The 69,678-nt window shown below is 50.0% G+C and overlaps 3 protein-coding genes across 3 annotated transcripts; all 3 read right to left on the bottom strand.

Moving 5' to 3' along the window:
• Positions 1-8,682: 8,682 nt before the first annotated feature.
• On the bottom strand, positions 8,683-11,564 carry NKX3-1 (NK3 homeobox 1). Its single transcript, XM_037371703.1, has 2 exons — positions 11,228-11,564; positions 8,683-9,281 (listed from the first exon to the last, which is right to left on the bottom strand). Exons 1-2 carry the CDS (start codon positions 11,562-11,564, stop codon positions 8,881-8,883), a joined length of 738 nt encoding a protein of 245 aa, XP_037227600.1. The 3' UTR covers positions 8,683-8,880.
• Positions 11,565-16,224: 4,660 nt separating this feature from the next.
• NKX2-6 (NK2 homeobox 6) lies at positions 16,225-18,572 on the bottom strand. The gene is made up of 2 exons (XM_037371856.1): positions 18,446-18,572; positions 16,225-16,817 (listed from the first exon to the last, which is right to left on the bottom strand). Exons 1-2 carry the CDS (start codon positions 18,570-18,572, stop codon positions 16,225-16,227), a joined length of 720 nt encoding a protein of 239 aa, XP_037227753.1.
• Positions 18,573-33,355: 14,783 nt separating this feature from the next.
• STC1 (stanniocalcin 1) lies at positions 33,356-44,351 on the bottom strand. The gene is made up of 4 exons (XM_037371841.1): positions 44,196-44,351; positions 41,805-41,947; positions 40,575-40,786; positions 33,356-37,048 (listed from the first exon to the last, which is right to left on the bottom strand). The coding sequence occupies exons 1-4, from the start codon at positions 44,311-44,313 to the stop codon at positions 36,778-36,780; spliced, it is 744 nt and encodes a 247-aa protein (XP_037227738.1). The 5' UTR covers positions 44,314-44,351; the 3' UTR covers positions 33,356-36,777.
• Positions 44,352-69,678: the final 25,327 nt, after the last annotated feature.

Here is a 69,678-nt window from a genome sequence, read left to right as displayed (position 1 = left end):
TTAAATAGTAAACTGTAATATCTCAGAGCTTGTGGGGGTGAAAGGAGAAACAGCAACCAGGGCTTTGCTGGAGGGTGGGAGGTGCACCCTGAGCATCAGTCGTGAGTACGGCGGGATGTCAGGGGACAAATGCTCCCTGGGACACGTGGATGGCGATGGCCACGTCCCCAGGACCGTGTCTGGGGATGCCATCCAGGGGGACCTTCTGGCAGAGAAGTTGGGGACAGCGGTGGGTGCAAGGGTCCCGTGGGACCGGGTGCTCCCCCCTGTGCCACCAAAGCTCCGGCATTTGGACTTTTAAGTCATTTGATTAATCCAGGATCTAGGCTGTATTTGTTCACCGCGTATGATCATTATTTTTGTTTCTCTTCAAATATTGTTTCTGCTTTAAAGGGTAATGAACATAAAGACAAATATCTCACTTTTTCCCTCTTGAAATTTCATTAAGCTGCGTGTTTACCTTGGGTGACAAGATGCAGCCCATGGAGTGAAAGGTTTTCCGGCCACACCTTAACCTGCTATCTTATTCTGCCACAATTGTCCACAAAGAGAATAAAACCACTTGTATTTATCCACAAGATTTAATTCCTTTTAAAAGACAAGGGTTCCGTTTGTAGAACAGGCAAGTGTTTTCCGCCGGGCTCTGCAGGTGTAAATCTGTCATGGAGCATTGCAGCGGGGCCAAGCCCTGGTTGCGGGTGGCTGGGGAGGAGGGGAACGTAATTCCAGCCCCAAATATTGCCAGTTTTGGGTCATGAGCCTTTTGCTTTTGGGTCGAAGCTGGTCCCTACCCCCACTATGCAGTATTTATCCCAGCGCAGCATCCTCACCTTCGCTTCCCGCCTGCTTTGCTGCCAGCACAGAGGCACTGATAGAAGCAGTTTTGGGGGGAGGAGGAGGAGGAGGAGGAAGGAAACCAGGCTTTCCCCTGGTTTTCTTTTTCCACCTGCTATCATTTGCACAGCAAAGCCTGCTTGTTATTGCCCGGAGGAAACAAGACCTTCCAAAAACTGCTCCGAGATGCACGTCTGCAACAGCCAGCACAGCTCAGGCGCAACCACTGATGGGTTGAACCCTCCAAGTACATTTATCACCTTCATTTAAAATTTTCTATTATTTTATTTGCTTTAAAGCTCTGTCCCTTACGATGTTTTTAGCAAGCGGGATGAGAAGCGTGCGGTGATCGGTGCCTCCAGGGCTGCTTTGCGAAGGAGATGAGCGGTCTCCTGGTGAAAGAGAGTGGTAGATAAATATTGCAGTAATTCCTCCTCTCACCAGTGCAAACAGAGGATGAGGAGGGTTTGATGTGCCACTGACACGTAGAAAAAAGCTGCCTGGCAGGGAGGGGTGAAATATTGGTCATTTGCTAAATAACCCCCTGAGGTTGCTGGGGCTGGGAATGGGGGGACCTGGGGGAAAGGTGCGGAGAGCAAAGGGTGCCCTTCTCTCTTGGTGGCTGCAAAAATCTGGGTGAGAATGGAGTAGGTCTTGGTGCCACAAATAAAATCAGTCCCTTGGCCCCTCTTCTGAAGCCTGTGAGCTCCAGACCCTGGGTTAGATGCTGCCCTGGTGCTTGGCTTGCTGCCTGGTGCCCAGGCATGGGGCTGCCTCCTGTTGAGTCGGCTCTAGCAAAGCTCCCCAGGAGTGGCTTCTGGATTTTTGCCCTAAAATTCTCCACTTTCCTATCAGCGTGGAAAAATCCCAATGTTTCCATGCTGCCATGGACAAGGCTGTGGCTTTGGGGTGCAGTGCTGGGTCTGGGAAGTTTTGCTGCTGGCTTTAGTGGCGACCATCACCGTCTCCTCGAGGCTGGGGGGCTGGCTCCTGATCGGAGGTGGGAAATCCTTCTGGATTCGGCACCTCTTCATGCTCACATCATCAAACACATCACATTTCTGGGGAGCAGGGAACTGAGCCCCCCCGGCGGTTTTATATGGAAGCTTGGGGCTTCCTGGGGAGCTGCTGCAGGAGCAGTGCAGGATTGGTGCCAACTCGCAGGTTATCTCCGTTCCCTCTCATTTTAAAGGGCTGATGGATAAAACCTGCCATGGAGAAGTACAGTTCCAGGGGGAAGAGCTGATGCAGGTAGCTACTTGCTGGGGAGCAACATGGATATCCAGACTAAACCAGTGGTATTTGGGGAAAACTCTTTCATCACGGCAGCTTGCCTGGGAGCTGAGCAATCTGCATCACCCTGCCTCATACGTGACTATACCTAGCAGCAAACACATCCCATAGACACTGGCAGGATTCCCGGCCGGCGCAGAGCTCGGAGTCTAGAAAAAGGATTAATATTATCTAGCTAGTATAAAGGGAGCCCACGCTCTACTTCATTCAGACCCAGCTGGGGGGCGGGGGGAACATCTGGATGTGTTTGAGGGGAACATCTGGTATTTGCTGCAACCCCTGGGCTGCTCAGTCCTTTGACAGCCCCGTGCCGGGGAGGGAGCTTCGCCCCGGCCGAGCAGCGCAGCCGTTGGGATGATGTTTGCAAAGCATTTAGCCATCCTTCTGCGGAGGAAGTTACTCTGGGTGTTACTCCGTCCTGTGTAAATCTTGCAAATCTCCACCCGAGAAGCCCGGGTGCTGCCAGCCCCCATGAGAAAGTGGCTCCAAATGAATAATTGCTTCGTTAGAGCTCGGCCAGTGCGTTTTCCCAGTGAACTCAGCCGCGGATTCTCAGGGGAGCGGCGAGGAGCCCTGGGTGCCCCCACCCAAGCTCTGTTTGCAGAGAGACTTGTGCTAATAATCCCTCGGCTTTCCAGCACGAGCGGGACCCCGTTGTGCTGCCTGGGCTGGGAAATTCACCAGCCGGTGGAAAAATACCACGGGAGGCTTTGCCAAAGAGCTGATATCCCGGCTTTTATCCCTTCCCGGTAACTCTTGGGGATGGGGTCCCTTTCTCCTCTGCGCTGTCACTGCTGCGAGCCCCGGTCCAGCCTCGCCAGGCTCAGGTGGTGCAAACAGCCACTGAGGATGTAAAATCAAACGATGCTGGAAACTCGGTCTCAAAAGCTGGGAATGTCTCGGGCTGGGCAGCCAGGGCTCGATGGGGATGTGCAGGGCCGAGGGGACACTGGCCTTGCTCCAAGGTTATGCCACCTCCAGCCTGCAAGAAACTTGCTTTTCTGGAAATCCGGTTGCCACAGAAGGATCTGGATGGGAAGAAGAGCTGGGGAGACCATGCAGGGCTGATATCTCTTGCAAACCCAAACCCTCGTGCTGGAAAAAGCCTGAAGTGCAAACGCAATTGGGCAAAACAAACGGCTACAGTGCTGTGAGCATCCTCCCCCACTGACTCTGCGGAGATCCCCTCCCCCAGCTCCGGCACTATCCAGTGGGAATGTCATGCTACGGTGGGAGCCTCCCTTATGTCCTTGCTCTCCCTGCCAGCTCTCAGAGCAGAGGGCCAGGCGTCTCCCCTGAGCCCAGATGCTGCAGCTCCCTGCTGTGATTTCCCCCCCCTCCCCCATCCCCGGGGGGTCCATGGCAAGGCTGTGTCACAGGTGACACGTGTGGTGCCCCTCTTACCCCCCCCCCCCCTTTCCTCTTTGGGGCTGGGGGATAAGCAACAACCCCGAGTGCGTCTGCTCAGACACCCCATACCCGACTCCAAAAGCCTTTTTCTTTGCCCGTTTCCTTTTGTCTTCCAAGACAGGAGCGTTTCAGCACAAAATCCACCCAAGCATGCTTCGCGCCGAGCTCCTTTTCCTGTAAAAATACTTGTCTTATCTCTTGACTTTCCCTTCTGTAAGCGGGCTGCCATAAATTTCCGCGGGCAGACGGCTTTGGAAGCACTTCCAGGGCTATTCGTTGTGGATTTCTCTCTGCCTTTGGCTGTTCTTAATAAATGGTGCCCAGACCATAACAGAAGAAAGAGGAGGAATGCACCTCGGATTTTTGTGAGAGGCAGCAAAGGAGTTTCCCATGGGAACGCCAATCTGCAAAGCTGCGTTTTGCCACATCTCCAAAGTACTTTTTTTTTTTTTCTTTTTTTTTTTCTCTCCCCCCCCCTTTCCTTTTCCTTCTCTGTTGGCTCTCCATCACGGTGAAGACCTGCCTTGATGATTGCACCACTCAGCTTCTCTTGTGCTTCCCTGATCCTGCTCTGGCGTTGCTGCTGCCGGGATGCTCAAGGCTGGAGAAAGCACCAGGTCTTCCTCCGTTTTGGGTCCAGCACCTCGAAATGGGCTGTGGGACTCCCTGCCTTGTGATGGCCTTGCCGCAGGGGCTCTAGCTGGATTACAGAGAGATGAAGTATTTTTATGGATGACAAGAGCATCCACAACAAGAATAATAAATATTGAAAATCCTCAAGGGTTTTAAGAGCTCTAAATCCCTCTGCTTTATGGCTTAGCTTGCCTCTCTCCTTGGGAAGCAGCTGCGCATCCTAGTGCTCTTTGCTGAAAAGTTTCTGTGCCTCACTCCAAAGCACCTTTGTAATAACTGGTTCCAAAACTGGTACCGAAACTCGGGGAACACTGGTCTGAGGCAGCTTGGCACTTTGGGCATCCTCGCATCTTTCTATCCCCTATTTAGTTTCTTGTAGTGAGCTTGTTCCCACTGCTCTGGTTTGCAAATGTTGTGTAGGTCAAGTTGAAGATTTTTCTTGGCTCCAGTCCTGCCAGTCCTTGCCAAGTATGTGGTTTATTGCATGCAAATGTTAGTCAACAGTCACATTATCCAAAGGCAGCCTTTTTTCTTTTTTCTTTTTTCTTTTTTTTTCTTTTTTATTCTCTAGCTTTAAATAAATGATTTGGCACAAACAAGTGTAAATGTTATGTCAGCATTAGACACTGTTTAATCTTGATGGATATGTTAGCGGCAGAGCGTGACACTAATTGACAGACATTAAATGATGCTTTCTGTTTCTAGTTGCGTACAAACAGGAGTTCTGCTTCATTAAGGCTGATTAAAACTCCACTTTCCATAGTTAGGGTGATGTTTTTTTTTTTTTTTTTTTCCCCCTGTATTAATCAAAGGGGTATTTATCACTGGGAAAGCCTGCCGTGTCGTTTCCCTTGTTGTGATTAATGCTTTAACACTCTTGGATGATTTGGTTATCCAAATGGTACAGCCCTTTTATTTGTCCTCGTTCTTTGTGTTTGGGGAAATAAAAAAAAAAAAAGGAAAACCCCACTGGAAGTCTATCTTCCGACCATAAAGAAACTACTTGGGGGTTGCAGAGAAAAGGGTTGGGAAGGAGGAGAAGGAGGGCTGGGGTGAGTCAGCCAAGATGTTTCTCCGCAGCAGAGGTTGGGAAGGGGCTGGAGATGCTGCCTGCATCCCTGCCTGCATCCCTGCCTCCAGCCAGCACTGGGGTCAGACCAGAACTTGCTTTGACAGGTGCCCCCGCTGCAAAAAAGCTGCGCTGTGCCCATGTCACTGCAAACTTTGGCGAGCGACAGCTTTGTGCTCTGGGTTAGGACCAAGGCAGAAGCTGGGAGCAGGACCAGGCTGCTGGCAGGATGAGTGCAGGGGGAGGAGATGTGATTTCCAGCCCTGGCTGCAGGGACTGCTGCTTGTCACTGCTCGTGATGAACGGTCACCCACGGACGGGAGCTGTTGTTCCCTTCCACCACGCCGCTGGGTGAAGGCAGCAGAGCCTGGAAAGCCGCGGCTGCCTGAGGATTTAGCTGCTGAGGATCCAGCACCAGCCTCCTGAGGCAATAGGAGCTCCCCTGAGATCTCATTTTGCCATCGTGATGCCTGCTTTGTTTTTTTTTTTTTTTTTTTTTTTTTTTTTGGTTTGTTGTTGTTTCTTTTTTAAAGCATCTAGAATACAAACCGAAGCTGGGAGTGATGGCAGCTATTGCCGCCCGCTTTCTGTTTGGGAAAAGCTGCCGCTGCCAACAGCAGAGGGGAGGGAGTGTGTGCACGGGCAGGCTGGGACCCAAGGTCAGTCCCTCTCCACCTCTGTACAAGGGAGAAACATTCACACTGGGATGAATCCTCCTTCCTACGGCCCTACGGAGCCCCACGCTGCTCCTGATCGCGCTGGTGTCGTTGCAGGACCGTCTGCAGGGGCAGACATAAAAGCTGTGCTTGTGGTGCAAAACTCTGGAGGCCACTGGGATGGCGCTTAAATCAGGGGATTACGGGAAATTTGGGGGTGATAAAGTGTTTCACTATATAAGCTCTTACTTTTGGGAAATAGTCACCTGTTTCATGCTCTTGGGACAGTCAGTGGGATTAGAGGTTACTCAGTCGTACTCTGTGCCTGGCTGGATGGGTGATGGAGCGGCATTTGGTGCTGAGCACCTAGAAATCGCGATGGGTGATGATTTACCACCTGCCAAACGGTGTGAGCTAGGGCTCGTGGCAGCTCATTGCACAAAACCTCGCTTGAGTGCAGCTTCTGCAGGTGCTGGTGGTGTGAGCAGCTGGTGCTGGTGGCACAGCCCCGGTCATTTCGTGGCAGGAACAGGGATTAAAAGAAAATCCAAACCCAGGGCAAAAAACCCACAGAGGCAGCTTGTTTTTAATAAAGACTCTGCACTCTTTATTCCAAAGGCCAATGCACATCAGGTAAAATAGTATATATATATAAAAAAATGTACAAAAATAACAACTATTTGCACTGAACTTGCTTTATACCAGCAAAGTTAAGTATAAGCAGTTGGGTGTTGAAGCAACAAGAAGGATATTTTACTGGTTGTAAACCATTAGCAGGGAAGAAAATCAGTAGCTATGACATGAACATTTTCCCAAAGAAACGTCCAAGAAGTTCAGCTCATATCTAATTTTCCCCACCCACACGCCCATCCCTGCCGCTCTTCCACTGCCTGTGCAAAGGATGCGCTGTGATCCCTGCTGAGGGGCAGCTCCAGGATGGTCAGAGCTGCTAATTCGGTGAGTTTAGTGCTGATTCAGCATCTCTGCATTGATTTGAGGAGCATCCCGAGGGTCCGGGTGTGGGTGAGCCCACGGGATTGCAGCTGGACCTCCTCCCCCTGCAGATGCAATGGGGAGGGATGTGTGCCTGGCGGGGCTTGGCTTTGAGGCCATAAGGGCTTTTTTTGTTGCTGGTTTTTTGGGTTTTTTTCAGTTGTTCCAAGCAGCGGATAAGCAAAGCGTGCAGCGGATAAGGAGCGGGAGTGAGTTTGCAACACATTGCAACAGAGAGGGGGGATGGCCTCGGCTGAGCACCGCCGCGAGGGAATGGGCCGGGGGATACACAGCATCTGGGAGCAGGAGCTGGAAGAAAAATGTTATCTCAAGATATTAGGGGTTACTTTCAGACAATCGGAAAGCAACTGGTCATCCTCCCAGCTTTGATAGCAAGAGCAAATGAGTATCTACTGCAAAGGGCTTCAGCCTGCACCTTCTCTCCCCATCCTCCCTTCCCCAACATTGTAACACCCCCCCTGCGGACCCCCAGCAACTTCTCTCTTCTCCTCTGGGAGCTTGCAAGACCTGGATCTACCAGGCAAAAAGATCAGTTTCCAAATAATCTTGTCAAGAAGGACAGATTTAAGCAGTTTCTATACGTTATTTAATTGTCTGTATTTCCCTGCTGCAGGGCGGGAGTTGGACCACTGTGATTTTTAATTCTTTTTCGGAAAAAGCAGGCACCATGGGAATGTTTCTTGAGGTTCACAGGGAAGAAACCTCCCTGTATTTTTGTTTCAGAAGATTCAGTTTGTTCCAGCAGAGCTATGCTAGCTGAAAAAAAGCAGTTAATGTGTTTCCTCTCTTGGAAATCTCATTTATTTCTAGATTTTTCTCCCATGGACTGAGTGGCATCTAAAGTTTTAAGTACGATTAGTTAAAAGAAAAATAATCATTGCTACTCTGCTAGTGCAAATAGCCGTCTCACTAAAAAATCACTTATAAAGACACCATCCTCTTGATGCCTCGGGGCTGGGAATTGGGCTGATTTCACCTAAAACCAGCGAGTTTGGTGCTTCGGGAGCTGCCGGGAGCGCTGAACTCTTGGAGCTGTTGCTGTTGAAAAGAGCTTATATGGGAATGTTCAAACAGCGTCTACACCCGGATATGCAAAACTCATCTGTCATTGCGCTATTGTCCGTGTTCCCGAGGTTTTCTGGTTTGGCTTCTCGGGGCTGGCGAGGCGCTGGCAGCGGCGGTTGGCATCTGGGCTGCGAAGGCAGAGGGACGGGTTTGGGTGGGGGTAACTGGCACGGCTCTGTCCCGGCAAGCCCGGTCCCCGGCTGCAGCTCTGTGGCTAGCTGGCACTTCGGGTTATCAAAAAGGTTTGTCAGAAAAAGGATTAATTCTCCCCCCAAAACACGTGCATTGCCCTGGGTGGAGGCTGCGGTGCTGCCTGACAGCAGGCAGAAATCTTGGGGGGGCTCTAAGTTCCCTCCGGGACCACTAGCAACTATGGTAGCAATGGCAGAAATGCACTTTTAAAAAATTTTTTTTGGTATTTTTTTCTTTGTTAACCCTGGGTTTTAGATCATAGAACAGCTGGTGGTCCAGATAGCTGAGCTGGGGCTGTATCAGCACCAGCCCAGGATCGGTGCTTTGCTTTCTGCCCACTTGATCGCAGCAAGGGGCAAAGGCTTTGGGGGGTGCAGGAGATTTAGGAGGGGCAAAGAGGGGTGATCGCTGTCTCCAGGGCTGGACCATCCCTTTCTGCCCCTCCAAGAACCTGTAATATTTTACAGCTGCACATTGAACCCTGAGTGGTGTTGTCAGGCATGCTGAATTATATACTTTTAAAATCTTGGGCTTTTGGGGGTCTTTTTTTTTGGCTTTTTTTTTTAATTGTTAGCAGCAAGAGAGGCTTGCGATGCTGATCGTTCCTGTGCATGGGGTCTCCCTCTCCTAGAATTAGTGCTAGAAAGAGTGATGGAGTATTTAAAAAAAAAAATGAAGAGAAAAGGATGTTTTCTACCTAAAAAAAAAAAGCGGTTACCACCAGGAGGGACTCCAGCCGTTCACGTAGTAGAGGCAAGGCAGGTACTGCCAGCCACCCTGCAGCGCGAGCAGGGATGCTCCGGGCAGCGCGGCCGCTTTCTGCCCCACCAGCCGCGTGTCCAGTTTGCTGCTTTCCGAGCCGATTTGTTTCCTTTTGGTTTTATACCTCCTGTTCTGGAACCAGATTTTCACCTGGGTCTCGGTGAGCTGCAGGTTTTTGGCCAGGTGGGCTCGCTCGGGGGCCGACAGGTATTTTTGGTGGCTGAATTTGCGCTCCAGTTCGATGACTTGGGTGTGGGAGAACGCTGCCCGTGAGCGCCTGGGCTGCCGGGGGGGGCACGGGGCGATGGGCAGGGGCTGCAGCGGGGGGGCACAGTCTGACAGGTACGTGGCATCTGCAGGAGGAAAGAGCTGAGAATTACCCACTTGGAAATTGCCCGAATTTTTTGCTTTTTCCCTTCCAGAGAGCAAGATACTCGTATTATCTTGGAAATATTTTCAATTATTGGTGTGAACACTCTCTTAAAGTCATATAAGGGAGTTTTTTCTTCCTAATCACACTTTCTTAACTCTATAGGCATGCGTTCAGTACAAATGTACTCTTAAGGAACTAAAATAAGACTAGGAAATAAAATAAATAATATAGAAAGGGATATTTTGCAATGCTGGTGGAGGTCTGCCTAAAACCCCAAGGGGCTGTTGTTGTGTACAGCGTGGCATCAACAGCTCTGGAGATTTTTTTTTTTTATTGCAGGATTCATGCTATTAGGCACTTCTTGTGCCTATGGGAAAATCCTGATCCCCAAACAAAACAAGTTGCTGTCCTCAAGCTACAGAGGGTAGCTCTGAGACAGGAGATCAGCGCGGCTTAAAGCAGCCTGCAGTTAGAAAGCGCTGAAAATAAATCCCTCCCTTTTCTCTTGGCAATGCCAAGAAATTTTGGGGCAGATTTTTAAACCTTCAGGCCTGGCTTGACATATATAACTGCAGAGCTGGCCTTGGATCACAGCTCCGTGGTGTTTGCCTCCAACTTATTTCTTGTGGCACCGATGGGTCACCTGAGCCGCGACCCAGAAGGGTGCTGGGCTCCCTGGGACGTGTCCCCTAGAGCTGTTACAACTTTTTGAGTCCATTTATTTATGCGGTTAGTTCTTTTTTGTGTATTGCCCAGCCTGGGATGGAAATAAGCTGTTGGTTTGGTGTCGTCGTCGTTCCCCCCCCCCCCCCAACCCCTTTCCCGCTTTAGTAATTTCTTAGTATATTTTCTTAACATGTAAACATAATGCTCAAGATAGAAACAACCGGCTTAATTCCCAGCTTGTGTAAATCATGGTTGTCCCACTGAAATCCCTGGAGCTGTGCTGATGTATGCTGCCGCTTTCTGGGAGATTTGCTACAGCTTTTAATGATTTTTTTTTTTTTTTTTTTTGTAATAATCAGCCTGGTGGCTGTTTCTGAACTTGCTTTTATGTAGAAACTTCTTTTAATAGACTTGAAATGTAAAGCCAAAATTCCCCTGGCAAGGGCTGCCTTAGCTAGCAAGGCTCAGTCGCTAGAGGATTTGAAATTGCTTTTTTGGCTGTTGCAGCTCAGCCCAGGGCTGCTGGGGCAAGGAAGGGCCAAGCTCCCTCCCACAGCCCTGGCCATGCTCGTGATGCTACAACACAAGAGACACCGGTCACCAAAATTTGCTTCTGAGCGTGATTTTCGGTGTGTGGCTTCTGCAGCGCGACGTGACCGCCCACAATGAATTTTGCAATTGCGTGCTAGAAAGGCAGCAAGAGGCGTGGGATCGTTATCCATAAACCCCACGATGTGCAGTGGTACAGGCAGGAGCGCATCCTCGAATCGGGGCTGGGTATGCGGGAAAACTGAGCCCTGCTGCAAACGGCACAAATTCAACACGAGGGCTTTCAAAATATCCCTGGACCGGAGGCACCGAGGAGCTCGGTGGCATCGCCGCTCTGATGGCTGTGGGAAGGATGGGCATGGGCTGCCCCTCTGAGCTGGCAGCCAGTACCCCAGGGTGCCTTTGCTGTGGACCTTCTGCATGAAAAGGGAACTTTATTTCCCAAGATATCACAGAAATGCATCTACTGGGGACTTTTTTAAAGCAGCATTTTTAGGCAGATTCAATCTTTTGAGTTATCTGAAGCACCTGGCCAAGGGTTTGCAGGTAGTTACTATTGCTCTTACTCTCCCACTACTAGAGCGGCTACCCCCCGTGTTTAAATGCTTGCAGCAGCTGGGGCTGGATCCTGCCCCTTGGCTGCCCCAAGCGTAGACACGGCTGATCCATTGCCTGGCCAGAAGGCTCAGCCCGGGGCTTCCACCCCCTTACCTGCGTCCGGCTCGTGGGGTGTCCCTCGGGCTTGGGGTGCTGCTGGGGAACGAGGGCTCCCTGGGGCAGCCCCCAGGGCTGAACCGGCCTCTCTCCCCTCTGCCGTGGCTGCCCCCGGCTCCCCGTCCTCCGGGCTGCCAAACCCTCTGCTCTTGCCTCGCTCCGGCCACGCTCCCCGCTCTGCCCCATCCCAGAGGATGTCTTGGATGAGGAAGGATGGACGGCGCCTGGAGGAGATGGCCATGGGCTGCTGGGCTGCTGTGGGGGTCAGGTTCATCCCTGCTGGGGTGCTGCTGGGTGCTCTCTGCCTCCTTGCAGGGAGCACCCCAGCACTCATCCTCCTCCTCCTCTCCCTGCCCAGACGCACACTGGCTTCCCACCCTCCCCGCTCCGCATTTATGCGGCAGGCAGCCAAGCCTCCCAGGCCTGATTGGAGATCCCTGGCAGGAGTCTACGCCCTTCGGTTGTGTCTTGGCTCCCGAGCGGGTTTTCTGGCTGTTTGCTTCTCCCTCTTGCTCAGGACATCCTTCCCCACGGATCCATGGGGTCACAGCCAAACCCAGCCTCCTCCACTGCCCCCGCTGTTGCTCCCTTGCTGGCAAATCACCCCCAAGCTTTTATGATGAAGAGGAGGATGCCTAAGTGAGTTCACCCTTTTAGCGATCAAAATACTTCCAGGATGGGGGGTTTGGCGAGAGGAGGGGGGACCAGCATCGCCACCTTGGAGGATGCTCTGCAAGGGGACATCTTCTGCATCCAGCAGGACGGATTCTGCCACCCAGCCCCAGCAGCCGGTGCTCTGCTTGCTCCTAATTATAGAAATGATTTATGTCCCAGGGTAATCCCTACAGCTTTTTGGGAAAAATGTGGTTTTCAGGGAGAAAAAAAAAAAAAAAAAAGTGAAGAAAATAGAAGGGTGTTGGTTGGTGGTTGTTTTTTATTTTTACTTTGAGGGTTTTCTTCAAAACCCTTCCACACTGATGCACTTTCAGTTTGTTGAAAAACAGGGGGGAAATGGTCAAAGACATTTTCATCAGCTTTGCAAAGCTGCTGTAGCAAGGGCTTTAAAATCAGTTAAGATACAACAGGCAGGGAGAGCGGCTCCAGGGGCAAATGCTTGCACAGAAAAGGGCAGAGGGTTCACATGAAAACTTAAGCCTAAACCTCAGACCAATTCCTTGCCCAGCTGTGGAATGGGACAGCATTTATTTAAGAAGCCTTAGTACCTTTATACACCATCCTGCAAAATCCTACTTTCAAAAACACCCCAAAGAGCAAAACCTCCCCCATTCCAGGAAAAACCACAAGTCGAGCTCTCTGTTACGACAGATTATTTTTTTTCTGGGGCATCTACTTTATTTGTAGCTGTTCTTCTCGAGTTTCTGTTTGAAAAACAACTCCCTGCTCGCCACACAAACAGCTGTGACCCCCCTCCCCCCAGATGTGGGCAGCATGTGATTAAAAAATCACCTTGCCCCATCGTAAGGCGAAGCAATCTGGTGGGGAAGCCCCTGTGGGAGCAGGATTTGGCTCCTCGGGCAGGCAGCATCCCTGGGAACTGCAGGCACCCTCCGAGTGATGAGTGTGTATATACACACATATATAAAAATATATATACACAATGACCCCCTGTAGCCCTGTTGCCTGCAAACTTCTTTTGCTGTTGGAATAACGTAGCCCAGATCCCCCCTTCTATTCCTAAAGCCTTCACCCAAATCCAGCCCCTCTTCTTCAGCCAAAATTGTTTTTAACCTTTAAAAGAGAAACATTTAATTGAAATCCCCTGAGGACTTTGTTGATTTTTCTAGGAGGGTGGTTGATGTGCCCCAAACCTGCTTTTAACCTGCCCCTTTGTCTCATTCTTTAACCTGCTGATGCTCCTGCCTTGGAAAATGCCCCCCTATATTCGCTGTATGCTTGGAAAACGGCAGTAGCTTCCATAATTCAGCCTCATTATCCTCCTATAGCCCGAGAAAGGGAATTGGGAAAAGATTTATGAAGCAGCTGGAGCCCAAGAGTAGTATTATTGCAGCCGTGCCCCCGCCGCTGGCCCTCTAACCCCCCGGCCTGCCTTCTGGAGAGCAAATTAGGAGCTGGGAGGTGGCCACGGTGGGTGGGTGGGCTGCCCACTGCTCCCTGCCCACCCGCTCCAGCGCTTAAACCAGATCCCACCATGCTGCTCGAGGGTGCTGGGGATGGAGGGGACCCCCCAGGGGCACCCGTGGGTCTCCTGGGCCGGCCTGAGGGTACACCGCCGTGTGGGTGGGTGCTGTGCCATACGGGGATGCTCGCTGGGGTCGGGAAGTGATGCTGCTCCCTCTGTGCTGGGGTTGGGGGCCAATTTTCCCGCTGCAGAGACCCTCCCCCTGCTGATTTTAGGCTGCCCTTGCTGCTGTCGGTGCCCCCACACCCAGGGATGCAGCCCATTGTGCATCCTTCGCTATTCCGGGCTCTAGCACAAAGACATCAAGGCAAGACCCAGCAGAGGGACTTCTTTTCCCAGAAGCTGGGCAGCTCCCTTCCTTCCAGGGGGATCATTTAACTTCAATAAAATATTTTCCTGCAAAAAGAGCCAGGTTGTTACACCTCTGCTTTGCAGCCACAGCTTTACCGCAGTGGCTAGTGACATCCCCTGGTGCCATCCGTCTGTTCGACCCCTCCGTCCGTCGGTTGGTTATGGGTGGCCTCGTCACATGGCTGGGTTTTTTTGTGGCCAAATCTCTTGGTCCTTGGTTGCCAGTGCCAGCATCCCTGGCTCGTTCAGCCAAAATAACTTGTACTGATGAGCGGGGAATAATTTGGCCCAGGACAGGAGTTTTGGTGCAGGGGAAGGTTTTGTGGGCTGGTTTGTGTGTCTGGGTGCTTGGAAAAGCTGGTTCTTGCAGCGTGGAATTTCTGATTTGGGCTGGAAACGGGAAGTTTAAAGCAAAATCTCTGACATGTACTGCGGAGAGGCAGGTGACAGAGGGGATCTGGCAAACACCAAGGATTTAGGGATACCCTGACCCTACAGGGACCGGGCTTTCTGTATGTTTTGGAGGGGCATAGATGATGCCTTCAGCATCCATGATTCCCATTTTCAGGCTTTTTTTTTGAGCTGGGGAGGGTAGCAGTTACCTTCTTCGATTTCTGTGTTTATGTGGGGGGAGTTTTGTGTGATTTGCCTCCTTTGACTGCTGAACCTCAAAAGAAAAAACTCTGTGGTGTGAAGACTTGCAGGAGAGCCCATGCACGTGGGATGCTGCGGTCTGCCGGGGCTTTCCCCAGTGCCAGGACCCTGTTGAATCCCCTGGCTGCCCCAAAACTGGGATAGAGACCTGAGCCCCAGCTGATGTAGGGAGATAGCCCCCAGTGAGTGTGGATGGATGAAGGGGAGGAGAAGGGGCAGTGCCCAGCGCGGCTGTCGCCTCACCCAGCCTTTTCCAGGGTCTCGGCGCGGTGGGATGGCGGGCAGGCTATCTTGCCGAGAGGGTTTTTCTGGTTTGATTTGGATGGCAGAGATGTCCCGTTTGGGAAGTGAGTGAGCGTTGGAGTGATGGGGCTGAGTAGGATTAGAGATAAAAGCTGACTTGCCTCCTGCAAGCCTGTTTTTGCCGAACGCTGGGAGGATAAGAAGCTGTTGGGAAAGGAGCGGGGACGGGGGGGTTTCGCCTGTCCCATGCAGTGGGAGTTGTGTGCAGGTTGCTGCCTGGCTCTGTCCCGGGAATATCTTGGCCCTGGAGTGGAGACATCTCTGTGAAACCAATATTTTGCATCAGGCGTTGACCTTTGGGTGTTTTTTCTCCTCTCCCCGATGCAAGTAAAGCCTGCACTGGTTGGCCACGGGCGGCCTGACGGTTGTGCTGGTCTAACAAACTCTCACTGGGTTTATTCTGGAAGTGCGAGGGTGTGGATGTGGGATGTGGCTGTGCTCCCCTTTGATCTGCACTGGGACACTGCAATGACATCCGACTCTCCTGCATTTCTTAAATATATATACAGAGATGCATGTATAAACATACAAGTCCTCTGATCCCACAAGGCACATGATGCTACTGGATCCTGATTTGGGGATCTTGCACCTCTTGGTCCAGCACCAGTGGTGCTGGAATAACTCAGATGGCACCAGCCCACTGAGATCCTGCGAGCTGCCCCACCATGTACCTGCAAACCCATTTTACCAGTAAGGGAATAGAAGCAGGGAGCTGAAAACACTCACCAAGACTTAGGGAGGGAGTTAAACCTTGGGAGCTCCCCAAGCCTGGACCACAAGATGATTATCTTTCTGGGTTTATTAATATTAAGTTTGATTTTGGTTTTGGTGGTGGTGGTTTATTTTGGTTTGGGTTTATTCTGGTGGTGTGGGGTTTTTTTTGTTTTATTTTTTTTCTTCTTTGGATCAGGTTTTCATGCTCAGATGTAAATTATGGATGGGAAAAGTCAAAATGCTAAAGTTGAGGAATGGTGAGAGAGCGAAAACACACAATTTCACCAATTTGTTTTTTATTTGCAAATAATAATAATAATAATAGACAGAAATGAACACCTGCACTGGGAGTTATTAAGAAATATAAATCAGAAAGGTATCTCAAAAGATTAGAGGGACTCAAAGCATTAAATACTGTTTGTTAAAAAGTGAACGCACAGTGACGTGCACAGACCCTGTTTTCCAGTTGTCCTTTGGAAGAAAACCAGCGTTTGCACCCTCTTGCTGGCTGTGTGCTGGCATCCCGGAGGAGCAAATCCTCTGTGGGAGCGGGAAGGGCCAGACTCCAAAGCGTTTGTGTTTAAATAAATAAATGCCCTCAGTCACTGGGTCCCCAAAGTCACAGCGCTGGAGCGGCAGCATCCCCCTCTCTCCTGCAGAGATGTGACTGCATGGGATGGAGTTGTCCCACTCTCTGGGGGGGGGCCAGAAACCCTTTGGATTCAGCTCCCATCCCAACTAAGGCTGGGTTTGGAGTTGGCGGGGGGAGGGGGGCTTTCCTCAGTGCTTTCCAGGCGACCCTCACCTCCACCTACCAAGCCCTGATTCCCGCTGGCACGGCAGCTTGCAAGCAGGGAGGCTGGTGCTGAGCAGCGCTGGCCATGCCCAAGCTCCCGTTGACAGTGTGGCTGCCTGGGGTGGCACTGGGGGGCACCCCAGCATAGCCCCCCCCATAGCTAACACCATAGGGGCTGCTGCTATAGGCACTGTAGTAGGAGCTATAGGAGTAAGGGCTGGCGGTGATGCTGTATGGGGCTGGATGAGGCTGGGAGCCCCCCAGACAGGGTTTGCCGTCCCTGACCAGCACAGGCACCGCCACCCTCCGGGGGGGCAGCGGGTGGGCAGCCAGCTCCAGGGATTTGTCCTGTTTTTGCCTCTTGCACTTGTACCTGCGGTTCTGGAACCAGATTTTCACCTGCGTGGAGGTGAGCTTGAGCACGCTGGCGAGGTGTTCCCTTTCCGGAGCCGAGAGGTATTTCTGCTGCTTAAATCGTTGCTCCAGTTCAAACACCTGAGCCTGGGAGAACAAAACTCGGGGTTTTCTGCGCTGTCGCTGCTTGGGATGGTGGCAGGGGTCGGCTTTCTTCTTGTCTGCCTCGGAGGGGTGGGCGAGCAAACGTTTTCCTGCAGCCAGAAAAACCCAAAGTGAGACCCAAGTCTGATTGTGTTCCCAGGGAGAGCGTGTTTCCGAAGGAGGAATCGAATTGGGAATGGGGCCCTTTGGGAAGAAGATGAAGTAGGGTTGATAGCAGATAAATTTACTGTGAACTTCCCTGGGATGTTTAATGGAAATGCAAGGAAATTCCCCTTTTAATATGAACTTTCCTGGGATGTTTAATGGGAATTCAAGAAAATCACACACCCCCCCTTTTTTTTTTCTTTTTTTCTGATGGAATTAGACTGTTATGTGAATTTTGGATCACGCCTCCTTGCGGTCCCTCCTAACGATGCCTGTGCTGCTGTGGGTGCCACCACCGTGGCAGCCCCAGCTCAGAGGGGCCCAAGGAAAGCGGGATGTGCTGTGAGATCGAGTACTCCAGAACCCAAATCCCCTTCCCCGCTGCCCTGCTCGGGGGGGCTGGGAGCGAGGGCAGTGAGACTGGTAGCACTTACCCCCAGCACCCCAGGAAAGAATCCTGCAGCGCTCTGAATTTAAGAAAATCCAGGAAAACGAAGGGGCTGGGAATGAAGGAGGAAAAATTATTAAATTATTAGATCTGAGAGAAGATGCAAAGTAGTGGCTTTGGGTTTTGGGTTTTTTTATATGTATTTTTTTTTTTTAAATTTGCTGGGGGTTTGCATTGCAGGCGATCTGGGCTGGGGTCTTGCCTGGCGGTTGCTCCCCGGCTGGTGGGATGCACTCGGGTACCCTGGCAGCCGCCGCGGGGGCTCAGGAGATTTGAGGGGATGCTGCGGGGAAATGGGGTGCTGGGGGGGTCCGTCTGCAGGGGCTCGGGAGATTTGAGGGGATGCTGCGGGAAATGGGGTGCTGGGGGGGTCCATCTGCAGGTGTGAAGCCGATAGAGCGCCCTGCCCGGGCTCCTCTCGCCCTTTCTAGCTCTGCATCCCAGTGCCACCCAGTGCTCAAGCTGTGGTCCTACTGTTTTCCCCGTTTCGCTGCTCTGCAGCCGCCGGGCTTTAGGGAAACACGAGCAAAGGAAACTTGGTGGGATTTTGGCGGCGGGGAGAGGGGGGCTCGGTCTGACCCCCCGGGCGGCTGCCCCGGAGCATCCCCGCTGCCGCAGCCGGCGCCTCGGGGCCGGTCGGGCCGGTCCTTGTCCCCAGCGGGGACAATTTGCGGAGCATCGACACGGGGGTTCGTGTCATCGAAAAAGGGGGCGATTTGTGCCGTTCGGCAGAAAAAACCCAACTACATCCAACCCGCCACCCCCCACCCCCTTCACCTCCCGGAGCCGTTTCGTTCCTCCGAGGGCGGCGGGTGGGATGCACCGGGGCTGTCGGGCTGCCCGGAAAATGCCTCAAACAACCCCAAAACCCTCAAACACTGGGGAAAAAATAGAAAAAAAGAAAATATCCAAGGGGGGTGGGGTGGTGGGGTGTCGGGGGTGTTGCCACGTCCCGCGGCGGGGACCGTCGGCTCCGGCGGGATCGTGGCTGGAGGGTGCGAGGACGCAACGGGTGGGGGGGGGGGCTGCCCTCGGTTTTCCACCCCGGGGGAACGAAAGCGATTCCGTGCCCCCCCCCCCTCCCCCAGCCCCCCCAGCGCGCCCACGGCCCCGCCAGTCACTTACGCGGCGGCTCGTCCTCCCCGCCGGGGCTGCGGGCAGCCCGGGGCCCGGGGGCGGCGGGGACCCCCCCGGTAGCCTCCGGCCGCTCCAGGTTGAGGATGTCCTTCACCGAGAAGGGGGTGGGCAGCATCTTCCAGGCCTGGGAAGGGGCGGGGGGCGGTGGGGGGGTCCGTCGGAGCCGCCGTGCCCGCAGAGGGGCTGTGCGCTGCGGGACCCGCTCCCCGCCTCTGACCCTCCTGCTGCCGGGCCAGGCACCACCCCCGGCCCCCGCCGGGCCGGCCTGGGGGGGTCCCGGGGGCTGGGGGGGGGCCGGGAGGACTCTCCCGGGATGCTCAGGCCTGGGCACGGCTCCCCATACGCTGCCCCCCTTTCAGCTGCCGGGGAAGGAGCCAGACCCCTTCCCCTCTGTATTTCCAAAACAAGGGGAAGTGTGTGTGGGGGGGCATTGGGGCTGAGCTGCAATAAAACAAATCGAGTCGATTTTGGCTCCATTAAGGTCACATTAGCGAGCGGCTTTGGGAGATAAGGGCTGATAAGGGGTGCAGACCACCTAGCTCCTTGCGGCCGGGGGAGGGATGCTGTGAGAGCCCCCGCCAAGGTGGGCTGCCCACTGACAGCAGCTCTGGACCCCAGTTCCCTCCCAGTCTGTCCCAGTGGCTGGTAGGCGCTGAGCTGCAGTGCAAGGTCGGGGCCCCCCCGTGAGTTGGGGGAGCAAGGTCGGGTGCTGGTGGTCCCATGGGGCAGGGGGAGCCCCAGTGGCTGTGGGGTGATGCTGGGCCTTATCTGAGCCTGGTGACCGGCTATTTCAATTAAAATTCCTGGCCGGCCTCAGGGGCTGGTGTTTGCTGATAGCCCTGACAGAGCAGAGCTAGTTTTTGTCCGGGTTGGGTCGGTATCTCTCGCACCACCGAAATAGCCAAACCAGCCTGTTAGGGGAGGCTGAATAAATAAACTACCCAAATGCAGGCGAGGAAGCGAGGGGCTGGAGCGGGAGGGAAAATAAATATGGTGGCGTGGGGAGCAAAGTGCTCGCAGCCCCGCGGGATGGTCCTCAGCCGTGCACCGTGCTGGTGTTCGCTCCTGCAGCCTGGGGTTTTAGCTCTGTGCATCCTGCCCGTGCGATGTCCCTGCCCACCCTGCCTTACTCCCTGGTGTAACGTAAGAATTAGGGCCAAACACACTGCGGGTAACACCGAGCTCGCCTTCCCCGGAGGGTTTCGCGGGGTGCGGCGATGCCACCCTCCAGCATCTGCTCCATCCCCTTGGCCGGGGTAAAACTCTGGCACTGCCCAAGCGGCTTCTTTCGGCTGCCCTCCGGGTGAGTGCTCGCTGTCCCCCGAGGTGGCTTCCAGTGGTGCTGTGCCTCGCTGCGGGCCTAATCCTGCTTTTGTTACACTTGGCAGGGATGTGGATTTTTCAGTGTGACTTTTGCCCGCTGAAAAAAATACCTGGAGGTACTTTTTCTTTTCTTTTTTTTTTTTCTTTGTTTTGACTTTTTGGGGGTTATTGCACTTGCTTCTCACACCCCAGAATTTCTAATCCTGTACAGAACCGACACTGCAGCTCACTTAAATCAGCTCAGGCACCTTGGGCTGGACTCTCCTGCCCGTGCTGGCTCCCACCGCAGCCGTGTGCCCCCTTCGCCCTGGTCCCAGTGGGCAAAAGCAGCTCCTGCAAACCCCTTCTCCACGTCCAGGGCTGTGCCCCCTTCCCCAAACCCCTTCCCAGTCCCTGACTGGATTCATTGCCATGTCTAAATGGTTTGTTTGGGACTCGAAACGCCAAAAGGCGAGAGCAAAACAGACAGTAACATTACACCTTGGCTTGTTGATGGCAGGAGGCAGCCGGCGCCAAGGTAAAATGCTTGGCTGGGATTGAGACGAGCAGGAAGGAATTGGGGTAAGTAGTTTTATCCGCCCCTAATGACTCGGTGTGGCTGACATTAATGGAGAGACTGGAGTTTGGTGCTCAGGACCCGCGGAGAGACCCCACTGGGTGGGTTGAATCAGGGGGGAGTGAAGGAAAATGGAGCTTCATGCAGGGAACAGGCAGCGGGGCAGGATTAGTGCCCCGTGCTGGTCCTGGGGCTGTGCTGGCTGCTCCCCATCCCGCTCCGTGTGCCCCCACAGGTCACATCCAACCCTCCCTTGCTTGCAGAGCAGCGGCGGGCTCTGGAGCATCCAGAGGCTTGGATGAGGCTCGTAAATCATCCCTGCAGGTGCTCCCCTGCCAAAACCTGCTGCTGAGCCTGGCCAGCCCCAGCCCTGCTCCCTGCCCCGTGCCCGGGAGCTTTCCTGATGCTGCGGACATCACGGCTCGGGCTCTTCCTGCGGTGCTGGGGATGGACCGTGGCTCTCGGCCGCTGCGTTTTGGCAGTGAGAAGCCACAGGGGGATTTCTGGGAAGAAGACTAAGAGGATCTATCATAAATCATCGGCTTCTTTTTTGACTGGCAAGTTAATTTGATTACAGCTCCCCAGTGACATTACTCCTCTTTTTAACTAGGTTAGATGAAATCAGGAGAAAGCTGCTTCTAGCCACCGTTGGGTGTTTAAATGGAAGGATTTCTATGGCAGCAGTGCGACTGTGGCTCCCGAAGTATCTGATTTCTGGCAGCTATCGCTGGGATGCATCAGGATCCCGATGTGATGTCGGATGAGCATCCGAAACTCGGGAAACCTGACTCTGCCTGCCAGGAGTGTGATGGGGTAGCCAGCCCTCCCAGGCACACCTGCCCTGCCAGAAGGTTTTGTTTTTAAAATGCTCAGAGTGAGGGAATAATGGGAATACTGACTAATGGGAATATAATGGGAATAATGAGGTGGATGCACGGAGGGGTTGCAAGCACAGAGCACATGTATAAACGTCTCTAAGGAGTTTGTGAATGCTTTGATGCAGCTGAAACTAAACTTAAAAGGGTTTTATACATCTTCTTCTTTTCCCCAACTCCTTCCAGTCCTTTTTCATCAGTGAAAGAAAACAAAAAGCAGAGAAAATGGAAGTGATGGCAGAGTGCGAGCTGCAGGCGGGTGAGGGAAAGCAGATACCCTCTCCAAGGCTTTTTAATAAACATTGGTGGTGGTGGGGAAAGCAGAAAAGCGTGCTGCTTTTCAGAATCCATGGGATAACTTGCTAAAGTTTCAAAGTCAGTTTTGTCATGGAGAACTCACTTTCTGCCTGACTCCGGGACGATGGCCACGTCCCCACTGTGCTGGCAGAGGCAGGCGGTGGGTGAGGGCAGCGCGAGCAGGGTGGAAGGGTGTCGTGACATGATGCAGTGTGGGCACAAGGCTGAACCACCAAACCTGGGGCAGGTTGTCATCTCTGCCCTCTTACCTCTTTTTTTTTTTTTTTTCCTTCTTTTTTTTCTCTATTTTAGCCAGCTCTCGTACCCTTTTTGAGACAAGCCAGTGCCTTCCCAGCGCTCTGCTTCATTCCTGGCTACTCTGTTGGGCCGGGTTTTATCACCATTTTTTAATCTTTAATTTCTGGGGTTTGGGGAACCTGTTGGAATCAGGGGAAGGAAATGGAGAGAAGGTTTCTCAGCGGATGCTACAGCAATATCTGCTAGTGGGTGAGGTTTTCTGTGCCAGAAGGACTTTGGGATTGACATAAACCAAACCCTTGTAGCAGAGCCCTGGCTCCAACCATTAGACAGCAGTGCCCTCTGCTTGGACACTGGAGATGTGCAGTTTTCCTTCTCTAAACTCCAAAGCTGAGCACTGAAAGGGGGGGAAATCCCCTCACCCCCACCCCCCACCCCATCCCCTATGCTCCTTCACCCACACTATTAAAGAGGAGTGGGGCAGCGGTGGGTACTGGCAGCAATTGCTTGGGCTTGGGGGTTTGCTGCTTCATGCACAGGAGGTAAAAATATCGGTGGGTGTTAGAAGTGCTCTCACCGTCTTTTAAGCAGAGGAGTTATTTTTAAGTTGGATTATTTTGGTGAAATGTCATGAATAATTCAGTGTCCCCCAGTGCTGGCAGATGGAGGAAATCTGAACTCACAGAATGATGTTCTCATATTTGTCTGTCGCTTTTTCTAACGAGGCAGCTGTAAGGAACATCCTGCATCAAACCATCGGGGCTACCTGCTCCTTCCCCGGTGCATTTCGGTGATGAAGGGTGCGATCCTCTGCTTTGCAGCGGGCAGATGAATTTCTGCATTTGTGTGTGTCGCAGCATCACACGCAGGGCTGTGCTGGGGTGATGGCGGGGGCCACCGTGGTGTCCCCATGGGGAGCTGGTAGCTGCTGGGCTGCCCCTTCCCAGCGCTTGGACGTGATGGTGTTAGGTTCATGGGTGTACTTGATGATCTTCAAGGTGTTTTCTAATCTGAATGATTCTATAATTCTATACCTGGATGTTTCAGCCAAAATTTGGCTGCTTCTACCTTCTTTCCCTGCAAAACCAGGTCTGAAAGCGGCAGGGGTGCAGCCTGTCCCCATCCTTCCCCGCTTTTGGGGCCACCTGCCTGGCCATAGCAGGGATGACCAAGGAGCAGAATTTTCCCATTTTTGGACTTTCTAGGATGTAGCCAGATTCCTGGGGATGACTTTCAAGTCAGGGCTGGGCAGGAGGTGGTAGTGGGAGCGAGGGGAGGGAGGGAGGCACCTGGGGGCTGCCAGAGGGGAGAGGATGGGTGCAGCCAGGCCGAGTGGGTGGTGGGTGCTGTGGTGTGGTGGGGCCACGGAGCCAGCAGGCTTCGGTCGGCAGATGGCACAAGAGCTGTGGCTGAGCGCCTTGGACAGGGAGCAGAGCTGCTGGAAAAAAAATAATAAAAAAACCTCACAGAGATGGGGAGAAAACAAAAAAGTGTATCCCCCTGCAGCTTGCTGAGCCATAAGGGTAGGGCAGGAGGTCCATGCTGGTCCCTTCCAGCCTCCTCCAGTGACTCCCAGCAGGAGCCGGGGTTCTCATCTCTCCCACCAGCAGCCCTGTTAGGGTTGGAGCATCCCAAACGCATCCTCGGGCTTCCCGCAGCTGCATCCTGCCGCTTCATGCTTCACCGGGGGCTGAGGCTGGGGTGGTCAGGAGGGGGCTGACGGCTTACGTAGCCCCTCAGGAGCAGGGGGCTGAAGGGGCTTGTGAGCATGGTGGCAAAGAAAGAAAAATAAATATCTGGCTCTGGCAAGGAAAATAGAGGTGAGACGTGGTGGGACATGTATGGTGTGCCTGGAGGTGAATGCCCTGTGGGGAAGGGGGAATTTGGGCTGTGCTTCTTCGATGCTCAGTGTGCAAAGCAGCATCCCAAAAGCTGCCTTCCAGTGGTGCGAGGACAGGGATTAAATCCTCCTTGGCCCTCCGAGCCGTGCGGGAGAGGTGTTCTGACAAGGTGTGCGGGGTCGGGGCAAAGCTGAGCTTGGTTACCCCCCGGCTTCCCCAATTTCACCAAACCTCAACTTCCTCACTTAAAACCCAGGGGGTTCCCCCTGCGCCTCATGCTCCCCGTATGTCCCCGTCGCAAGCTGCCCCGCGGTTTGCAAAGACCAAGCACTGTGCAAATGTTCTTTATTATTGGTTTTCACAGGCTCGGTAAGTGGGCGGACGGGGCCTGGCAAACGTGCTTGGGTTTGCTTTCTGCTTTGGAACAACAGCGGGGCTTGCCACATCTGTTGGGTTTGTGTTTTGTTTTGTTTCGCCTTTTTTTTTTTTTTTTTTTAATGGGAGGCATTTATTTTGATTGAAGAAAGATCGCTTGCATAGCGGGCCAAAAACATAACTTAAAATATCAAGACAAATAAGCTCCTAAAATAAGGAGAATTGCTTAATTTTTTCTCTCTGATGTCATCTGTGGACACCCCACGCTGAAATCCTAGGCATGATAATATTTAAATAAAATGCAGCCTCAAATAATTCACAGGGCAGAGGGAAATGCATCATGCGTTATCAGCTATTACATGTCATAGATTTCCTATTTGTCAATCTACCCACCCTTAAAATATATAAACTGGCTGTGAGCAACTTCCTGAGCCGGAGTGAAATACGTATCGAAGCAATTGGAGGTCAACCCGAGCAGCCCATTTGGTGCTCGCATCTGTGGTGTCCTCTTTGGCATTTATTTTTCTTTTTTTTTTAAAAAAAAAGAAAGAAAAAAAAAAAGGGCATGATTAATGATACAGCCATCAGCTCCAAGGGTGAGCTGTGTAATTTTCCGCTTTCAACTAAAGGGCTGCCAAAAGGAAGAGCCTTCTTAAAAACCAAGTGTTGAGGGTTAGAAACTCCTGGAGCATTGGCATCTCCTGAGAGCCTGGTCCCGATCGTGGGCCGTGCCCCCCTTTGCAGACTGATGCACCGAGATGCGGGCAGGTTGTGCCCATGCCCATGCTCCTCTTCTTGCACAAATCCCCGGCGCTTGCTCCCTCCCAGCCTCCCTGCCTCTATTTGCACGGGGAGTAACGTTTATTCCACTCCAATGGGATTTGCCCTCATCTATTTCTCACGGTGCAGCAATAGATTTTACCCTGATTTGGCCTTTAAAAGTAGCAGTGTGCCACCAGCATCTATTTTTAACAACCACAGGCATCTGCTGCCCTCGGGCACGAGCATCGCCCCTGCAGCTCCAGCCCAGACCCCCACCCTTTTGCCCTAGGTGTCGTACCGCCACCCACTGAATTTATATAAAGGTGGGATTTACGGGGGTACCCGCTCCTCTTTCGGTGCAGACAGCCCCGAGCGGTGTCTAGCAGGAGCCTGCACTGTGCCGGAGGGTTTTATTTCCAGGCTGAGAGCAGCAGAGCTAAAGTTTCACTCCATTATTCAGTTAACAGGGAGATGAGGTTACCAAGCAGAGGACCGGTGATGCTGCGGGGTCCGCACTCCTGCCAGGGGGTACCCAGGGCAGCACAGCATCCTCCTCCTACCCCCAGAAATGGGGACAGGTGGGGGAGATGCTGCCTCTGCCCGCTCGCCCGGACCTCCGAGCGGGTCCTGCCTCTGCCATGCCACGGCGGCCAGATGTGGCCACCGGCAGCTGCAGCTGGTTTCTACAGCCGTGAGTTTCACAATATTTATTTTTGCCTTTCACTGTTTTCTCGGGCTGTTTTTTGCACTCGGGAGCCATTTAGTTGGCTGAAGCACGGCCCGGGAGCCGGCGCTGGCTGGAGGAAAGACCCAGATCTTGTGTTATTTCCCTTCGTGCCATTAAAACAGGCGGCAGACACGGCAGCGGGACACCGTCCCGTCTCACCAGGCTGTCCCAAGGCTCGTGGCCGTGCCACGTGCGCGGTCCCACTGCCGAACCAGGGGGTGCGTGGGGATGTCAGTGTGGGGAAGACCCCAGGTACAACCCCGCCAACCCAAGGGGATGTATTTCCTCTGCTCAGCACCAATTTAGGCAGCTCGCCGTGTTTTTCTTAAGACCGGCTCTGCCCATGGCTTTTTTGGAGAGGTGGCTGCTCTAAGCCAGCCCGGCACGGCAGCCGGGGGGGCTGTGCACCCCTTCCCAGCTCTACAATCCTGCCACCACCCTCCCTTTGGGCTGAAGAGGGGGCAGAGCGGTGTCCCCTGGCCCACGTTGGATGGCAGAGCTGCTTTTGAGCCAGCCGGGTGACAAAATGGGCTGACACATTGCCAGGGCGTGGGTGCACGTGGGCTGGGGCGGGGGTGTGCAAGAGAAGAGGAGGGGTAGCCTGGCTCACTTAAAAGGCTTTTAAAAATACGACAAAGTTTCTTTAGATTATTTAAAAGCATCTTTAAAGAGCAGCTGCCTCCTATTAATACTGCTCGGGCTGATAATCTTTGCTTGGATCTATCTTTAGAGCGCTGCCAGCATAAATGGGAGCTGGAGGTGCAGCGTGGGGGTGACGTCAGGCTGCGCGCTGGCTCCGGGGGTGGCCGAACCAGCTGAAAACACATCGGAGCCTCCCGGGAGCAGGGGAGCAGGGAGGAAAAGCAAATAATACCCCTGGTTTTTTGGGGTGGGTTTGGAGAAATCAGCCTTTGGGTTGCTTGTTTGCTCTGAAACGTGTCTTTTTGTGACACTGGAGGTGAACGGGGTGGGGATGGGGACGTGGGTCGCGATGTGCTCGGCTGGCTTAGCCATGAAGTGGTCTAAGCCCAGCCTGGGGGCAGGAGTGTAGAACAGCTCTGATTTTCTTGCTGCCCAGTGCAATCCCCGTAGTGGTACTGGTGCCAGTGACTGAACAAACCACTCGAGTTTGCAGAGATGAGGCTCTGCCCCAGATCAGCCCCTGCTCCTCTCTGCCTTGAATCCAGGCTGGAATAGAGACGATTCCCCGTTTTCAGGTGCCGTCCTTTGACGCAAGCACGGCTTCAAAGGGGACCCTGAATAATTCCACTCTCCAGCGTCAGCGCTGTGGGGGGAAGAGGGTGAGCGGGATCAAAACTCTTTGACTTGCTTTTATTTCCTTTGCTTTCTTAATCGCTTCCTGACAGCCCCGGAGCTGCATGAGAAATCCTCCGGAGTGATGCTGTGCGAGGGCTGACGCAGCTTTCGCCCCGTTCCCAGCAGGGCAGCCGGGGTGGAGTTCCGTAGGGATTGACACCGAGCTTCAGCTTTACCCTTTGCCACGATGCCCAGATCCCAAACTTCTCGAGATTTCATCAACAATTGTCTTAAAATCAAATTGCAGCTGATCTGGGAGCCCAAAATGCCACGCCAGAAGAAAGCATCCCCATGTTTTCTTTCCCGTCGTTGCTTCAATCAAATCCATCCTTAGTTTGGCACAGTCAGACGTATCCCAGGGGTGAACAGGATTTTTGGGAGCTCCGATCTCAGCCGAGAGTTGGGGTGCTGAAGGTGCAGTAAGCTGGGACAGCTGGCTCACTTCTTTTAAGGCATTTAATGGCGATGAACATGGCATGCGAGAAACTTATTACCGTATTAAAACATTTACAACCTCGGTAAGGAACTGCCGCCTGCGTGACAAGCAGCCAGAGCACATCAGACCTCTCTGAGCACACATATAATTTACAAAAACCACTGTATTATTCATTCATTCGTATCGTGCCCATCAGCTGAATATCAGGGGATGCTGAAAAAACTAACGTGCCTCTTGCCAGAGCCCGGCCACACAGCGGGATACGTGCTGCTCCCGCTGGCCTTTCGGTCGATGTCCAGCAAATTGCTGGAAATTCAGGTTTTGCTCTTTCTATGGCAAACAATGAGCTTTTTCTAGCAGCATGACTATCCGAGCAGAGGGTTATTTGCTGTTTTGGTGGCAGATGAAACCCTTAGCTGCTGCAAAATCGAGTAGGAGATGGTAAAGCTGAGCCGGGCACCAGCACATGCGGGATTTCTGTGACACTAATGTGACTTTTTTGGCAGTGCTTGGATGTGAAACTGGGGAGAGATTGCCACCAGATGCTCCTGACAACTCGGTTGCATGTAAATGGGATGTGGGTGGTGGCTGTGGCCCGCTGAGCTGGAGAAGGGCTGATGTCTGGGGCTGGATTGTCTCAGCTGATGCTGATCTGCTTCTCCAGCCTTGCTGAGCACCTGTGAGCTGAACCCAGGGCTTTGCCAAAGTGTCCCAGACAGCCCCACCTGGGGATGCTGGGAAAATCCTGGCTACTTCTGGAAAATTCCTCTGGATGCCAATCTTCCCCCAACGCTTCAAGCAAAAGGTCCCTCGTACTTGATTCTGATTAGTGACTAACGATGGGGCAAGCGTCAGTGAACTCCAAATACACCCCTAGGAAGAATAAAGCTGCACAATGCTGGGAGCAGAGCAGAACGCCTTTCCACACCAGAGGAAAAACCAATATTGTCCTTCTGGTAATCTCATTTTTTCGGCCAGAACCTACCACTCCCCATCCTTAAGGGAAGTTTGGTCCCTGACCTGGGAATCCAGCTCCGGGGCTGGTGCATCTCCCCGGGGGCCCCGTGGGTGGATCTGCCCGGAGCCCTTTCCTCTGATGCAGCGATAAAACATCTGCCCTCTCCAGCTCCATCAATCAAAGCTTTAACCGTGTCAGCGGGGCTCGGGGCTCCGTCCCCGCCAGCACCCGGGCGAGTGACGAGGAGGAAAACGCTCGTGCGTCGTTGGGAGTCCCTTGACTCACCGGTGGCAGCTCCACCTAGCCCGTCACGCACTTCGCCGTGAGCTGTCGGGACTCTCAGCCTCCTCCATCCTTCTTCCTGAGGCCAGTGGCTTTGCCCAAAGGAAGGAAAGGTTTCCCTTGGGCAGGAAGGATCCGCGGCCACGGGGCAGGAGCTGGGACACGGCCGGCGGTGGGGGAGGTTGTTGGGGCAGGGCGAGGAGAGATGCTGATGGAAACTCGTGCGTGGCAGCACTGGAGTGAGCAAAGGTGATGGAGGAATGATAAACCCCAGAAAAGATCTGTATTCTCCTCTTATTGCTCAGATTAATTTCATTCTTTACATTTTCCTCTGTGAGTCGACCCTATGGGGGCCACGCTCTTCACCGTGGCTGTAGGAATAAAGGCGGCTTTAGGAAAAGATCAAAGGCACCTTTTTCACATAATTAGCCACAAATGTGAACTCGAATCCCCCAGATGGACACCTCATTCCCATGAAAATCATGGCCAGCGAATAAAAGTGATTCTAAGACACACATGTGAAACAGTTAAGCAAACAACAGCTCAGAAAAAGATTTTTTTTTAAGTCCTGAAAAAACTTCTCGGATTAATTATCAGCACAGTAATAAAAATAAATAGCTGGGCTCTTTCTGCTGCTTTGGACTCTCTAAATTCCCCAGTTGAGAGCAAAACCATGCTAGGGTTTCGGCATGACCTGCTGGAGATGGCTGATGATTTTATTGAGCCCGGTTGATTACTCCAAGCCAAACAGCACATCGAGAGAAGAGCAGGGATTTGTTTTTGCAGCACAAAACACTCCCAAGCCTGCTGATGAAAAATAACCCTGACGGAAAGGCAAAGGAACCAACTGGAATTTTTTTTCCCCGGCTTGAGAAGACAGGGCAACGCATTTTCCATAAAATTATTTTTCTCTTTAAATAACCATTATGACCAGCTTCGGTTTGTGTGCCTGGACCCTCAGCATCCATCCCGGCCAAGGGAAAGGCTGGAGGGGGAAGCGGGAAGGGGCAGGTAACAGTGACCACCCTTTGCAGCTACAATCCGGGTTATCCCAGCGTTTGCTTAATGATAAAAACGAAGAGGAAAAAAAAAAAAAAAAGAAAAAAATCCCGCCTGTGTGAAAATAATTACGTTTCCCCCCCATGAGCTCATACAGGTTTTACTAGTTTTTCCAGCTGTTGTCTAGAATAAAACTCCCGTGTTTCTCGCAGGTATTTTCTGCCTCAGGTTCTCCAGCCGCTTGCGACGTGGATCCCTCTGTGTTGCTGGGATAAAGAGGTTTACAGCAAAAATCATCTGACGTGACCTCTACCGCCCAACCTGGCCTTTTTGAGGAGGAACCCGGCCTTTGAAAACACAGGTGTGTATGTGAACCAGGTGAGGAGTCGTGGTGTCCTTGGAAAATGCTGATTTATTGAAAGAAGGGAGTTTAGGGGAGCACCTTACCCTGTTGAACAATGTTTTCTGTAAGCTTCCCGCAGGTGCTGAGCATCCCTCCCTTGATCAGGCCTCGGAAAGAGTGGGTTTTGAAGCAGTTACCCCCTCCAAAATCCATTGGTATAATATTTGGCCATTGCTTTACACTGAAATATATATATATATTTAAAATTCCCAGTTGCATTTGTATAGCTCGCTGTCCTGCGACGGCGAGTTCCCCCATTTGCAGCACAGTGACGTCTGCAGCCGTTTGCATTTCTTCTGCCTTTTCCTTTTGTATCTCGCCCATCATGATGGGAACGACCACTGCGGAGTCCATTTGTTTGCATTTTAATTATATTTTTAGCATCCTACTTAATTTATTTTTTTTTTAAACTTCTTTCATATTCCCGGTCGTACTGGCTGAATCATGATGGCAAAGACAATGTCCTTTATTATATTGTGGAAGGGTGGTTTTTTTTTTGGTTGTTTTTTTTTTTTCCTGCTTTTTATTTTTCTACATTCACAGGAGGCAGGAAGCGAAATCTGTTCCCAAATTTCGCTCCCCGTCATTTTGCCCAGTGTCATTCAAAGTGCCAAAGATCACACTCCTCCTCTCCTGCTCTCGCTCTTTCTCTCTCTCCCCCTTTGCTCAGAACAGCAAAGCAAGCAGGAAGGGTGAGGACCAGGAAAATCTGAAATAATTTTCCCCTTGTTTTGTGATAAAACTTAAAAAAAAAAAAGAAAAAAGGACAAGACAAGAACATCAGTCAATCATGTACTTTGGGTCTCGGCCAAATCAAATTAACCCCTGGTCTGTTTTGAGGACGATAACCAGGACTTTACCACACACCAAGCCCTCTGCCGCCACCAAGCTGAGATTTCCTTTCCTCCGACCAGTTTCTGCCCAGGCTTTCCACTGTGGTGGCTGGGCTGTTCCCATTAGACCCCTGCTGCTGCCGTATTTTTTTTTTTTTTCCTAAGTCTGCTGCTGTTTTTCTGGCTCTTGAGAAGTTGTTGGGGTTCAGTAATGTTGTCGCGGTTGGGGACGCCAGGTAAAAATGTCCCATGAATGAAATAAATAGTAAATAACAATACAAAATAACAATGCAAAATAACTAATAATAATGAAAATAATGGTGATGATAATAATAATGATAACAACCCTCCAAGCTGCCTAATTAACACCTTTGCTCTTTTTAAAAGACCTTCACTTGACTCGCGCTGCCTGCCTTACGTGCTGTGTAAATGAATTGTTGCCATTTTTATCTATAGGATATATAATCCCTGCCACGAGGTTGGGCTTGAGTTTGGGCAGTGTAGGAGAAGGTGTGATGCTGCCGTTCCTGATGGAGCATGGTTGATCTCGCTTTGAACCTGGCTGGAGAGTTCTTGTGGCATTTACTCTTTAGGGTCGTGTTTTAGCAGTCAGGGGAGCTAAGGGGGGAAAGAAAACGACCCCCCAACCCCGAATTAGCAGGATTTCTGACAGAATTTGTTGTGTAGAATTATTATCGACCTGTCCAGATTCCTAAGTGACTCCGTGCTTTGGGGTGAGGTGCTTCAGACCAGCAAAATTCCCCAATTCTCCGAGAACAATTTCATTTCAGGGATGTTCTTTGCCAATGACGAAGCCATACGGGTTGAGATTTATGAAGATTTCATATGAATAGTACATTGTATTGCCAGTAATCAGTTTATAGCGGTTACTAATTACAAAACAGCTGTGAAAGCCAGCTTTTGGAAGCGTGGCATCTGTACTATTGCCAAGGCGCGCTTTTTGCAAGAGCAGAGATGGTAGCTGGCTTTGTTTCTAGCAATGCAATGCTGCTAGAAAACGTAAATTTTGGTTGTTCTGGCTAATTGCTGCTTTGGCTTCTACAGAGGGGGGACTCGGGGGGTGTTATTTAGCAGCCAGGGATTTACGGGTGGGTGGGGGGGTGTATGTGTTCAGCAAGCGATTTGGGGATTCCTGGTAACAGGAAAGCAAATCCATTTTTTTTTGGATTTAGGATTTTAGGAAAAATAAAAAAAAATATTTGGATTTTAGGAAAAAAAATACAAAAAAAATGGGAAAGCAAAAGACCTCTGGCGCATCTTAGGAAACCAGACGGGAACTGGTTTCGTATTCCCATGTAAACCCAACTGATTTAATGCTCGGTTATGGCAGTGATGTGGATGCTTCTTAGGAATTCTTCTTGGCTTTTAACCTCTTCATTTGGAGAAAGGAGTTTATGAGAAGGCCAAGGCAACCGGCGGCACCAGGTCACACCAGCGAGATTCCAGCTCAGCTCCTGCTTCCCAAAAGCAGCACCAAGGTAAGGAGGCGGCGGGGGGCTCGTACCTTTTATGAATTAATTAACAGCAGTGAGAGCAGGAGCTCAAGGCCAGGCCAATTCTGCTAGCACCTTGGCCCCGGTTTGCAGCGATGTTCAATAAGAGTTGCTCTGGCTCGTCGACTCTCAATGCCACAAGCCACAGAGGCTTATTTCTTTGCAAAGAATGATAAATTCTAATTTTGATAAGTTACCGTACCTTATTATGAACTTAGCTTTTGACTAAAAAAAGATTTCAACAGGAGCAAAATTTTCATAGCCTCTTTTCAAGGTAATTTCTAAGTTGCTGGATGAAGCAAGAAGGGAGAAGAGATTTTATTTTAATCCAACTGTATCGCCAATCCTCGTTCTTTGGCTCTCTCGGACAAGCCTTACTGTCATGTGGTGGGGGAAACGGCTTTTCAAACTTCGCAGTAGCTTTTGGAGCAGTAAGTCTGAATTAGCCTGCCAGTCTTCCTCTGATGATTATTAAACTTTTTTTTTTTTTTTTTTTTTATCTTCCACTGGAAATTAGAGATTTCCTGAATGAAGTGTAAATGCACATTTACACGTAGATCAAAGTCAAAATCAAGGTATTTTCTTTTTCCTGCAATGGTGTTACGGATGCGTTCATTAAAAAATGGTTCTGCCTGCATTTTGTTATCGGGCTGAATAAGAGACAATTTACAAGGTTAGGCCACTGTCAGAGAGAACCATTACCCGAGCTTTATTAGCTTTATTAGCTTTATTAGCACCGGGATTTACAGCCACTCTCAGGCATCGCGGGGCCCAGGATCGGAGATTTTGGTCAGACCGAGTGTGTTCAGAGGATTATTCTAGTGATGCTCAGGTGGTCTAGATGCCAAAAAGCTACTTTGGGAAAAGTTTACTCCACACTCAGCCCCTTCTACGCGTCCTCCTCCTGCCTCGCTGCCGGAGACGGGGCGATGGACCCCCAACCCCGCATCCCCTGCGCCGACCCCCAGCTACTCAGTGTCCAGAGGAGATGTAAAAGCTACAATGCTCAGCCAAAGGTAAGTGCCACCACCAGCTCATTGGTAGTACAGTCACAGTAAGGGTCAATGGAAGAGTCGGACACGAAACCCCCTTAAATTTGACATTTTATTTCATTGCAGAAGAAAAATCCAACATAGGCCTCATTATGTAATGCATCTTTAATTATAAAAATAAGCAAAGAAAATAACTTGCATCTTTCTCATTACTATGATATGTTTCAAATAACCTTTATATGAACACACTGAGCTTTAAAAATGTAATTTAAACAATAAATAATGACATATACCAGATATGCTCACTGTTTATTCCAGTACTCAGCAAAAAAAAAAAAAAACCAAACCCAAACCAAAAACAACCAAAACCCCCAAACTCTCTCCCCTTCTAAGTATCTTTAAATTATAAATACATAATGCAAATTTATAATGGCACAAAACATCTAAAGTGCAAACAAATCACAATGAGAATCATGCAAACATTTCTAGAGAAGCCCCTCCCCACCCCCGCGAGAAATCATTTTGCAACGAACGCAAGATTAAAAAAATAAAGCATTAGAGATTAAATAAAATGTGAAATAGCTGGACTTAACATCGAGAGTCATTCCCCATCCCCAGGGGGATCTCTCTCACCATTCAAACCATTTGGAACTAGGCATCCTTCCCAGTCCATGGGAAGCACCTCTCCCACCCCCACGTCCCCCTCCCCAGTAAGAGGGAGCTTTAAGCGACCAGCTTAGGCTGGATGGCAAAAGTTAGGCAAGGTGAACCCCAGGAATTAGATGTGATGGATGTGTGCTCGCGGCTTCCTTGCTGCTTCAGCATTGGGGAAAAAATAAAAACCAACCCAACTGATGTTACTAAAGCCTCGGGATGCAGCTGAGGGTCCCTCCGGCACAGGGCACCCATGGGTGCCCCCGGCTGGGCTTTGCTTTGCACAGTCACCTGTGGTCCCAGAGCAAATCGAATCGGGGGGAATTATTTTCCCAGTCATCTCCCTACCTGTATCCAGGGGGCAACAAGCTTAAATTCCTACTGGAAAAAAAAATAAAATTCATTACTACAACCCAAAAGGGCCCCTCCCTGGCCCTGCAAGCGCCTTTATAAACCGTCTTCGGGTTTTTGTAGAAATGGATGCGCAAAGCAACAAGAGAAGCCGCTGGCCATGAGAAGCATCGATGTCCCCAGTGAGCTCTGCTGGTGGAGCCCACTGAGGCCCTGGGTACCCAAACTGGGAGGCTCCATCGCACCGGCGCAGCCATCCAGGCGGTCGGTTGGACGCTGCCTCCAGCCAGGTAAAGACTTTTTTTTAAAAATTATTATTATTTTTCTATAACTCTTGCCCCAAACAGCAATATTGATGCACAAACCCCAGCAGACGTCCCTGTTTTAGTCATCCTCGTCTCCTAACGGTGCAGCGGGAGGGGGGATGCTGTAGGGTGGGAAGTGGCACGTGCGCGGTTCTGGGATCGGTTCCTAAGCGTAAATCAAACTTTCAGGGTCAGGATATTCAAGGGGCCTTTGGTTTTCACCTTGCAAAACTTCCTGGTGTTGGACTCTTATCTACCTGACTGTGATTTAAGAATGAGCAATATTGCATCTTGCTTGCCCTGGATGGCACGATTCAGAGTATTAAAAAAAAAAACCAAAAAAAAAACCAACAACCCTCTACCGTCAGCAACATTTTTTGCTGCTTACAATTTTATGACAGCACTTTTGGGCTACATTTAATGAAGACAGCAATATTAGAAATGCTGCCACTGCATCTGTTTTCAATATATTAGCAGCAAGTTATTGTTTAAAGGCTTTGTGGTTTAAAAAAAAAAAAAAGTTATATTGCTTTAGATTTTGAAAAGAAAAATAGATTCCCTCCTTTCTTAGCTCTCTAACTAGTTGAGCAAGAGTCATCCACTCTGCAGGCAGACTGTAACGGGATAGATTTGGAGCGTGGAGCTGGCCTCGCTGATGGCCTGCCGCAATGTGGCTTTTTTTGGCTCGCCGAAGCCCGGCCAGGCTACTGTGCAGGGCGCTGGGGTGGCCCAGCCGCGCGGCTCCGCTCCCGTCCGCCCCGGCTGCAGGAGAGCTGGATGGCAGGAAAGGCAGCGCCGAGAGCAGCAACGCAGGGCTCCTCTCCAGGCAGGCACGCTGCTTTACTGCTGAAGCTTCAGCGAATTTAAGGATTTCTTTTTTTTAATTATTAATTTTTTTAAATTTTTCCTCCTGCCTCTCCCCAGAAATCAACTTTCTGAAGGCAGCTATGGGATCCCCAGGTGGCTTTTTGTCAGCCATCTGATAATTCTCCCCAGCAGCGCTTGTGCCTGGGCTGTGCTACGTCTCGTGGAGCGAGGGCTGGCCAGCCTGAACTCTTCTTCCTCCCCCCCTGCCCCCCCTCCCCCCGTTTTAATTATGAGACGCTCATTTCTTCTGGCCCTGTAATTTCTGTCCTAAACATTTTTCTCTCTTCCATTATAAAAAGGCCACGGAGTAGAATGTGAACTCTGCAATACAACAGAGATAACTGTTTCCAGGAAAAAAAGAAATAGCTAACTTACAAAACTAAGTTTATGCAATAAAGTTACTATATTCTGCTCCTTTCAAGCAGACTCTCGTGGAATTTATGTACAGTACATGACAGATTTTAAAACTATTTATACCACAGTTAGAGCAAGACCTTTAATACTCTAGTCTTAAGACAGGGTTTGTTTTTGTTAGATTTCTTTTAAAGCTTTAGACAGTTAAATACAGTACATAGATGTTAGCTTTTAAATACAATGCAGGCTTATGTAACCTTCTGACTAGCTTCAGCCATAGACTGGCACCTCTTTTAATCGTTTCCGTAGTACAAAATGTTCTTTTCCTGATTTGGTGTGTGCTGGGGAGGGGGGGGTGGGGGGTTTAGTTTTAACTCATTTTGCTCTGTGGTGCCAGGTCACGGTAACTAGACTCATCCAGAGCTAGCGAGTTTGGTGAATCCACGGGTGAAGAAGAGCTCTGTTGGAAGGGTTAGGACTGCATGACACTAAGAGACCAGGAATATGACATTCATATTCGTCCATGGCCAGCACAGATTCATAACACGAATTCCACCGACATCTTTAGGATGTGCAATAGTTAGTAGTGCATCTATCGCCGCCTACCCGCTTACTACAAGAGAGAATAAGCTATCCTCCTCGGTGCCAACTCTTCAGACTTCACTGGTGTTAGCACTACAGTACATTTAGGGTTCGATGTCTGAAGGCCTGACTACTGTACGGTTATATTTAAGACTAAGATCGTTCAGGAATATCTTTTTTTTTGTTTGTGTGATTTTGTTTTTTTTTTTTTGTGGGGAAGAAAAGAGATGGAGACGTTTTGATGGCAGGAAAGCTGAGACACTGAACACAGACCCATGCAAAAAGTTTTGTTCGAGAGGAATAGAAAATATGAATGACTAAATCTAAAACCAGTTCCTAGTCGTTATTAAAACTAGCTACAGTACACTTGGGTTGGGTGCATTCCTCCTCTAGAAGAGAGACCTCAGCTTTGGTAGCGCTTCGCATCCCTTACACACCCAGCGTGGCTCCCCCGAGGTGTTACGCGCTTTCGGCGGAGCTGCGCTTCGCGTGGGCCGGGACGGACCCCTCACCTCGGAGGTTCCTGAAGTAGAGTTTGAGCTTCTGCGGCTCGGTGATCCGTCTCCTGGCGAAGTCTGCCCGCGGGTGGCCTTGGGCGCAGTGGTCTGTCTGCAGCAGGTGGAAGAGGCTTGCCATGTTGGGGCCAATCTTCTCCATCAAGCTGTCCTTGATGGTGCTGACAGTCTCTTCATCACACTCCAGTAAGCTTCTCACCAGCTTGTTGTAATACCTGCAACGAGAGTTTCCCTCTGTTATGCCAAGGCAGCTCCCAGCCAGACAAAAGAAATAAGGTAAGAGCTGATCTCAAGCCAGGAGAGACCAGTCATTGCAGCAAAACTGTGAGAATCAGAACTTTTCAGTCATTGCAGCAAAACTGTGAGAAACAGAACTTTTCAGTCATTGCAGCAAAACTGTGAGAATCAGAATTTTTAAGTCATTGCAGCAAAACTGTGAGAATCAGAACTTTTCAGTCATTCAGGGTGTGTCCGAAATGGATTTCTGATGTGCGCAATTGTGCATATTCTAATTGCATCTGATGCCCTGAAAATCAGAACTTTTAAGTCATTGCAACCAAACTATGGGAATCAGAACTTTTCAGTCATTGCAACAAAACTATGGGAATCAGAACTTTTCAGTCATTCAGGGTTTGTCTGAAATGGATTTTTGACGTGCGCAATTGTACATATTCTCATTGCATCTAACAAACACCCTGGACTGGAGATGCAGTGCCCATGACGTACGGAAGGAACACAACCTGTCAAACTTCTAGTTCAGTTGTTCTAAATGAGCGGCTGCTCCAGCTCTGCAAGGTCACAGGCTCCAAGCACAAGCGCTTCTGGTGTTACCCTGGTGGGTTGGGAAGAAGGTGGGAGCGAGGAGCTGAGATGATGTAGTAATTGGCATCGATGTGTGTTTTACTTGCTGCTAAACCACCTGACTTTCTAGAGCTTTAGGGAGAAAAGGAACTGCATGTTTCCAAGAGGCAGATACTGCCCGTCGTCAGACAGGCTAACGGACTAAAGAGGCCACCGGTCGGAGCTGGCACGACCCCTCCTATGAATGTGTCCATCCCTGTGGCACCAGCCCCTTTTGTCCCTCTCCCTTCCCCTGCATGCACAGCCTTTAGCAAGAAGAGAAGCAAGCTCAGTCCACGTCAGAGCCTGACAGATGCCCGTCTTCCCTGGGGACAGCTCTTCAGGACATACAATCGGTTGTCACGTCCAACAAGCTGACCATGCATTAAATCACAAGTGAGGACCTTCTGCTTTGCCCTGTTGCGTGCCTGCCTCCTCTGCAGCCTGCTGCTCCCTTTCTGCCTTCCAGCAGCCTTGAAGCGCACGTTCCTCGCTCACGGAGGGAGCCAGGAATTTGTGCTGATCTGTTTCCCCAGCGCTGCTTGAGCCAAGAGGAGAAAACAGTGCTCAAAGGGACGATGCTCCACGGGGCTGAAGCTGAACCAGCGCTGGGAGAGAGCAAAGCTGGCCAGTGGGACCTCACGGTACGAGAGCATCTTCCTAGGGAGTGAAGGCTGGGAAACGAGGAGCAGTCCCATAGCCGCTGTGCCGCTTCTGCCTGAAAGGACAGCGGGGAACTTATTTTAAGCCTTTAAGGTCACCGTGACATTTTTCCACGGGAGCAGAGAAGAGAATAACCTGCAGGTGGAGGAGGGGAAGGAAGAGGGAAATGAGAGTTCACATTCAAACCCTTTCCTAACTCTCAGCTCTGGCCTTTAGAGCAGCCAGTGGAGGTCAGGTGAGGTTAGAGTTTCTGCCGCACTTCAAGTACAAAAGGACCAGGCTTTGGCACGCTGAGGCACAGCTCGGCAGAGCTAATGTTAAGGTCTGAAGTGTGCACGGTAGTTGATGCTGAACACATCTGTGCGAGCCACGCAGCCAGCCTAAACCCGTCCCAGTCTACCGGGACAGGGGAACAGATCCTCTCCGCCTTCCTCTGCCGCGCTGCCTCCACCTCCTTCACGCGAATCCAGCTCGGCCGTTTCCATCGCTGGAGCTGCAAGCCAACAGCTCGCTAGGGCCTTTCGGGAGCTCGACTGGAAGCAAAAGCAACAAGGCTTTCCTCTCCTCCTGCTCCTGCCATGAGATTAAATCGCAGGAAGATGCTATGACCTTTAACTACTTCCCCTCAGTGTCCCAGGCCAAGTGGCACATTCTTATTCTGTGGCTATGTTGGGACAGGGGCTGGGAAAGCAGGATGCTTTAGGAGACCTTAGTGTAAACTATTAGCTGGGAAATCCTGCTGCTTTTGTTACTCAACATGGCATAATATCCTCTGGCTTCGACGAGGGTTGGCGGCTGGGGGGGAGGGGTTCCCTCTGCCTCAGGAGACAGCGGCTCCGGTTCAGGCTCAGCCCTCTGAAGAGGAACATCCCCAACACGTATGACACTGCTGCTGCTGCTGTCCCTGCATCCTCCCTCGCTCAAGGGTCCTCCCTTCGCCCCGACACCCCTACAGCCCCACCAAGGGCTGTTTAACTCTGCCGACTATCCCATCAACCCGAACTGCTCTTTCAGCCTATAAAACACTGATGTGACGTGATGATGATGATGATGAAGTGCTGCCTGTGCCTCATCCCAGCCCTTGGGGGAACACTGAAGCAAACCTCTTCCAAATTTGCTAGGGGGAAAGACACACAAGTATAATTTTCGCCTTCCCACAAGTGTAATTTTCTGGCTAGAATATGTACAATGGAGTTTTCTGTAACAAATTTGTGCTGCAGAGCTGCAGCATCTACATATCACTTGCATGCCTGTCCCAGGACGGATCTGGAAGTTGAAGATGCTTCTAGATCAAATCAAACAGCCACCCCAGAGGAGCTGTAGCACTTGCCACAGCCAGCCAACATGTTAAATTGCAGCTTGGTCTGCTTGCACTCTGATTCTAGAGCATATTTACTCAAAGTGTTCAAAAAAGATCCCTTTTATCCCAATCACAAGACTCAGCACTGATTGTTCCAGGATATAGAGGAAGCCATCCCTGCCCTTGCAGCGTGACTGTGCAGACTGCAGCAGCTCCCTGAAGCCTCTCTCTGTCCCTTGTCCTTGGAGGATGGGGACAGGGCGGTTCTGTGCTCAGATAAAGGCACCGGGAAGCAGCGTGATGTGCCCGTTGCTGCAGGCAGCCTTGGCTATCAAGAAGGAACAGGGGTGAAGACAACCCTAAAAGGGACTGTTAAGAACACCAGGCTGTCCCTAGAAACATGAACTACTAGATCACGGCAGAAGAAGGTTATAGAGGAGCCTGTTTGCTGGTTCCCTTTAAACTTTCCCAGTCCTTCCCATTCCCAGGGTAAGTCAGTTTGGAGGGGCCACACAAACCTGAGGAAGGGGATGGCAGCAGGAGTGAAGCTACAAGATGCTGAGAAGCTCTTAAGTGCTCAGCACGCCAGAGATGCTGTATTAATGGAACCGGTTTGGTATTTAGAAGCTCTGATTACCATTACACCGCATTCAAAGGAGAAGAACTAACACCGAAACAAACTCCAGGCTTTGAAGTCATGTATGACTGGTTAATTTTATGATTCTCCCCTGGAGATGTTTATAAGTGTATTTCCCAAAAAGAGAATCCAAAGAATGCTGGTAAAACTTAACAAGGATTTGAAAAAGGCAGAGAACATTACTTCGGATAAGCTACATTAGGACCTGCAAGAAATTAATCAACTTGCTGCCTCTAATTTCTTTCCCCGTGCTGCCCATTTTTTCAGTTCCTGCCTTTCAGCTGAGGAAAGCTCCACGTACCGGTTTGAGAACTGATTTGGAAGCTGGATAACCTCCGTGATGGCTTCAGGATTTCGTTTCGCAATGCCGCACATGTCCAGCTTGCTGTAGCACTCCTCTTGCACTTCGGAGATCATTCTTTGGAACGTGGAGCACCTCCGGATGGCAAGGAACACCTTGGACGTCACCCCATTTGCAATGCATTTCAAGCTTTCTTTCACAAAAGCTTTTCCCTGGAAACAGAAGGAAAAAACTTAAAACTGCAGCAGATTTCATAGAAAGGGATGTATTAGCAGGTATTCCGCTGTGGCTGGCTTCTATTAATTACCCTTGCTGCAATTAAGGACCTGCTGGAGGTCCCTTACCAATCAGGGCAGGGAATTGGACCCTAAATGCTGGCGATTACCACACAGTTACGGTTCACAGTGGTTTCGGTTGGGATGCAGGCGGTCCAGGGAGAACAGCAAGCTCCCGTTCCCAAAAGATGTAGGCAATGGAAGCCGTGGCGTGAACAGACCCAAAAGCGCCAGCACCAGAGATGGGCCAATTCTGCCCTCCGGGAGGGGGCTGGACCGCTCGCTGCGTGCCAGCGATTTAACACATCTGGTTCACCAGACCTCAGGATGCTTTAGGAGTTTTTAGGTTTGTCCTCGGGAGTGAGAGCACAGGGAACACGGGGGGTGCGCACGTTTTGGGAAGAAAGTAGGAGGAAAGGGGCCTTGGCAGAGCCACAGCCCTCTGATATTATCCTATTTATTCTGCAGCGAGTGACTGCAGCTCCGGAGAGGCTGATCTGGCCGTGCATTCCCAGGCCTGAAGACTTCCAATTCAAATCCCAGCCCTGTGCCAGGTCACACAGTCAGAAGACTTACTTTGTTAGAAGAACGTTTATATTTCCTCCTGAAGAGGAAACTTAGCTCTCCGCCCCACAAAACGCTCCTTGCCAAGTCCTCACACGTAGCATACAGTATGTGGAAAATGTACCGTAGAAAACAGCCCTGAAGGATGCGTTCGGAGCCAAAAAACCAACACCACGGGTCAGAGGAGCAGCTGAGCAGCAGGAAGGGCTGCAAGCAAGGAAGGGTTAAGCCTGCGCAGACCCCATCTCCATGAGGACAGAGAAATTAAGGCATCCGTTCAGCAAAGCCCATGTTTTAGGACTCGTTAAAAACCCTTCATTGAATCAGGGCATGAAAAGGCAGCTCTAACGGCGAGGTATTATTCTCGTCCCCTTTATACTCGTAACCGTACCTGAGTGTCGAATTTAGCAGCGCTGTACAGGAAGGACTTGCAGATGTCGTACATGCCATCCGTGTCGCACGTGGAGTTCTCCAGGCAGGCGAAGGCCCCGCAGCCCACCTGGAGGGCACTGTTCAGGCAGCGAACTACCTCAGCTGCGGAGAGAGGCACAGGCACTACGTCAGCCCCGCGCTGCTCGCCCTTGCCCCGTGCTGGAAAGCCCTTCTCCGGCGCAAAGTCACGCTCAAGCAGTAGCCTCGTGGCTTTTGGGGACCGGAGGGAGAGGTGAGGAACTTCCCCGCAAAGGGATTCATTGACCGAAGTCATGCGAGAGAACGAGGAACAGAGATGGCAACTACCAAACCCTTCCACTGGTTACATCGGGTAGTCCCTGGCTAGATGGAGACCTATAGGTCCATCCCAACCTCATGCTGACTGCATGCACTTCCAGCTTTCTCCAGAGCTCCTCTAAAGAAGACCAAAGCAATGAGGCTGAGCCCATGGGGAGCTCTGGGCGGCGAGGTCTCCTCCGCGGTCCTGGACCAACGGGAGGTCGGAGCAGCTTGGCAACACCTGGCTCACAAACCTCCTCAGAAAATGAGACTGAAGTGACGGCGGTTGCCAATAACCTGCACTTACTGCGAGGCAGCGCTGGGTTTGCTGGCGCTGGAGCTACCTCTGCTTTTCTAAAAAGCCTAACGTACCTAAACCTACAATTTTTAGCTTGCGTGTCCATTAGCAGTACTGCAAAGGACTTGCACGAGCAGCTTGGTGCTAAATACTGACCTGGTACCCAGCAGCTTGCAAGCATAGCCAGGAAAGGTCGTATTGCCAAAGATTCGCAGAGACAAGGGGCATTTGGGCAGAGAAAGTTCAGGTAATGGAGCTGACCATGTATAATTAAAATCGTCGAGGCAGCAGTCAGTCTGAACAGGAGGGTATCCATGTCATCCCGTCTTTTTTAGTGCAGATACTATGCATTTTAACAATGAATCAGCAGTATTGCCACATGATTGCCCTGAAATTAGTAGGGATTAACCTTTTTTTGGTAAGATGAACATCTGTCCCCTTATGTGGCTGTGCAAGGCATATTCATTACTTTTGCAGATCGTGTTACCAGACATTCTTTAGGAAAGAAATGCAAACCCAGCGTCTCCCATCAAAATCCTAGGTGTGGGAAAAGTGAGGATTTGCATTTAGTGGAAGAGAACACACCTTATTAAGAGCTAAGTTGTAGCCTAAAGACGTATCTATAGAACTAGGATCTTTACAGAAAAGAGGAGAGAGAAAAAAAAATTAAAAAAAAAAAAGAATAGTCACCCAATTAACCCCTTCTCGTTCTCCGCTCTTGCTTACGTGCCTGAAGGGAGAAATATTTGGTAAGATCATCCTCTCCCCAGTTCATAACCTCACCATCGCCCAAGTCATTCCCATAATTATGTTTCCACAGGTTCAAATTATAACTTTGCTTTCAGCAGACTTAGTATGCATTAAGCTTTTATTGTTTTAGGCACGGTGCAATAGTGAGACCCTATGTTTCTATAGCAACCAAATACAAAAGGAAATTGAGCAAACACCCTAGTATAATGCTGCAGAGCCTTGCAGATCTAAAATAAGACATCTGTTAATGAGCTCCAAATTAGAGACCTAATATCTTTTCAGTATACTAGAAGACAGATTTTTAATTTCCATTGTTCAAGACAATGTGTCCAACTTATCTAAGCATCTATAGTGCACAAAGTAGACACATCCAGAGATGACTTGCCAGCGATTTTTTTTTTTTTTCTATCCATTGTAAAAGCAAGTTTGCTAAATGTCACAATCGCATTTTTATGGTACCATCTAACTGATAGCAATCAGTTTTTTTGAAAATAAATGCTAGCGGTGGACAGTTTCTAGGTTACTGCGTTCTTCAAAGTCGCATATCTCTCTCCCCCTCTTTGAATAGACAGATGTTTGGCAGAACAATGGTTCAGACAAATTTCCACGGATTTTATCAACTTCCTAAAAAGCAAGGAATTTAACACCAAAGTATGATTGCAATTGGAGAAGAGAGAAAGATACATGCAAATAGGGGGTGGGGGGGTGAGGTGGGGGGGGAAAGTACATGGAACTCAGTAGGTGGGGGAGGAGGAGAGAGAAGGGATTGCATCCTGCAAGCAGATCACACACCGGTTCCCTGACCCAGCTCCTGAAAGGAAGATTTCTTCTCCAGCTACGCACCAATATCCTCCTTAACCAGACCCTTAAATTAATATTTGCTCCTACCAGCAGTTATAGCAAAAGAGAGGAAAAAAAAAAAAGAAAAAAAGAAAAAAAAAAAAGAAAAATCAGCAGTAGAGATATCTGAAACAGTTTAAGACATCAGGGTTCAGGCTGAAAACCCTCCTTGCTGGGTGTTACCTGAGTTCTGGGCTGCAACCCTGGGTTTCCTGGGGCTCACAGAGTCATTCTGTTCAGCTTCATAGGATGCAGACGCACTGATCACCAGCAGCAGGAGCAAACCAGACTTTAGGAGCATTCTCTGACAAGTTTCCGCTAAGTGTGGTTTTTTTTTTTTTTTTTTTTTTTTTTTGGGTGGCTTTTTTTTTTTCTAGTTTGGAATTTTTTTTTTTTTTTTATATATATATATATATATATAGTGTATGTGCGTGTGTCTTTCTCTCCTCTTCCACTCCGGCTGGAGTGAGGCTGTGGATCCGGCTGGGAGCTCCCGGGTGGAGAGAGGCTGGATGCTGGCGAGGCTGGGGGATGCGCAGCCTGGCCCCTCTGGCTGCTGCTGGCTGGGGGACCAGCGTGGCGAGGGCTTTTATAGCCGCCCTTATCGGTCCCCCCGCGGGCTGCCGAGCCAATCGGCAGGCGCTGGGCAGAGCCAACGGCTGCCTGGACTCATTCAAGCCCCACAAAACTGCAACTTCACAGGAAGAATATTTTCCAGCCCATTAAAAGTACCTGCCAAACAACAAGCACCCAAAAGTTAAGCGGCCGGCGAAGCGGGAGGGGAGGGGGGGCACACACACGCCGGGACTTCCGAGGGATAATTGAGCTGAAGGAAATGACAGGGCAGCCCTAAATCATCCCCCAGCCCACCACCACCACCACCATCACCTGCCCTTTAAGAAAAGCTATTTTTTCCCAGCCCTTTAGCAGTTATCCCAGGGTTCCAGCAGCTTGGAAGAAGGGAAAGGGGCATTTTGTACGGGGGCGGGGGGGTGGGGTGGGGCTGGTGGCCAACCCTCAGGCGGTGGGTCAGCCCCTCACCCCTGACCCCAGCCCCCCCCAGCATGGCGAAGGGGACGTACCTGTGTGCGTGCGGATGGGAGGCATCGCCTCTCGCCTGCCAAAGCACGTGTGCGCCGCGCCGAGCCCGTGCAACACACCCCGCGCCTCACGTAGGCACATGCAAATACCCTCCCGGTGCCTAAAACCTTATTCCTGCCTTCTCTTCCCCTCACTGACACAATGACATGAATAAAACCACACGTTCATAGCTCAGCCTTCAGCACAGTCTGCCTTTTACTGCTTCCCAGCGAAGCTCACGAAACAATTTTTTTAGGTGTTCGGTTGCCGTCCATCCCCCCCCCCCCCCCAATCCAATCCTGTTTTTCAGATTTCATAACGGGAGGAGGCACCCTAATGCTCGATTTAATCTTCATTTTAATAGGCACATAATGAGGATTAACACACTGGAGAACTGATTATCCTGTATACCAGAGACAATTTAAGGCTCTGAGTATTTAAGGGATGAAAATATAAGCGCTGGTATTAAGCCTCAGAGCTGAAAGGAAATCAGGAAGGTGCATGGAGAGAGAAGATTTATAGATAAAAAGTTACTAACTCCTGCAGCTTAGAAGAAGTTGGAAGATTTAGATATCAGGCATTACTGATCAGAGCTTCTTTTGGCTCTTGAGCATGTTTGATTCCCCCTCAGCCATCCCCACAATCTTTTCTGCCAAAGGAAAAAAAAAAAAAATAATCCCCTCGTATCTGTGGTGCCAGGCAAGGAAAGGCAGCTCGAATAGACTCACAGATCCATCCAGATACAGAAATTCTGTTTGCATGAACCGATTCTACAGATTTCATTTCAGTGGAGGTGCAAAACCCCCCCCTCGTCCTGTGGGCATTCATTCAGGGTTGTGTGCGGCTAAATTTAAAAAAGTCAATAAGGAAGCAATTTAAAGAAAAACAGAAGTAGCCTCTTCCTTAGTGGAGCTCCAGAAACAGTGTCCGCTGCTTTACCTCATCCCTGCCTTTTTTTTTTTTTTTTTTTTTTTTTTTTTTTGCCTAGGTTTGACAGCTCGGAGTGTGACAACGGGGCAGCTCCAGGGTCCTCGCCCCATCCCCGAGCTCTGATTTCTCTTCCCAGAAGGAGCTGATGGCTCGGTGCGGGCTGCTCAGTCCCCGTCCCCTTGGCATGGTTGGTGTCAGCTTCGGCTGGAACAGGAACAGGAGCGGAGCGAGGTTGTGCTCCTGCCTTGGGGTCAAAAGAACAGCTGTGCCAGATGTTCCAAGAACATTCAAAAAAGCACTGAAACAGAAGGGTTTCGAGTTTCGGCTTTCGGCTCAGTTTGGTGACACCGAGCCAATTTCATTAAGTAAATAATAATAATAAAAAAAGTAAATAATAAAAAAAGAAAAAAAAAAGAAAAAAAAAAAAAGAGAGAAAAAAAAAAAGCAGCAACCCTGCTGTGGTTTCTCTGCTTAATAGGACGGGTCCAGTCTGCAAGTGAGAATAATCCCATAGGGTTTGATTCTCATTAAATCAAAGGCAACTCTGGCATTGACTTCAATGGGGGATGAATCACCATTCTATCTAAGTCCTATTTGGAGTGGAAGCATTGTATTTTCCACAAAATTGAATTTCAAACTCAAAGCCCAATTTCTCCACCCCTTCACCCCCAAGGTGAACATTCCTACTTGTCTTTTTTAATGTTGCAGGCTGAACTGTAAGTAGTTTGCAAAACAAAACAGGTCGCCCTGGCCCTCTGAGCACGTATACCTCCTGATTTGAGTCCAAGTGTAAGGAAAAATTAGTAGCAAGTAGTTCCTATAGATACTAAAATCCTTCCAGCACATTTTCTGTTCTTTTTCATATCGTTATCCCAGGGCTGATTTACTCCTCTGAGGACATATTTAGTGTCTGTACCTGCCCTTTATTTTCAGAGCAACCTGTTTTAATTACACACGGCAGTAACAGGAGCTCAGCTGTAAGATGAGGCTCAGCTTGGTAATGGGAACAGGCACCAGGATCCCGTGCGATATGTTGGATCAGGACATGTGTAAACATTAGAACAGCAGAAAAAACTCATCGAGCCTCCAAAAAGACCCTGGGAAGGCAATACCTTTATAACTGCTCTGAGAAAGTGGGAAAACGAATGCAGGAGTGAAGGACCCACACCGAATCGCAGTCAGATTTGGCAGGAGACTTGTACAAGCAAATTTCTGCATGAGCCATTGGAGTCCTTTGGTACCAGAGCATGTTTGCATGACTTATTGTGCATGCTGAAGGCACCAAGAGCTGCAAAATCCCCCTGTGACTCCCATTCCTCACTGGCTGGTGATGGTGGAGGAGCTGGGCTTCTCTCTCGTACTCTGGCTTTTAATGGGAGAAAGAAGCAACCAGCGCATGAATCATTGAGATTGTACGAAGATCGGTGGTTCGCCCATGCCATGGTCATGCCTTGAAGACTTGTTAGAGGGTTTAGGGACACAAGAGACTGTTATTGTTACAGCACAAGCTTTTTCCCTAAAAATCTGCCTCCTGTTGTGAGCTAATAGCTGGCCTATACCCTGGAGATCTCACCAGAAGAGGGGAAAAAATCCCCAAAAATAAAAACCTGGAAGGAGTTCCACGAGTCATTACCAAAGGCTGGGTATAACCTGCTGGAAAAATTTTCTCTGTGGCTTAGCTGGCAGGTTAAACGCCGCCCTGGAGTAGGAGGGTTTGTTTCCTGGCTGATCCATGTAAAGAGAAAAAAAGGCGTGTGCTGTGAGCCCCCCGCGGGCTGTCCCCCCCTTTCCATTTCCATTCAAGTGATGCCATTAAATCGCACAGTACCTGCTATTGTACCGCTCCGAGTCTATTCCCAAGGTGTAAAGATTTTTGTCCAACCTCACTAAGAAACATCGGGGAAAAGAAAAGAACAAAAACAAAAACAAAAAAAAAAAAAAGAGAGAGGGGAACCTAAACTCCATCACCCCCCTGCTTCATGCTCAGCTGCTCCCCGGCTGGGACCCCCTGGAGGGCAGCAGCCCCCCCCCGCCATTGTGTAACTCAATGCCTGCCCACCTTGCAGCCCCCCCTTGCCCAGCACAGGACCCCTCCATTCGCTCTGCTCTGGAGGGACGTGAGCAACTGCATCACCTCGGGAGTTAGCAACGCTCGGCTGCTTCGTCCCCGCACGTCTGCTCCTTCCCAGCAAAACCAACCTCGCCTGCCGCCGTGGCGGTGACACTTGGGCACACACGTAGGCAGCCACCCCACCCTGCCCTCGCCGCTCGGCACGCTGTGGGGAGCTCTGCTCCCGCGCCAAAGGGATGGCTGGAAGGAGCCACCGCCGCCGCTGCCGTGCGGATGGGGTAGGCTCGGATGGAGCGGGACCCCTGGCCGCCCCGCCGCAGCTTTGAACCTCATGGGAAACGCTCCGTGCGCTGCAGGGATCAGCCCCGCGCTGTCTGGAGGCCTTGGTGGCTCGCCAGCCGCCTGCGCACAGCCCGCTGGACCAGCTCCTCAACAGGTGTACATTAGTATAACCGCCGGCTTCAGCATCAGCCCTTCATCTGTGCCATTACTCTGATGCGTCACCGCATGCTGCCTGGATGCGATTTCCCCATCGCGGAGTTATAAACCAGGAGTAGCTTCAATTACACTGACAGTATAAAAGCAAAGTAAGGGAGAGGCTAAGCAGAAACCTTTTAATTTGCTTAGCCCAAATGAATCAAACCCTGGCTGCACCGGTGCAAGTGATGTCAGAACTCGTTCCAAAAGGGCAGGATACAATTTGAGAGTTACCTGGGTGTCTGCCCCGACAAAACCACTTGGCTCTGTCTGCAGGCTTTGGCCTCCGCTCCATAAACCTGGCAACAACAACAACAACAACGACAACCGCCCTGCTCAAAATCTTCTCGTTAAACAAAGGGATTTAATATCTCAGGGGTTTATATGCAAATAGTCAGAATAGGTTTCACTGGGTCGTGACCGCCGTATGTTTAAGGTACGATCCTTTAATCCCCAACGTAATGTTGCAACTATTGCCTTCTGCTGCGTTTGAGTTAATCAGAAACATAAATGAAGGCAAGTGAAAGGTCTTCTCATATTACTGTACTAAATTTATTCACTTCACACAATTTTTTTTTTTTTTTTTTAAAAAGGGAACTATGCATTTCAGTATATATTTACTGGGATTGTTTTGTATCTTGTAAATGCAATGCATGATGAAAAGTGATTACTAATAATAACCTGGTATTACTCCTAATCCTATGCTCTAAACCCTGACTGCCTCCTTCAACGGGATTTTGATTAAAACCAAATGCACATCACACATCAGATCCATAAAGAACTTTTCAGCACTCCATTCCCGGTACCTCGGCCTGATCCAGGCAGTGAAAACACTCATCTCTGGAAGGTGGAAAAGCCCTTTAAAGGCACTGCTGTGGCAGGCTGACAGCTTTACCTCACTCTAACCAAACATGGATATCCCTGGCTTGGGACAGGATTTGTACCTGAAAAACGGAGTCAGAAGGTTTTTTAATCCTTCCATTCAGCAGGTAGACGTGCTGGTGCCAGCCCCAGCCCAGGGGAGGTACAGAAACGGCCCACGGAGGCGAGGAAGTTGCATTTACACACGACAATATGCTCTGGCAGGTTATCCCACACCATGCTGATGAGTAATGTATTTTGGAGGATGCCCGTGGAGACAGAACGCCAGGTTTTGCACGCAGGGACAGAGCTGTTCACCTGAAGTAAAAGCCATCAGAGCTCCGAGGTGCTGGCCTAGATGAAGAGGGGGAGGAAGCCCCTCAACATTTTACAGCGCTTGGACATCCAGCCCATTTACTTTCCACCCGGCAGCCAGGGGGACGATCCCAAATCCCCAATTCTTTTGACTGCGACAAGAGTTAATCCCAAACCCGACTGTGAGGGGCTCTGGGTGAGACCTTTTCTCAGGGGTTCCCACCGCAACAGCCTTTGCCAGAGGCACCCCCCTCCCCTCGCACTTGCAAGAAGTGTTTTTTCCCTCCCCCTGCTCCAGAGCCTGATGACACTAGCAAATATCCAAATAGTTTCTTGCAAAGGCTTGCCTTAACCAGAAAGAGGATCTCTCATTAAAGCATAAAATTAAACACTTCAGAACAAAGATATTGGCACATTAATATGGAGATTCTGCCTCACAGCTCCCCCCCCCCTTCTCCTTTCATCAAAATGCATTAGCCCTTCATGTGCAATTTGCATTGGAAAGCGTAGGAGCCACATAGCATTAACAGCTGTGAAATTGGTGTCATTCTTAAAGGTTAAAATAAACCCAGCTATTCTCTAAAGCTGCCAAACATTTCTTTGCAAGATCTATGGCCAGAGCCTTCATGAATCATGAATTTGCTTTTTTTGTGTGCTGTGGAAGGATCCTTGGGAAGCTCTTTCCCCTGTTTACAGGCAGGCAGGAGCATCCCCTGCTCAGCCTTTTGCAGGGCGACCTCAGCACTAGGTGTGAAATAAGGCAGGCAGGAATCAGCCAGCAATATACATTTCAATTTGCACAGCAGCTCTTAAAAAAAAAAAAGAAAGAACAACAACCAAAAAAAAAAAAAAAAGGGAATGACATGGCAGCCTCCTCACTCTACTCTTGAGAAAGTCTCTTGAAACTTTTCTAGCCAATAGTTACTGGAATTTGTTTTGCAAGAGGGTCATTTTGTATTTTTTCTTTTTATTACCATAACAAGTCACAGATCCTAAGGTTAGTATATTAAATATTCTGGTTACCGTACTGACAAGAACATTTAACGTGAGAATCATTCTTTCCCCCTGATTTTTCAGAAGCTGGAAAGATTATTCTCAGGGTAAAAGTACTAATTGCCACGACCTAAGTAACCCAGCGCCTTGTTAGGTAGGAGGACCCAAGTGAGCAGAGCACGATTCAAACCACGTAGAAGTGACGGGGGAGGCTCCCTGGGGACTGTGGCCTCTGGTCTCTGCTAACTTGCAGCCGATGCGACCCCAGAGCTGCTGAAGGTCCCTTGGAACCACATCTCCTGGCTTTTGGGCTAGTCAAAGCCCAGCCCACCCGATGCTTCTTGTCCCGGTTCCTGCCCCGAAACATCCCTATGTAATACCTGTCTGTCACAGTAGAAACTTACGCAGGGTAATTTTTAGAAGACAAGGACCAGGGAAACTTTTCATATTTCGCCCGAGGTCCCACATCAGCCATACAGCCATTCTTCTTTTACGGACCCTGACAAAACCCACCGGCTCTCGAGGTATCGCCCATAGCCTCACTCACCTCAAGCTCAAGCTCAACCGCAACGCCTGTGCTTCAAATACCCTCAGAAACATCACGATTTCATATTTCTGAGGCTAACCGGAGGGCAAGGCAGCACCACCCACCTCTCTCCCCTCCAATCCTGCCCAGCCAGCGGCGGTGCTTTTGCACCCTCCCTTTGCCACCCTTCACCCCTCTGAACCCCTACTGGCAACGCAAAGCCACTGGAGCGTCCCAAGCCGGGGCTGAGCATCGCGTTCTTTCCAGTTCAGCTGGGAGGTGAGATCCAAGTGGAAACAGGCCTCGAACAGCTTGTTCCCAACCCTGCTCTGCCTGCCGCCCCTCCGCAGCGCATGCGATCCTCCCCATCTGCCGCTTTGGATGTTAAACCCTGAACGTTGCTAAATAAGTCGGGCTGGGAAGAGTCGCGTGTATTGTCTGGCTGAAGTTCACGGCGGGTTGGCCTCCGAGGGAGACGATGATGAACTTGACAGCACAGTTTGGGCAGCGAGGAAGGCTGGGGTTTGCAAAGCAGCAAGTCAGCATCTCCCAGCCCCTGCTTGCCGTCTCCTTCGGCATGTTCGGCTCGACCGGCGCGTTTCAGTGCTACACCTCACACCTACTTTTGCAAACGAGCAGGAAAAAGCAGCAGGGAGCTGTGAATAATGTATTGTGGTTTCCAAGATGATCTCCCCGCACCCTCTTTTTTTGATCAAAACCGAACTGAAAATAGAAGAGGAAAAGGGCTTGCATAAATATCTGACAGCTGCTCCGAGCTTTCTCGCTAGAGTGGTAACCAGCAGAAGAGCTAAGAACCTGATTTTTAAGCTTAGTCAGAAGCTCTGTTTCGGCCCACTTATTAGGAAAAGAAACAGGAGAAGGTGTTCCCAAGGCAGCTAGCCAAGTGAGGGCTAGGGATGGAGAGAAAGAAAGAAACTGGAAGCTAGGGAGCAGACCGAAACGAAAGGGAAAAGGATACAGGACACTAAGGGTGACAGCGTAGAGAAAATCCAAGGCTATCCTCCACCTCCAAGGAGGATTTATGTATGTGCCATGGGAAATTCCACCTCCTCCTGTTTCCTAACTGGGCACGCAGTTATACAGAAGAGGTCACAGTGTCCACAGTTTTAAAACAGGCTCTTGCCTTTTCCGTACCGTTCAGTAGAAGAGAGAGGAAAGCAGACAATCCAGAACGGAGTTCCGAACATCTGTATCACGTCAGGGCGAACGGATGAGTTTTAGGGAGCCTGCAAAGGTGAAGGGAGAAGTCGTCCTCTCCCAGCAACAATCACAGCATCCACATCCTCGGTTCAGTTCGCTTCCCAGCGACTCCTTCCCAACCAGCTATGGAAAAGTAGAGACATCACTAAACGGGACAATCAATTTCCACGGCCGATAACAGCCTGGCCGGCAGCGTGTTATCTTCTGAGAGAACAATCCCTTTGTAGTCCTAAATTAAGATTCGTCTTCCAGATTGCAGTTGCATCAGATGGAAACTAAAACCAGAGCAGCCACAAATTGATTGTCTTTTCTAATTGTCACTTATCTGGTGCGCAGCCATAAGAAGAAGCATCTTAAAGGCCTCATATGAACTGGGAACTTGCCCCAGTTCAAACCTAGACTGGGAGATTTAAGCTGGAGGTTTCTGGTTTACATCTCCCAGCACAGCAGCTTTGTCCATGGCAAACACCTAAACGCCAAGGATACTTTTTCTGGGAAACTGCATCTTCTTAGCTCACAGTTTTAAATTTGAATAGAACAAAGCAGATCTTTTATCCCCACGTGACAGTTGGGAAACCAATACGGCGACTTTAGGCCTGATCCACAAACAGATGGCCAACAGCAAGAAGCAAGCCTCTCAACTAGACCGTAAAGCAAAAAGCAGGATTTTGGTCCGGCTCTGTCTATACTAAGCAAGTCAGGATAATGCCCACAATCCTCATTTCAAGATCAACAGAATTTAATCCTGCATGCTTTTCATTCAACAATTCGAGACTGGGCTCTACATAAAACAAAAAAATCCACCACGAAGAAAAAAGCCCAACCCAACCCATAAAACAAAACCAAAAACTCCCTCCAAACCACTAAGTTAACTAAAACTTAATTCAGTTTATGAAGCCTGCCCTGATTTTCAAACCCATCCTTAACAATTTTAGTCTGGTTTAACAAGGTGACGTTTCCACAGACAGGCTGGATGTGCATGGGTGCGTGCCCATTGCTGACCGTTTTAATTGTCTGGGCACCTTCAGCTGCATTCAGTGGGGGCATCAACACCTCAGAGCTCCCCATCACCTCTGTGAGTTGTTAGAAAAGGACAGTTGTTAGAAGAAAACCCTAAAATCCACTGAAAACCGACCGCATCTGACCACCCCTCACTGGGTACCAGCGACTCCAAGGGGGAGGGAGGGGGAAGGGAGATGTACAAATGCCCCAGTTGTGGGAAATGCTTCAATCGCAATTAACAATTGCCCACAAGACACAAATCTGTGGGAAACCAGACTTTGTTAATCCCTGCGCTCAAGGAAATACTTATTCGTACGCTGAGGAAGGGGCCCGTTTCCTGCCAGCTGCCTTCCCATTGCAGGGACCCAGGTGGGTGGCTCCGGCCACCGCTGCTCAGGACCCCCGTCTGCCCCGTGGCAGCACCCAGCCACTCACCAGTTGCTCATTTAAGACTGAAATCTTTAAGAGCTGGCTGGACAAGCTAGCCAAGTAATTCGAAGCTTCACCTCTTGTGATAGGGAAGACACGGCTGGACAAAGCCCGAGACAACTGGAAACCAACCCGCGCTGGTCAGAAAGCAGGGCTGAAGGACTGGATAGATTTTACCGTCATCTGTATCCTCCCTCTTATACCTTTTGGCCAAATTGGTTGAAAATTCCCACTCCCCTCCAACCTTCCCTGTCCTTCACTACAGTAACCGTGCTTTTGAGCTGGTGGCAAGGCTTTGAAACTGGGGAACCATCTGTGGGGCTACAGGACAATTTGGCTGGTGCCCAGGTTGCCCCAAATTAAGACAATTGCTCCGCAGCGACCGCTGCAATAGCTACCCAAGAGCTAATCCAAAGAGCTTTGAAAAGCTTTTAGCAATCTTATACCAGGAAGCTCCTGATTTATTTTTTTAGCTGAGATTGTCTCTCTTCTTCAGGAGAACTTCTTATGGTGTGTGATAGGTGTTTGCAGGTATTATTGCGAGGGATTTCGGAGCTGCGCTGAAAGCCTCCTGCTTATCAGATAGGGCTTATGAGAGAGAACATGGTCTGGAATAGTAAGTGAAAACTGCTTAGATCTTTTCCAAAGATCACAGGCAACAAGTCTGGTCTCACTTGAAAATGCTCACGACAGCCTGGATCCAGAGTAGCAAAGAGCTCCACGATGAAGGCTAGCTGATTAACAGCACTTAATAGCTGGCTAAAAGAGGTATGGGTGCAAGGATGTAATTCAGAGTCCGTGCATGTCACAGAAATTGAAATTTTTTTTCCCCCGGGGCAGGTATGCTGTTGGGGCTACTCCTGGAGCAACAGTGTAGCCCAAAGTAGCGAACAATAGCTGGGGGAGGTAGGGAAATCAAGGCAGGAAGCTTTTGAGAATGCTCTAGTTCTAAAAATAGCCTGGAGTTTTGGTTATTTTAGTGTACAATGCCACCAGGCAGCCAGCTCACGCAGCAAAATCTGCAGAATCATTCCCTCCACGCCAGCTCGGCACTTCAGTATGGCTTCCGGGAATAAAAGTGCAAATTTGGGCAAGGATGCAAAGAATGCAGAGTCGCTCAGCGACCCGGGTTACGAGCAGCGGCCAAAGGCCCTAATGGAGGCACAGAATCCCATCTAAATATATAGGCAGAACCTGAGAATAGCCTGTGACAGCCCCGCTCCCAAAGCCCACTCCAAGCCCTCGGAGAGCCCCTCTGCCTTCGGCAGGCTCTGGGTCATGCCCCGTCCATACCGAAGGGCATGTTAAATCGGGTTTACAATAGCCCTTTTCCATCCGAGCCGCCCAACGGGCGGGCAACGCCTCCAGGAACCTATTGACTTTTCAGAGGCTACAAGAATAAAATTACAATTTGGAACCGAAATCTCCGCTGCGACCGTGATGGAGACCAGAGCTATTTAGGGATTAGATTAACACAGAGACTTTATGAAGCATCAGCTGTACGGCCGCTGGGAGTGAATCAGCAGGCTGTTAGCCTGGGGACCAACTGCTAATTGAAAAGGGGGAGGGGGGTGGGTGGGGGAAGAAAGGCTGGAGTTTCATATCTAATGGTTAAATACGTTTCAGTTGCTGGTCCAAACTGTTCAAAGGGTTTGCCAGACTTGTGCCTGCCTTCCCATCCCCCGCCCCGGCAGCCTTTTAGCCTCAGCTTCCTCATTAAAAGGGCTGAATAGAGCTGCACTTGTTACACGTTTCTGCCTGCAAAGGCAGCATCAGCCTCAGCATCCAGGCAGCCCCGCTCCCTTCCCAAATTCAGCCGCAGGGTCTTTACCTGTGTGGCAAAAGGCTTCTCCTTATAGCCAAACGTCCCCTGATCTGGAGGGGACAGCTGTGACCCCACAGCCGTAGAACACCCTCTAACACCTATGGATACGTTGAACCCAGGGACCTGGGCACAGTGTCCTCACCGGAGTTAAATAATGTAAAATCTACAGGCTTAGGTTCACTGGTAGTCTACTGCGTTGGTGAGCTGCACTCTGCACTAATTACCTTTTTTTTTTTTTTTTGATTTATTATTATTTTTTATTTTAATGGGAAGCAAACTGGTGACAGCCCACACAGGACAGCGCATGACCAGGGGACCACCAGATGTTCCCTGGGTGACCCAGTAAGTGTCAGCGAGCAGTTAACATACCCACCTTCGCCAGTTATTAAACAAGGTGAGATTTTCAACACGGTTATGGTTAGAAATAAAAAAAGCACTAGAACAGGCTGTGAATTTCTGGGCAGGAGATGCCTTGCATAAAGTTTTTCTTGCAATATATTATGTAGCTGCCTGAAGTCTCTACGGGTTATATTAGAGCCCCAAGCAGTTGTCTGACAAATTCCTGGTAAACAAAGACGACAAAGCTGGAACTCAAGCTATGTGCAAGTCTATTTATGTTTGTTCGTTGCAAGTTATTTCTTTAGTAAATGTTTCCTGTTTAAGAAACATACAGATTTTTAGTCCAACATGCCTGCAACAAAATGCCCACGTACCCCTACGCAGAAAAAGCAATTGGCACTTCCAGGTTATCCTGGTCAGATCCAGCCCATCCCATATACGAGAGGTTCAAAATGCATCTTTAGGAGATTTTATCTTCAACATTTTTTTTTTTTTAATAAGAGAGGCCTAAGCAGGAGTTACTGCATTGAACATGTTTCCAGGAAATTGAAAGCATGCAACACCACAGAGTTAATCTCCCCGAGCATAACCCCTTTCCAATTAAGTTATTATATAAATGCACACTATGCTACTTAAACACACATAAACAATACGATATGGTAAGCACGTGTTACTGTTGAACGTGCAATAAAACTTGATTTTACCCTGTTTCCATTCATGTGTTGATCCAGTTTGCCTTTTTATTTCTAAGAGGATAAACACAAGCCCGACTGACAAGTTAATCTTTACCACACAGTGAAAAATTTGCGTCAACACAAGAAATGAAGAAGATAGTATGTTTTCTCCCTCCAACACTCAAATTTACTTCAGTAATGATGTCCCACAAACTTTTTTCGAGGGGAAGCCTTCCCTCCTCATTCTACAGAGTGGGAAGCTGATGCACAGATGTAACCAGAGTAAGATGAGGACCCAGGGAGTCTGGCCCCTGACTGCTCACCAGCAGATCAAAATCCTTTCCTAGAGGCATGAACAGAACTCCAGAGCCCCGTTCCCGGTCACTCATACTTAATTGCTTCATCCCATCTTTTTCCAAAGCAGGATCAGCCCTTTGGCATCCCAGCTTTGGCTCTCCTTCCCTCCTCGCCCTCACGACAGCACTCCTCATTGCTCTGGGAAATGCCAGCTGCCTCAGCCTTATCAATTCCAAAATCATCGCTGGTGACATTGGAAACAAAGCTGGTTTTGCATCCTCCAGCATATAAGATGCAACCCCTCCCACACGCACTTTTGTTCCAAGTGAGCTGGTATCTTGGGAGAAGAGACAGTTCTTCAGCACACCCCCCCCTGCCCCCAGCGCGTTTCTGTGGTCCCTGCTTCCTCCTGACAGAGGGGCATGAAGGGAGCAGGGGGGCAGCTCCGCTCTCTGCCTCTTCTCTCAAAGGCTTTGGCGGCTGCCGTCGGCAGGGCTGTGGTGAGCCACATACCGCTGCTTCAGTTCAAAGCATCTTTCCCGGGAGGATGGCCAGCAAGATCCCAAATTGAAACCACATACTTGATAGCTAGCACCCTAACGAGCTGCATCTCAAACTTAGCACATACTGGCTCATTTAAAAAAAAAAAAAAAAAAAGAAAAGAAAACTCTGTAGAAAGCTAGCGGGGTCCATCCTTGGGGGCCCACGCCAGCAGGTAGCTCAGTGCATTTATCATCGTAAGCTTTATCATCAGGTGGAAACCAACCACTTGCGGCACAGCACAGAGGCTCCTGCTTTACCAGCGTTTGGGGTCCAGAGAGTCCATGTCCTTCATCAGAAGGCCACCACAGTAGGAAAGATCTCTCCGTACAGAGCTGCAGGTGTTCTCCCTCTTGGGCAGGGCAGATTTTGGCAGTCAGGCCACTGAGCAGTGCGTGTGCGGTGGATGAAGATGGAAGCTTTTTCACCTAGTCGGTTCCAGAATCTTTTGAACTAAACCATAAAAAGCCTTTTTCATTTTTATCTAAGGTCTTCGGGAAATGTGCTGACAGAGGACAAAGCACAGGTGGCACACAAGGAACTCTCAGAGAAATGATTTCTGTTTTATGAGGTAGCTCTTTATAGAGCCGAGTGATGCAGGTACACTATGTGACATGCTGCCCTCACCCCTTCAAACAAAGCGGGGCTGGAGCCAAACGCCCCCTTCCTTGGATGCTGGCAGAGCAGCAACCTGTGTACCTACCCTTCAGGCAGAAGCAAGAGGGGCTCGGAGGAGCTGCGTGGTGATACGGGAGGTAGAAACCCACCAGCTGTGAATTTGAATGGAGCTGCTTTGCAAGAGAGCGGAGCGCTGCTGCTGCTGCATTTGGCTAGTCCCTGAGAGATTTTGCTGGGAAGGAGCATCTGTTTCATTTGGTGCAGTGCCCATCACCCCCTAAAAGACAGCATCTTGCAACCAGCCAGCACCGAGGGTGGTACAAAAGGGGACAACCTGCCACCAGTCGAAGGGAAAGGAGTGGGACCACCTCTCGGAGAACGGGGATGCTCTTGGCAAGGTGGGGAGGCGCGTGTTTGTGTCACCATAAACCCCCTTCCACCGACTTGAGCTGGAGGGATCATGGCAAAACAAAGCAAAACAAAGCAAAAGCCAAAAAGTAGCAGGACCACTAGGCAGGGCAGAAAACACGGAACTGTGCCTCGGTCTTCACCTAGACAAAGACGTGACCTAACAGCAAAACCTGTTTTTCCATTAGCTTTGTGTTGCGATGAACGTGCGAGCAATATCATTCCCTGCTCTACCTATTTCATCTTGGGGCAGATCCAAGGTGCTAAGTGTCTTTAAGTTACAGTAGAGATGAAAGGAGCAGACAACCACCTACAGAAACCTGAGAGCTGCTTGCTACAGCTCTACACCTCCTGGCCAGGGCACGGGCGCTGCCGGGGGAGCAGCACACACACCACGTGCACAGAGCTCTCCCTATCCACAGGCCACAGGTTTCTTTCCAGTCACCACGGTGGTTTTTTTTTTTCCCCAAATCCATCCAAAATAGCAATGCAGAACCAGTGTGGGGGGACCAGATTTGTGCTGGAGCATCCAAATTTAAGATCGCTTGCTTCCAAGTGCTTCCTATGCGTCCCTTTGCTTGCTACATCCTATTGCTTGTTACAATCACGGGGCTGTTCGTTATGGCGCAAAACTGCCATTACACCACAAAATGAAGTATTATCGAGCCCTGCTGTCGCTGCCTCCGTCCGAACCGTGCTGCCAACACTTGGGGAGTCCAGGAGGGGCAATTTGGGGCTACCACACGTTTCACAAAGACCCAAGGAAAGAAACACCTGTAGAAGGGGCATGCCCTCCAACGCTGTGGATCGAAGGACCCACGTCAAGGTCAACGGCGCTATAATCCCTTAGGGGCTGGTCGCGGCTGGAAGTCCCATGCTCTTGCCGAAAGCCGGCTCTGCAGGGGGATGGGGGTGAGAGCGAGCCGATTCCTCCCAATAGATGGCAGCAATGGATGGAGACACAGGCGCTTCTCCCAGCCCCGCTCCCGCCGCGGGCACAGGTGAGCACCCGGCACAAGGCGGGGTGCTGAGCAGACCCCTGGGTGCCAGCCTCCGGACCACCCTGCCTTCCCTCCATGGCTGCTGCTCCGGTATTTGTCCTCTTGAATAGCAGCGGCTTCCTCCCCCCCCCAACCTTCCCCTCGCCCTCCCCTACTCGCTCCTCCGCTACTTTTGTTTGGCCGTGGCGGCTATTAAATGCGGCCGAGGAAGAGGCCGTAGCGGCGAGCACAGGCACTAGATGTACTCTGAAAATAGACCATGTCAATGGAGCCGAGGTTTTGTTACCCAGTGTCCCTAATCGAACTCTTTGTGACTTAATCACGCTTTTGGCAGCGGCGTAAGAAACGAGTAATGAATCAAGTTATTGTATTTCCTGGATTTTACTCCGCTATTGTAGTGTGCGACCCCAGCGAACATGCCGATTCCCCTTCTTCCCCCGGGGTTAATCCCTCCAGCCCCCCAAGCCTGGCCAAAAAGGGCTTTTTTGGAAAGAGCAGTTGCGCTAACTCTATGCGGTATATAATTATTTTTTTTAAAAATCTCATCTCGAACTGGTAAATCTCTGCAGAAGGAGCAGGGGTGAGAGCAGAAAGGGAAAACGGAAAGGGTTCAGACATGTTGGGAGCCGGGAAACTGGGGAAAGAAAAAGCAGTGAGAAGTTGCTTTACAAATACAGGCCTCCTACTTTGTTAACACATTTAAGTAATGTTAATTGCAGTGCACTGCAGTATAAAGAGGCATTTGTAATTGATTAATCTATGTTTGCCATTTTCTAATTAAAGAGAAAAGAAACCCTAATTATTCCACTCTGTACTAGGCAGCGGAACAGTCATTATGGAATAAGCGATTTTCCTTCCTCAGACACTGGGTTCCCCTATTCTCCCACGTTACATAAAACCCGCAGCACGGCCGATTGCTGCTTGTCAGGCACTACCAGCGCTGCCCAGTTTCACAGCATCCCACCACCCGGGAGCAGGGGGGAGCGAATCGTGAGCTCCACTTCGAGCTGCAAACCTTGCAGAGAATGACTTTTCCAGGTCTCCCATCCCCCTGGAAAATCGGATTGGAGACAAAGATGAAACAAAGAGCTGGTCCCATGGCTGCATCTGTACTGATGCTGGTAGACTGGAAAGAAACTGGGAAGGGGAGGGAGAAAAAAACCCCAACAGTAACCCCTAACAGAGGGCGTGGTCAGGTGGAAAGGGCTGACACCAACCCCGAGCTGCTGCTTTGTTCTGCATCACCTGAAGGACAGAGAAAGGCAGAGAACAGATCTGCTGTCCTCAGGGTGGGAATCACAGTCTGTGGTCCAGGGTGGTGGACTCAGCCCCAGATGCTGCTGCAGCTCCTGAAATTCTCTCAAGAAAGAAAAAACCCAGCCTGACCCCAGCCTCCGGTGCTGACCCCTCCGAACCGCTCCACATCCTCCCCCATTTCCCCCACCCCACACCCCGGACCACTGCAGCATCTCCCTTTGCTTGGGGAGGGGGAGGGGGGGAAGGGGGGCACTGCGTAGTCCAAGAGGAGCAGAAATGGGAAAAGCTTCCAGCAGCGTTGGAAAGGCTGAGCACTGCGAAATGTTGACACCTACAATAAAGGTGGGCAAGACAAATCCAGAGCTAGGGAAATTTATCCAGTGGCATAGAGGCTAGCTGGAGGAGAAAGCTGCAAGGAAAACAGGCTGCCCTTTCCCTGCCTTAAATGAGGCAGGGTGGAAGATTTTAATTTGGAAGCCACGCTGGTAACGTGGCTCCTGCTGAGAAATTGCATGCCTTTGCCTCCCTGATCTGCTAGGAACACACACCTGGTACCCAAGATGCTGCCACTTCAGGGCTGTTCTCCAGAAGCAGGTAAACTGCACCACATCGCATTTAAACCGAGCGTTCCGGGTAGGGGCTGCCACTCCGGATTTTTTTCCAAGTGCCCAGTGCAGTGTTTCCATCTCTGGTTTCTGTAAAGGAGCAGCTGGTGATAAGCTGCTGGGAGGGGATGATACCAATCACACACAACCCAGCTCAGAGCAGAGTTTGGAGTTCTTGTTACCGAGGTACTGTGGGGTTTTCACAACTTCTCCACGATTTTTTTTTTTTTAAAAAAAAGCTTTGAGAGAAAAAATCTTTCATAATTAGACAGTGGGACTCATTATTCCAAGATATTGTTGAAGACACGTAGGAGGATTTTAAAAAAGAGTTTAGACATGAATAAAGATAAAGAATATGCAGTTTTAAGCCAGGCAAGGGTTTAAAACAGAACATAAAAGCCTCGTGCTTCAAATTGAGACCCATTTTTAATAACTGAGGGTTGGGACTCGTATTATTTTCTGCCAAGTGCCAATGTCCTCCTCCTTGCTAGCACATCTCAACTGGCAGAAGCTGCCCTCAGTCTTGCACAGAGCCATTATTCCCAGCCTCCAAGCAGACCCAACGAGGTTACTTACATCACATAAAAACAATAGAAGTGACAGAATGGGAAGGTTTTAAAGGAAAACCCTTTCAGGGTGGATGGATAAAATGGGGTGAGACTAAGCTTCTGCCCCCTGGCTGGAACAGATCTTAAAAACAAAACAAAACTTCAGAGCCCCCAGAGGTGCAGGTAGATGACAAGGATGGAAATGGCACAGTTAAATGCTTGGCTTTTCCTGCTCTAGCACAGCAGAGGCCCCAGATAATTGCAGGGATCTGTTGTGCTGGGTGCCATACAACCCCCTAGACATTGCTGATAAGATTGTTCTGGAATGTACTATGCGATAGAGTTACAGGAGCACGGAGGTGCTTCCAAGTCAGTGGCTCGTTCACACACAGCAAGACTGAAGATCCCGCTCCCCAGATCCATACATGTGTATTTAATTTTAAGCACGAGTAATCCTTTAAATCATTGGCTTTAAGGAAGCACTCGTGCTTAAAATTAAGCACACATGTGAATGTTTGCAGGATCAGGTCTGGAGTATTGGTTTGCCTCAGTTTCCACCTGTTAGGGGAGAATTCCTTTTCACATTGCCCTTTTCCCTGCTTTCAGCTACACGCTGTAATATCTGCGCCCCTGTTTGGTACAGCAGTTTAAGGAGATGCTGGCCCTTACGCTGGGGCCTCATCAGTTTTCTTTAATCAAGTAATAAAATTAGCTCGTTATCAGAAATCTCCTGAAGAAGCAAAACCCCTAACATTGAAAATGCAGAAAGTTAACCAAATACATTCTTATTCATTGCCCAGGGAGCTCAGCTGGATTTGCCTGTGTTGCGCACAGACGGAGCCCATGGCATCACCCCACGGATGAGGGCAGAGCAAGACACAGGTAAATGGGCCAGAAAATACAGCTGAGAATCAGCGATACCCCTCTGCACACCCTCGGGCCACTCGTATCGCTGTTTGTGCCCCTGTTTTTCCCTCCTTTGTTTGCTTTCTCTAGTCACAGTTCAAGCTGTTCGAGAGGAAAATGTGTTATAACATTCACTGAGGTCCCACCTGGGTTCAGAGCTAAGCACGGAGATGCTCTTAGAGATCCCACCAGATCCCAGACCGGGCAGCAAATAACAGCAGCACCACCCAGCTACTCGGGGGCCCGAGAGCCCTTCACAACAACAGGACAAAGACCATAAAAAAGTGCTTTGAGAAATTACCTTTCCCCTTCTGTGAATCGAACCACCCAGTGTCACAAGCATGTAGCAAACCAGATGCACCTGAAAAACCTTGCACAGAGCTTTGCCTGTCACTGAAAACCACTCCAAACTGTAACTTTTGAGGGCCTGGCCTCTTCTTTAGAATAAAAAGGAAAAGAGCAATTATAAAAAAATCCCAGAAATCCTACAAACTTACCAGTTAGAAAGACTGTAAGCCCCAGGAGCCAGGCAACAAGCACCCAGCCTGGCAGAAACACCCTTTCCTCCTTTCCCACCTCAATTTAAAGGGCCAGAGGGCAGGTCAACTGGGAACTCCGGCTTGATTTTTCTTTCTGTAACAAAAATAACAAATTAAAATAACCAAATGCCAAATTCTCAACCTGGTAGGTCTCTAACTGCACCTTGTGAGCCTACAAATTACTGTTTTGCCCAGGGAGCACAAGACGAGCTGGAGTATGATGGATACATGGCTCAGTCACCGATGGGAGCGAAGGAAGAAAACTTCAGAATTACAGGGTATGTTGGTAAAAAAGGTAATTTTCGTACATGATGCTGGTTTGAGTGTTTAGGTAAATGCGTGTAGACACTGGTCTGGTCCGTTGAGATATTACATTGATCCTGGAGTTGGAGATCCTCACTGACATTGCCAGGGCTTGGGTTTAGCACCTTTCCGGGTGGAGGTGGCAGACAGCGGTCAGTCCTGCCGAGGCGGGCATGCCCTCCCCTGTCTTTCTAGTGGAAGTCGTGCTTCAACCTCTGGACAAAACGCTTCTGGACACTTTTAGAAGCAAAAGAGATTTCCTTCATGCCAGCATCACGCCAGAGTTACGTATTCTGGGATGTGCGATGGAAATCCACCCTTCTCCCGTGCTCAGTTTGTTCTTTTCACTCTGCTCACTACAGGAGACTCTCTGCCTTGTCCCCATGCTAAAGGCGAGAGGATGCAGGCATGAGGGGGGAAAAAATAAGGGACCTAATGTCTTTTTAATGATTTGGAGAAAGAGCTAAGCTGTTGAAATCCTCCCATTGTTCACCAGGTGATCATCCCTTTATCTGCCATCACATTAAATTTCAGGAGGATTTTCTCCTACCTGGCATTCGTGTTCAATCTGGTGACCTGCTGGCCCTCCTGAGCAGATGTAATCCCCAGGTACAGTGCCATGAGCAGGATCTGTCCCTGACTCTATTTCATAGTGCTGAAATGTCACCAGAACACAGTTCTCTGCAGAGAGAACTCACTGAAGGAAACCACCAAGAATTTGGCTCCACATTATCACCCAAATCACTAGTAAATTATCTACTTTGTTTTAAGAAAGGAGTACTTGGAGTAAAGATAGACAGGGAAGTTCATCCAAACCCCTTGATCTGAATCCCCTTTGGGCACAATAAAAATAAGTTTTGGCTTTCTGTTCCTTTATAGGTTGTAGGCAATGAAAGCTTCAAGTTCACCAGCCCTTCACAGTGCTTGGCTTCAGTCAGCTTAGATGGTATCTGGGGCTTTTGGAAAAAAATTAAAAGGGTTGGAAGATGCCTGCAGCTCCGACACGATTATTTATGGGCCTTCAATGAGTGTTGGCTGGAAAAACAATCAAGAGTGGGAGCTGAGGGGAAAAACAAGACAATGAAGCTCAATAGGATTTTTTTTTTTTTTTTTTAGCTGATATAGAACCCCACAAAATAAAGGGGCTTCTGAAAACCCCTAGGGGCTTCTGAAAACCTCTAGGTGTTCACAGGATTTGCTATAAGTTCATTGCAAGAGTTTAAATCTTCAGAGGCAGGGCCAACATCTGACCCAACGGGAAGATGTCAAGCTAAAAAAATAATCATCGGTCATGTTTGGAGAACGGTTACTTGATGCAGCTTGGCTTAAAGCCCTAAGCATGTGTGTACAAACCTCCCTTGACTTTCAATTTAGATGTTTTGCAGCCTGAAATGATAGAAAGGGGGTTTATCAGCTCTAGAACTGAAACTAGCACTTGTACAGCTGTCTTCTGCCATGCAAGGGGGTAGCAGGGGAGAAGGCTGATCCATCTTCTCTCCGTTTTGGTGCAGAGGCCAATATTATCTTTGCTAAAGGTGCAATCCTGAGGGTGCGGTGCGGGGAGCTAGAGCAATGGCAATGCCCTGCAAAAGCTCCACCTAAAGCAGGGCTGAAAGGGGACGGATCGAGTCTTGTGCTGGTCTTCTCCCCAGAGACGCAGCTACCCATGGAGAGCATGGCATCGCAAAGAGCAGAAATCTTCCCATGGTCTCACAGCAGATTGCTGGTGGAGGAGCAATGAAGAAAAAAAATCAGATTTACGGCCTCTGCTCCAGCAGCCCTTTGGGGATTTCTTGTTGAGCCCCAGGCAAACTTGTTCTGGGATCAGGCAGGAGCTGGAGCAGCCTCACGTGCCGGCGAGGCTGGGCACAGGGCACAGGGCAAGGTGGTGACAGAAGCTGAGGATGCTGCGGACAGGATGCTCATGCCTACAGGGAAGCTGGGGCTGACGGTCCTTCCCCAGAAAACCGAAGGGGCTTTGGCAAGATAAACAAACAGTAGTTATTCACTTCTTGGGAGAGATTTAATGGGATTAAAGAGTTTTCTCATGGTTCCACAAACTTTCGTTATCCATAGCTCATCTCTGTGTCAAACTGAGGTTTCTTCCCGCCCCCCCCCCCCCCCCCGCCCCGGCCCCGCGTTGAAAGAAGAAGTGAAAAGGTTACACATTTATCTTACTTCTTTGTCCCCCAGGACTTGGCTTTACTTTTCTCCGATTTCCTTAATGCAGGGGGAGAGAGGGAGAACGAGAGAAAAAGGAAACAAAAAAAAAGTCCTCCGTGGAGAATTCAATTCAGCAGAATTACACTGCTCTTACGTCCGCTGCGAGGCTCTCTCCCACGCACAGCCCGTGGCTTCCAGCACAATATCTGCGCAGCCCCAGCACTGTGTCAGCTTTGATAAGAGCCCCTGTGTAATCAGTGCAGTACCAGTTATCCGGCTACAATACTGTATGATTTCCTCTTGTGGCTTCTTCATTCCTGTTTATAATTAAAGAAGGACTCCTCGCCATGCCAAAGGCTATATAAAAATAAGTAATAAGTAATAAAGCGATGGCATCGAGCCAAGAGCTGGCTGCTGCCGCTCTTACTCTTGCAACACGGTAATACCCAGCAGTGGTTTATATAGCGTTAAGGTTTTGGTGTTTGATTCGACTATTTGCATTTAGCAGTTATAGGAGGATGCAGCCAGGCTAGGTGAAAAAAAAGAAAGGCTGATGTGCTTTAGGATTACTGGCTCTTTAGCTTTTATATTCAGAAAAAAAGTTGAATCGTTTGCTGGGTTTTCTTCACGGCATTGTGTTCACTCTGCTGCAATCAAATTGTCCTGAAGTTATAAGCAGGGCAGGTGGTTAGAAGCTCAACCCCGGAGCCAGAACTTGTTCCATCCATTAATTATTTGTGTTGGATAATTAGCACAAGCGCTATGGAAATCATGGCCCCATTGTGTAAATACATATGGTGCCCCCAAGAGCTTCAGATTTAAATAGACGGGAGAGACAATGGGCAAATTAGCCAGGGCTACACAACAGGTCACCGAGAGCCAGCGGTCCCACCCCGACTTCCCATTTTCCAGGACAAACTGTTCTCTTCATTAGCCCATGCAACTTCAAAGTGCTCCAAATCCCAGCCCCACGCTGAGAAATTCCTCATCTCCCTCCAAGTGCCTTCGGTCCCTGTCACTTAGTCAAAGGGACGCAGGGATAAGGAGGAGGTCTCCTGGGTCACCGTATTTCTTTTCCCTTCTCATGGAGAAGCTCCTGCACAAGCCAAAGAATGCTGCTCTGTGGCATGTGGGAGAGAAATTCCCTCCCTAACCATGTGCATTGGTGGGGTGTAACTACTGAGCAACGTGCTGTCATTTATTCCTTGTTTTCCAGTAACTTCTGAAGGCACAAGGCTGGGGACTGCAGACACCCCGGCAAGTCACTTCTTGGGGACACTGTAGGTGTTGCTCTTTGACAGATGAGGGTCTAGGATGGAAGGACTCGTCTCCTGCGGGATATCTGGGGAAGGAAAGGGCCCTGGATTAGCTAGTACAGTAACCACCAGACCATTTGGTTGCATTCGGCGTCCCCTGGCTGGTAAGAGAACTAAGCCCAGAACAGCCACAGCACAGGACTAATCCAAGCAGTACTGAAGAAGTATTTAAAAACACAAGTAGGAATAAAAAGTCAGGGTGATTTCTTCACCTGCCTCAGATATGTTTTATCTGCTGACCTCACTGGGATGAACTCACTTAGGGAGTTGCAAAGGTTCCTAAACAAAGGCTCCTACCCATTCCGGATTACACAGAAAAAACATCGCTCCCCGTCACTCTGAGTCACTTCGAGTCACTCCTTGGCTGCTGAGCCAAGCCCAACCAAACCCAACCGGCCCAGCAGCCTGGGGAGGGGGCTCCCGCCTTTGATGTCTTTGGCTAGAAAAAGTCTCACCCTCTCTTACACCTGAGAAAACATCCTGCGAAGAACCTCCTTTCCTTTGGCTTTGATGCTGTCTTTCACACCCTTTTCTTCCTTCGCTTCATCTGCTTTCCTCGATGAGAATGTAAAGAAGGTGCTGCTGTGTAACGCTGAGCATCTCCAAATACTTAATGAAGATGGATCAATTAAACACGCAGTCCTGGGTGAGACAGAGAAGCATGGAAGTGCTGCTTGGAACCATCTTCTCTTGCTCTTTCTCGTGTGCTGGAGGTGTTACGTGGGTTATGGAGAGCCCTCTGGCCATACTTCAGTGCCCTCTTGCCATGACGTCTCCCTTTATTTGAGCAACTTGTCGAGAACTCGGCATGTGTAACGCACCCAGACAACGTTCACATTCCTTTGCAAATGTTTCATGTGATCACCACCAAAAAAAAATGGTAATTTCTAGGTACGTGCCCTTTTTCAAAGGAATTACAGTCATCCAGGGTGAAGAGAAGGCAGAAAGGACTGGATGGAACTGGTAACAGTTTGGATCACACCTTTAGGATGGCTCTTATTTTATTACCATTATTATCCCTCTACTTCTGTGTTTAGGAGGCTCTGGAGTATCAGGTTGCTTAGAAAAGTTTCCGTCATTAGGCCTGATTTTTTACTCATTTAGGAAGACACAATGCTGAAACCGTTGGAGCTACACTTCTGCAAATCCTTCTGGAAATGCAATTCAAAGCCCATTGTGGTCGAGGCCTCATCCACCGGAGCCCACTGACTTCGGCTGGCCCGGCATGGGACCCGAGGTGCGAACACAATCTATCCCTTAAAGGACTTGGAAGCCCTGTCTGGTAACTGGTTTCCTGGCCTCAGTTCATCCTGATGCTCATGGGTGTTAAAGCGCTCAGCACCTCGCCAGGACACCCCGTCCTTGGTGCCCTGCTGGAAACGGGGGCTGTTCTCCTGCTGGCAGCCCTCGTGGGGAAGCTGTCAGCACAGCCTGTTCCCAATTTCTGCACTCTGAGCAAGCCATTCTACTCCAGTATACCCAGCTTGGGTTGAGAGGATGGATGTTAGCCACAGAGCCTCTTCTTTGTGGTTTCCCGAATGCTTTGGTTTAAGACTCCTCTTCCTCCCCCCTGCCCTCCCCGACACAATTTTATTCTGGAGATATGGAAATCTGCAGCGCAAGCTTGTTAAAATACCAGATGGTTTCTGGTGGTGATGGTGGTAGAGCAGAACAGATACTTACAGGCTTGACTGAAGTTTTCCCAACTAAAGCCGGCCACAAATATGCAGATGCCTTCCTGTGAGAGGGATCTGAGCAAGGCTGGACGTGTGGATCCGGCCACGGAATGGCCTGGACGGACAGAGGGCTCATTCACCGGGCAGTCACAAACACCAGTCACATACTTGGTTGCCCGCTTCTCCTTCGTGTTTACACTCCACTTCTCTCCCAGCCATACGGCAGGTGATGGCTGGATCCAAACCTCACTGGAATGAAATGGAATCATTCCTCAGTTTTCACTGGCCTTTGGGTTAGGACACGGTGGTTTTGTTTCTGTTTCCCACCTTAACCTTAAGAGTCCAGCACATCCTTCAAAGAGGTTGTTTTAATGAAAATAACCCACAGCTCCAGGTGGGATTTATCTGCCACGTGGATTTACGGACATGCCAGGCTTGAGCCGTATCGATCCTCACATCACCCTGACTAATGCTATGAACATCCAGCTGCCTGGAATCACCCCCAAGACAGGCTGGGGGTCAGCCTTGCTCCCCAGCCTCATGGCTTACCTGCTGCTCCCCTTGCGAGCTGTGCTGGTGGCTCAGCTGCTCTCCCCGAGTGGAAAAGCCTCAGCAACACTTTTGCCCAGGTCCCCAGATTCTACTTGGGGTTCTGAGTAGTTGGTGTGAGCATTGTCACATCATATCCTCCTGCAGGTATGGTCCTCCTAGACGTAAAAAGGACACACAGAGACAGAGTTATGGCA

Source organism: Falco rusticolus, chromosome 20 (genome assembly GCF_015220075.1).
Source record: "Falco rusticolus isolate bFalRus1 chromosome 20, bFalRus1.pri, whole genome shotgun sequence".
Lineage (NCBI taxonomy): Eukaryota > Metazoa > Chordata > Aves > Falconiformes > Falconidae > Falco > Falco rusticolus.
Note: the sequence above shows the minus strand (reverse complement) of the source record. Positions and strands in the feature narration are given on the sequence as shown.

Excerpts from the sequence above, each read along its gene's own strand:
- STC1 (XM_037371841.1), bottom strand. The coding sequence starts at position 44,313 with ATGCTCCTAAAGTCTGGTTTGCTCCTGCTGCTGGTGATCAGTGCGTCT. Across the intron at positions 41,948-44,195 it reads GGTTGCAGCCCAGAACTCAG|CTGAGGTAGTTCGCTGCCTG; the intron begins GTAACACCCAGC and ends CTCTCTCCGCAG. Across the intron at positions 37,049-40,574 it reads CCAAATCAGTTCTCAAACCG|GTATTACAACAAGCTGGTGA; the intron begins GTACGTGGAGCT and ends CTCTCGTTGCAG.
- NKX3-1 (XM_037371703.1), bottom strand. The coding sequence starts at position 11,564 with ATGAGTGCTGGGGTGCTCCCTGCAAGGAGGCAGAGAGCACCCAGCAGC. Across the intron at positions 9,282-11,227 it reads ACCCCACGAGCCGGACGCAG|ATGCCACGTACCTGTCAGAC; the intron begins GTAAGGGGGTGG and ends TTCCTCCTGCAG.
- NKX2-6 (XM_037371856.1), bottom strand. The coding sequence starts at position 18,572 with ATGCTGCCCACCCCCTTCTCGGTGAAGGACATCCTCAACCTGGAGCGG. Across the intron at positions 16,818-18,445 it reads CGGGGAGGACGAGCCGCCGC|GAAAACGTTTGCTCGCCCAC; the intron begins GTAAGTGACTGG and ends TTCTGGCTGCAG.